Source organism: Phyllobates terribilis, unplaced genomic scaffold, assembly GCF_046119375.1.
Source record: "Phyllobates terribilis strain yellow unplaced genomic scaffold, ASM4611937v1 Scaffold_5__5_contigs__length_657084704, whole genome shotgun sequence".
Taxonomy (NCBI): Eukaryota; Metazoa; Chordata; class Amphibia; order Anura; family Dendrobatidae; genus Phyllobates; species Phyllobates terribilis.
In genome coordinates this window covers 548,883,809-548,955,897 of record NW_027362765.1, presented here as the reverse complement: position 1 = coordinate 548,955,897, position 72,089 = coordinate 548,883,809, and positions in this window count along the sequence as shown.

The following is a 72,089-nucleotide window of genomic DNA, read 5'->3' as shown; positions in this document are numbered from 1 at the left end:
AACAAAAAAAAATCCTGCGGTTTTAAGGGGCACGGGCCCTTCAAAAGCGCAGGCACAGTGTATGCAGGGACGTGCACACGCAGCGTTCATTACCTGAACCACCGCGGCGCACGTCCCAGTGAAGCAGCTGAAGCTGCGTGTCTCCCTTCGCCGGCCGGCGTATGACGTCATCGTCATGCGCCTGCTGTGAAGGAGGCGCGCAACTCAGGAGAAGGAGGACACTGCACGGGAACGCAGGAAGGTAAGAGGTGTGTGTGTGTGTGTGTAATGGTCTGGACCCACTGGCTGGACACACAAGGCGGGGGCCAGCTGGACACACAAGGGGGGGCCCAGCTGGACACACAAGGGGAGGCCCAGCTGGACACACAAGGGGGGGCCCAGCTGGACTCACAAGGGGGGGCCCAGCTGGACACACAAGGGGGGGCCCAGCTCGACACACAAGGGGGGGCCCAGCTGGACAGACACACAAGGGGGTAGCCTGGCTGGACACAAAGGGGGGGAACCCTGGCTGGACACACAAGGGGCAACCCTGGCTGGACACACAAGGGGAGCCCAGCTGGACACACAAGGGGGTAGGCTGGCTGGACACACAAGGGGGGAGCCAACTGGACACAAAGGGGGGGAACCCTGGATGGACACACAAGGGGGAACCCTGGCTGGACACACAAGGGGGGGCCCAGCTGGATACACAAGGGGGGAGCCGACTGGACACACAAGGAGGTAGCTGACTGGACACACAAGGGGGGGAACCCTGGATGGACACACAAGGGGGAACCCTGGTGGAAAACACGAGGGGGGGCCAAGCTGGACACACGAGGGGGGGGCCAAGCTGGACACACGAGGGGGGAGCCCTGGCTGGACACGCAAGGGGGAACCCTGTCTGGACACGCAAGGGGGAACCCTGGCTGGACACGCAAGGGGGGGCCCGGCTGGACACACAAGGGGGGGGAGCCCTGGCTAGACACACAAGGGGGGAGCCCTGGCTGGACACACAAGGGGGAGCCCTGGCTGGACACACAAGGGGGGGCCCTGGCTGGACACACAAGGGGGAACCCTGGCTGGAACCAGGCAAAGGGGGGTGGGCAGGCTGGACACATGGAGGCCAGGATGGATATATGGGGGGCAGGATGGATATATGGGGGGGGCAGGCTGGACTCATGGAGGCCAGGAAGGATATATGGGGGGGGAAGGCTGGACTCATGGAGGCCAGGATGGATATATGGGGGGGCAGACTCAATACATGGTGGCCAGGATGGATATATGGGGGGGGACAAGCTGGACACATGGGGGGCTAGGATGAATATGTGGGGGGGCGGGCTCGATACACATGGGCTAGCATAAATATATGGAGGGGCACGCTGGATATATGGGGGGTGTCAGGATGGATATATGCAGGGGGTAAGGGCAGTATGAATATATGAGGGGGGAGGCTGGACACATGGAGGCCAGGATGGATATGTAGAGGGCAGGCTGGACACATGGAGGATATATGGGTGGGATATAGGGGGGCGCAGGCTGGAAACATGGAGGCAAGGATGGATTTGTGGGGGGGGGCAGACTGGCCACATGGGGGGGCTAGGATGGGTATATGGGAGGGGGCAGGCTCGATACACGTGTGCTAGGATAAATATATGGAGGGGTCACACTAGACAAATGGTGGCCAGAAGGGACATATGGGTGTGCCTGGCTAGACAAGGGACTTAATTACTGTTTGGGAGCCAGATTGAGGAACATACTTTATTAGTTTATGGTGACCAGTGGGGAACATTATTACTTTAGATTCCAATTATTATTATTACATTATTACTTCTGTAATATAATTTACTTTTTAGGAAATTGTTTTCCATGGGATGGGACAAAAGAGGGGTCCTGTTACTGTGCAGGACGGCACTATGTTGCTTTTTTTCTTCAACTGGTGTAGTGTAGAAGTCGGGGGGAAAAGTGGGAATATTCTCTAGAAGAGATCAGTTATTGATAACTGTGTGTTATTTTCTGCAGAGATGATTCCTGGCTGGAAGAAGTGATGGCTGTCTGTGCCAGATGAAGAAGAAAAGCGAAGATGAAGGACTTCACCTAGAGACATCACTGATGAGTCAGTGTATTACATGTACACTTACACTACACACGTGGTCAAAATTGTTGGTACCCCTCGTTTAATGAAAGAAAAACCCACAATGGTCACAGAAATAACTTGAATCTGATAAATTACTAATTTTTGAAAATGAACAAATGAAAGTCAGACATTGCTTTTCTGCTTCCACAGAATTTTAAAAAAAATTAACCTCATGAAATAGGCCTGGACAGAAATGATGGTTCTTCTTAACTTAATACTTTGTTGAACGACCTTTTGAGGCAATCACTGCAATCAAACGATTCCTGTAACTGTCAATGAGACTTCTACACGTCTCGACAGGTATTTTGGCCCACTCATCATGAGCAAACTGCTCCAGTTGTCTTGTGTGTGAAGGTTGCCTTCTCCAGACGGCATGTTTCAGCTCTTTCCAAAGATGCTCCATAGGATTTAGGTCAGGGCTCATAGAAGGCCACTTCAGAATAGTCTAATGTTTTCCTCTTAGCCATTCATGGGTGTTTTTAGCTGTGTGTTTTGGGTCATTATCCTGTTGCAAGACCCATGACCTGCGACTGAGACCAAGCTTTCTGACACTGGGCAGCACATTTCTCTCTAGAATCCCTTGATAGTCTTGAGATTTCATTGTACCTAGCACAGATTCAAGACACCCTGTACCAGATGCAGCAAAGCAGCCCCAGAACATAACAGCCTCCCCCATGTTTCACAGTAGGGACAGTGTTCTTTTCTTGATATGCTTCATTTTTCCATCTGTGAACATAGAGCTGATGTGCCTTGCCAAAAACTTCCATTTTTGTCTCATCTGTCCATAGTACATTCTCCCAGAAGCTTTGTGGCTTGTCAACATGTAGTTTGGCAAATTCCAGTCTGGCTTTTTTATTATTTTTTTTTTCAACAATGGAGTTCTCCTTGGTCGTCTTACATGAAGTTCACTTTGGATCAAACAACGGTGGATAGTACGATCTGACACTGATGTTCCTTGAGCTTGAAGTTCACCTTTAATCTCTTTAGAAGTTTTCCTGGACTCTTTTGTTACCATTCATATTATCCGTCTCTTTGATTTGTCATCAATTTTCCTCCTGCGGCCACGTCCAGGGAGGTTGGCTACAGTCCCATGGATCTTAAATTTCTGAATAATATGTGCACCTGTAGTCACAGGAACATCAAGCTGCTTGGAGATGGTCTTATAACCTTTACCTTTTAACATGCTTTTCTATAATTTTCTTTCTAATCTCCTGAAACAACTCTTTCCTTTGCTTCCTCTGGTCCATGTTGAGTGTGGTACACACCATGTCACCAAACAACACAGTGAGTATCTGTAGCCCTATATACAAGCCCACTGACTGATTACAAGATTGTAGACACCTGTGATGCTAATTAGTGGACACAACTTGATTTAACATGTCCCTTTTGTCACATTATTTTCAGGGGTACCATCATTTCTGTCCAGGCCTATTTCATGAGTTTAATTTTTTTTTAAATTCAGTGGAAGCAGAAAAGCAATGTGTGACTTTCATTTGTTCATTTTCATAGATTTTTAATTTATTATTACTTTTGTCAGATTCAAGTTATTTCTGTGACCATTGTGGGTTTTTCTTTCATTAAACGAGGGGTACCAACAATTCTGACCACGTGTGTATATAGTATATACAGAACTCCTGTGTATGTCACTGGTGATCACTGTATTATGTATACACTATATACAGAGCTTCTGTGTATGTCACTGGTGACCACTGTATTACCTGTACACTATATACAGAGCTCCAGTGTATAATGTCACTGGTGATCACTGTATTACCTGTACACTGACACTATATACAGAGCTCCTGTGTATAATGTCACTGGTGATCCCTGTATTACCTGTACACTATACACTATATACAGAGCTCCTGTGTATAATGTCACTGGTGACCACTGTATTACCTGTACACTATATACAGAGCTCCTGTGTATAATGTCACTGGTGACCACTGTATTATCTGTACACTATATACAGAGCTCCTGTGTATAATGTCACTGGTGACCACTGTATTACCTGTGCACTATATACAGAGCTCCTGTGTATAATGTCACTGGTGATCACTGTATTACCTGTACACTATACACTATGTACAGAGCTCCTGTGTATAATGTCACTGGTGACCACTGTATTACCTGTACACTATATACAGAGCTCCTGTGTATAATGTCACTGGTGACCACTGTATTACCTGTACACTATATACAGAGCTCCTGTGTATAATGTCACTGGTGACCACTGTATTACTTGTACACTATATACAGAGCTCCTGTGTATAATGTCACTGGTGATCACTGTATTACCTGCACACTATATATAGAGCTCCTGTGTATAATGTCACTGGTGACCACTGTATTACTTGTACACTATATACAGAGCTCCTGTGTATAATGTCACTGGTGACCACTGTATTACTTGTACACTATATACAGAGCTCCTGTGTATAATGTCACTGGTGACCACTGTAATACCTGTACACTAAATACAGAGCTCCAGTGTATAATGTCACTGGTGATCACTGTATTACCTGTACACTGACACTATATACAGAACTCCTGTGTATAATGTCACTGGTGAACCCTGTATTACCTGTACACTGACACTATATACTGAGCTCCAGTGTATAATGTCACTGGTGGTCACTGTATTACCTGTACACTGTACACTATATACAGAGCTCCTGTGTATAATGTCGCTGGTGGTAATAACAGTGTTGTTAGTATTGTGGTTTGTATTCATGATCAGTATTGTAGTATTTGGTCACTTTGGGGTGGTAATATGTGGTCTGGTCATGGTGTGGCCGTATTTGTTCCTTGTATGTGGTATTATTCGGTCACTATGTGGTGGTAATATGTGATCTAGTCATGGTGTGGCGATATTTGCCCCTTTTGTATGTGGTATTATTGGTGTTGATATAGTGGACTGTGTTGTGTATGGCAGTCATTTTGTTCTTGCTGATATTAACTAGGAAAATATTTTTTTCCATTAGGCCACAGCCCCACCATTAGTATTCGGTCAGTATTTTTTCTCAGGAGTCGCTGCCAAAACCAGGAGTGGGTGATAAATGCAGAATTGGTGACTTGTTTCTATTATACCTTTTCTCTGATTGTTCCTCACCTGCTTTTGGCTCCCACTCCTGAGAAAATATACTGACCGAATACTGACCAAATACTGATAGTGGGGCCGTGGCCTAAGGGCCCCGTCACACTAAGCGATGCAGCAGCGATCCCGACAACGATACGACCTGTCAGGGATCGTTGCTGCATCGCTAATACATCGCTGGTGAGCTGTCAAACAGGCAGGCTCACCAGCGATCAGGGGAGCAGCGATATCGTGGAAAGAATCGTTCCACGATGTCCTGCTCCCGTTACCAGCCTGCTGCAAGCAGGAGCAGGCTGGTAACTATGGTAAACATCGGGTTACTAAGTGCGCGTGTGCCCCTAGTAACCCGCTGTTTACCATGGATACCACTCTGCTACGGTGCGCGGGAGCCTCCGTGCACCGCAGCAGAGTGGTATCCATGGTAAACAGCGGGTTACTAAGTGCGCGCGTGCCCCTAGTAACCCGATGTTTACCATAGTTACCAGCCAGATCGTTGGTCCCGCTGGTCACACACAGCGATGTGTGCTGGCCAGCGGGAGGCCAACGACCAAAAAATGGTCCAGGACACTTTGCAACGATCAGCGACCTCACAGCAGGGGCCTGATCGTTGCAAAGTGTCACACATAGCGACATCGCTGGTGAGGTCGCTGGTGAGTCACCAAAACCGTGACTCAGCAGCGATATCGCTAGCGATATCGCTATGTGAGACGGGGGCTTTAGAGATTAAATACTTGGACCAGAGCGGCAGAGATGCACTTACAGGGGTTCTCTGGTGAAAACAAGTAATCACCTCTCCACAGGATCAATGATAATATTAATTGGTGGGGGTCTGACTGCTGGCACACAATCGGCAGAATGTGAAGCTTTTCACCCCATTAGACTGGAGTGGCATGTGAGATGCGACCACTGATCCATTCATTCCCTCAGTGACTGTGAGCGCTGCTCTTTTTTGGAAGCTGCATTTTAAAATGGGGATAAGTGTCCTGTCAGGGATGAAACTTCCCCATTCTTCTGATAGGTGCGTTTTTCAATGTTCGGACCCAAACGATCAATAAGTGATCACCGATCCTGTGGATCCCATGGATCGGTGATAACTTGTTTTAACCAAAGAAGCCCTTTAATGCAAACAACCGTAATTGTACATCCCAGTTAGTGTCGCACAGTAGATGTGCAGGAGCCGCCAGTCAATGCTCCACTATAACAGGGATAGCGGATAACAGATATTTGCATATGGCTGTAGGTGGGCCCCTAGAGTCAGTTCTCCCTGTGGGCCCCAGACAACCCAGACCGACCCTGTAAACAACAATACTTTTTTTTTCATTCAAAGACTATCCATCAACTGCCTAACAAACAGTAACTAGCTTTCTGTGTACCTATATAACTACTCCTCCATGGGGTGGCTTCTAATTGTTAACCCTATCCACAGGCTAACTAAACTGCTGCTACATATAGTATATAAAATCACATATAAAAAAGAATTATTGCAATTTCTCCACCTTTACAAGGCCACATTCCCTCAATAAGTATTTCATGAGTTTATGATGTTGCAGATTTTCTGTTATATGGGTTATTAACTTTTTTAATCTCTGTGGTTCTTGTCTCATTTTGATATGTCATGTTTTAAATAAAGCAGCTTTGTTTTTGATACTTCCTAGTGTTTGGCTTTGACAAAACTTTATTGATTCAGTTATGTGTATGGATGTCATGGATACATAGCCAGGTGAGGGGGTGACCGAACACAGAACCCAACACTGTTACCACTTTGTCATAAATGACACCGGAGAGATCATATAGATCCCACCACTGTCTCAAATCATCAGGACAAGTACGCAATTGCCTGATGAGTGATGGATGAAACCACGGCTGCTTCCACTACTAGGCCAGTTATAGGGCAACTAACAGTGAATATATGGTATATACACCTCCGATTTCAATGTGTGGTATATATATATATATATATATATATATATATATATATATATATATATATACAGTACAGACCAAAAGTTTGGACACACCTCATTTAATGATTTTTCTGTATTTTCATGACTATGAAAATTGTACATTCACACTGAAGGCATCAAAACTATGAATTAACACATGTGGAATTATATACTTAACAAAAAAGTGTAAAATAGCTGAAAATATGTCTTATATTCTAGATTCTTCAAAGTAGCCACCTTGTGCTTTGATGACTGCTTTGCACACTCTTGGCATTCTCTTGATGAGCTTCAAGAGGTAGTCACCACAATTGGTTTTCACTTCACAGGTGTGCCCTGTCAGGTTTAATAAGTGGGATTTCTTGCCTTATAAATGGGGTTGGGACCATCAGTTGTGTTGTTCAGAAGTCTGGTGGATACACAGCTGATAGTCCTACTGAATAGACTGTTAGAATTTGTATTATGGCAAGAAAAAAGCAGCTAAGTAAAGAAAAACGAGTGGCCATCATTACTTAAGAAATGAAGGTCAGTCAGTCCGAAAAATTGGGAAAACTTTGAAAGTGTCCCCAAGAGCAGTTGCAAAAACCATCAAGCGCTGCAAAGAAACTGGCTCACATGAGGACCGCCCCAGGAAAGGAAGACCAAGAGTCACCTCTGCTTCTGAGGATAAGTTTATCCGAGTCACCAGCCTCAGAAATCGCAGGTTAACAGCAGCTCAGATTAGAGACCAGGTCAATGCCACACAGAGTTCTAGCAGCAGACAGATCTCTACAACAACTGTTAAGAGGAGACTTTGTACAGCCGGCCTTCATGGTAAAATAGCTGCTAGGAAACCACTGCTAAAGACAGGCAACAAGCAGAAGAGACTTGTTTGGGCTAAAGAACACAAGGAATGGACATTAGACCAGTGGAAATCTGTACTTTGGTCTGATGAGTCCAAATTTGAGATCTTTGGTTCCAACCACCGTGTCTTTATGCGACGCAGAAAAGATGAACAGATGGACTCTACATGCCTGGTTCCCACCGTGAAGCATGGAGGAGGAGGTGTGATGGTGTGGGGGTGCTTTGCTGGTGACACTGTTGGGGATTTATTCAAAATTGAAGGCATACTGAACCATCATGGCTACCACAGCATCTTGCAGCGGCATGCTCTTCCATCTGGTTTGCGTTTAGTTGGACCATCATTTATTTTTCAACAGGAGAATGACCCCAAACACATCTCCAAGCTGTGTAAGGGCTATTTGACCAAGAGGGACAGTGATGGGGTGCTACGCCAGATGACCTGGCCTCCACATTCACCAGACCTGAACCCAATCGAGATGGTTTGGGGTGAGATGGACCGCAGAGTGAAGGCAAAAGGACCAACAAGTGCTAAGCATCTCTGGGAACTCCTTCAAGATTGTTGGAAGACCATTTCCGGTGACTACCTCTTGTAGCTCATCAAGAGAATGCCAAGAGTATGCAAAGCAGTCATCAAAGCAAAAGGTTTGAAGAACCTAGAATATAAGACATATTTTCCGTTGTTTCACACTTTTTTGTTAAGTATATAATTCCACATGTGTTAATTCATAGTTTTGATGCTTTCAGTGTGAATGTACAATTTTCATAGTTATGAAAATACAGAAAAATCTTTAAATGAGAAGGTGTGTCCAAACTTTTGGTCTGTACTGTGTATATATATTTATATATATATATATACTCCAGTACAGTCATTGGCAGATCAACAATAACAAAAAGAACCACTAGCTGACATCACCAATCGTTTATACAGGCGGATTGGACACTCATTAAAGGGAGCATATGGCTTCAGGGGTGCGGTTTACAGAGCAAAAGGAACAGTGCTATTAAATTTATATTTAATCCAGGAAGGTAGGTGTTTATAAGAAATATACAAAGATGATACAAAACGGGAACAAAACAATACAATATATACATATATATATTACACAGAATAAAAAGGGTTAACAAAAGAAACTTACTAAACCAGCTCATGGAAATGGCTCCGAGCTTAGCAGAGGGAGGCACTCCTTATTTAGAAAATGGAAACCCAGTTTCTGCTTTTTATTAGCTTGAAGTTTACGCCCACACACCTCACCTTGATGTCCTCACATGGGGCTGTTTTTGGAATGTTCTCAGCCCTTCAGGATTTTATGAGATCCCCAACTTACAAGAAATCTTCACCTCTGAAGGTCCCAGGTGTTAGATATTGACGTCATATTTTCTATTGTTATTTTACCTTTACATAGAGACCAAATATGACCTGGTTCACATTATCTATGAGACCAAGATTAAGTTGTTGTCATGTCCTAAAAGTCCAATCTATCAAAATATATAATTATTGAAATCATACATTAAACGCTGAAAAGAAAAAAACTATCAAATTGGCAGGATTGAACCTTTTCTGTCTCCACTGTTCTAAAAAAATACAACAAAATGATCAGTGTCATATGTACCCCAAAATAGTATCAATAAAAACTATAGCTCATTGCATATAAAAGTGGCAAAAAAAAAATTCTGAAATTTAAAAAAAACAACCAATCTGGACAGTTTTGGTACCGCTGTAATTGTACTGACTTGGAAAATCATATTGCCAAGTAATGTTTGTCACACAATAAACATTGTAAAGACAAAACCCCCAAAGCAATTGCAGAATTTTTTTTTTTAGACCATTTCAACCCATTTTGGATTTTTTTCCTGTTTTTCAGCAAATTATATGGTAAAATTATATGGTAGAATGATGACATTCAAAACTGCAATTCGTCACACACACACAAAAAAAAGCCCTAATATGGATAGGTAGAAAAAAAAAGGACTTATGACTCTTATAAAAGGGAGGAAAAAATTAAGGCACAGAAAAAAGATCCCTTTGTCATTAAGGGGTTGATGCAAAGAAATTTCAAAAAGTTGTATGGAATGGTTGAGAGACTTGTTCAACAATACCAATTAATACACTCATTGTCACATATTTGTGCCTTAGGTTTCATTTGCAAGCGCACCAATTCATCATTGCCGTTCCTCCACTTTTCTGGAGTAAATTGCTCCTTTTTAGTGGCTTTAGTATTTGCACCTTATCCTCTATATGTAGTGTGTCGCTTTTTAAGTTGTCATTTTTTAATTTTTTATTTTTCCTTGACAACTTTGCTTTTTCTACATTTTTTTTTCTGGACATATCTCAATCCATTCCCTGTCTGGAGTAAGGTTTCTGCAGTAGTTTTTCATATGGTGCATTTTTAAGACAAATGTGTAACTTTTTAAAAGATTTGTGACTTTAGCTGCCAGAAATTCAGAAAAAAAAAACTGTTCAATCCAAAAATAAAGAACATTTTTGATATTGCACCAAATTCTTGAATGTGAGTCATTTTGAAGAATTTGGCTTACAAACCATCAGCCAATACAAGAAAAAAAAATCAAAGATAACTTCAAGAATCTGCAAATGATGAATTATGTTCACAATGTTGTCAAAACCGATGTTATCTGCAGCATATCAATTATTTCAGTGTTTTTTGCTGTTTTTCACCCAAGTAAAGAGAAAAATGCATCAAAAACACATGCAAAAAAGCAGCAAAACATGCTTAATTTAAGCAGTGCTTTATGCTGCCAACATGCCAGATTTGTGTGCTGCAAATACTGAACACTTGCACATATCCTGACATTGTTTTTCATGTTATTATCAGTGTAATAATAACTACTAAGCAAATTTTATAGCCACTCATATAAAAAAGCCAAAATCAGAGAGCAATCAGTGTTTAGTAGGTGGTTAGAGCAATACAATTAAATCCCATGACTTTTACATGAGTAGCAACATAATATGTCTTCTTTTAGAGATAATAACTTACTGATTTGAAGATTCGCCAAAGGAATAACTCCACAACTAAGATATGCTTAGAACAAGGTGTTTGTGTCAAGTATCTTTTAAATCTGAAATGTAATTACTCTTCTGTACTTATGAACAATCTCAATTGATTTATTTGTATCCTAAGACACCAAATCTCCTGAGACCTTGGCTGTAAAAGGAATCACAGCTTGAAGCTTCAGCAGCTGAACTCCATGATGAAGATTCTATTTTCCAGTTTCTAGGGAAGGACTGCAGGAGCTGAAGAGCTCAACAGAGGCACCTAGTGGTAAGAAGAAAGTATTACTACTAAAACATCGCAAATCCAGGCTGCAGTACAGGTTGCCATTGTAAAATGTTTGGTCTAAAAATATCATTAAACTACCAATAAGTAAAACTATTTAATATATAGGAGACATTGTGATTTTAATGCAAAACAGTTGATGTGTTATGGGAGTAATAACCAGACTTTCATAATGGTTTTATGCATAGTATATGACTAATATAATGTGTACTGTTTTAGCTGACGATGACTAATGTTGAAGTAATGAAAATGCATTTTAGTATGCTGTAATAAAATAACACTGGGAAAGTATAGGAAATTAGGATTGAGATAAGGTTAGTTAGGAGCAGGGAGTGCAGTAGCGGGCACTGTAGTGTAATAAATAGGTAAAGTTATAGTTATGAGGTTCAGGGAATTTCCCAGATGGAAGGGGGAGTGAAGTGATAAATAGTAGGAGTATTTCCTGGTTCTAGTCAGCAAAGTGAGTGATAGTTACAACGTTTAAGAGAGTGCTGGAGAGGAAGAGATCTGAGGAAAGGCAGATTAGGCCAGAAGGCCTGGAAAAGTATGGAAAGCACAGGACTGGGAAGGAAAAACAGAATGCGGATGGCTGCCAGTGTTTTCAGTGGTAACTCCCAGGAAATCTGGGGCCTACTGCCCAAATCAGGTATGGACAACAGTGCCTCTTTCTTCTCCCAACAAGGGAAGCTCGATGGGATACTGAAGCAGGAGACTGGGCCAGGAAGCAGGGAAGCTTTGAAGACAGAGAGAGGAAATTAGGGGACTGGGGCATCAGAAACGGAAGGGGGAGCTCAGGCTGCAAAACTTGACATGCTGTACTGGAACATCCATGAAACATCTGAACTTGTTGAGTAAAGTTGAGTTTTTGGAAAAAATGTGTGGTAGCTGCCGGATCCTGGATCGCAGGACCAGGGGGACCCCCAAGCTCAAATGTGAGTGTTGTACAGTACACACAAACTATAAGACACACAGGGCATTACTTATTCTTTGTGGGAGGTCAGGGTGTGGGAGAACGACAGCTCTTCACTACTACTACCACCCTGTGTCCCTCACACAGGAACTGTTGGTGCACTTTAAGGTCACAATCAAAGCTAAATCTCTTCTGATACAGTTCTTTCTTGAACTTTTTAGCAGTAGAACCACAAGTTCCAGTAATATCTTGTCAACAAAAGTTCTACATTAGATTCCTTAGTAATGGAACCACAAGTCCCAGCAGGATGTACTCACTCCTTGATACATCAACTCTCTGGCCATACTGATCTCCAGCTTGGGGCAGCAGCATTGGGAACACATGGATGTGAAAAGAAACAACGTTTGCCAGGAGTTCTAGTCCAGTGCAGAGCAGCAAAAGAAGCATTGATGTCTGGTAATGTGAATGACTTTTTAATTCCAGCAGCAGTGGTTTCTGTAAACATACCTCCCACTGCAAGTGTTACATAGATCCTACGTTTCTTATGGTCTGTTTGTCTGGAGAGATCTCATTCTCAGAGCATAATAAGGAACATTCAATTCACATCAAACAACTTCACTGCAAATCAGATTTTCCTGTAAATCTGTGTTATTGGACAAATTCTAATTTCGGCAGACCAGCTCCTTTCTACCATCTTGATATATCTGATATAGTAATTTATTTATTTTACTTACATAGTGCCATTACTGACACAGCGCTTTACATAGATTATCAGCACTGTCCCAATTGGTGCTCACAATCTAAATTCCCTTTAAGTATGTCTTTAGAATGTGGGAGAAAACTGGAAAACACCCACACAAACACAGGGAGAACATACAAACTCCTTGCAGAAGTTGTCCTTGGTGGAATTTGAACCCAGGAGCCCAGCACTGCAAAGCAACAGTGCTAACCACTGAGCCATCATGCTCCCATTACCTGTGTTCTCCAATTATTACATGTTCTCTTTAAATTGCTTTTTCTCTGAACTGCATATATTTAATTATTGTAGATACATATGGTATGTGGGTATTATGGATTCCTGTGCTTATACAGGGGCAAAATGACAGTAGTTTCAGTGTATATCGAACACTTCAGAGACTAGTTGGTATAATATAGGATTAATTGCAATGGAAATGACTCATTAACAGGCAAGAAAGTAGATATTTATAGTTAAATTAACAAGCAATAATGGAAAAAAAGCTGAAAAGAAACTAATGACAAAATTTGGCAAGCAGAAATGTAAGATGAATATAAATGACTATTTACTGCCAAATCCAAGTCAAAATATAGCAGCAAATAGGAAACATATGGAAATACGCCAGAAGGAAAGTTAAGAACATTTATCCAAGTACTACATACTGATTAGCCATATTTACATCAACAACATAGCTGTGATGACAAGCTTGAAACCTTGTTTCTGTTAGAACAACAGGATATTTTCATTTATCTGTAATACTATCGCATGCTTCAATAACACTGCCTATCAAATATTCTTTTAAAGGGTTATTCTCAAGTTGTGTCTTGAACAGCAAATATAGTAGCTTTCCAGTTTCTTTAATTTCCTTATTGCTGGAGAGTGTTTGTTCCTCCTTGAGTAACAGCCTTGAGTGACAGCTCTAGTTCAGAAGCCATGTCCTCATGCTGAGCTTATGCTACTGTGACACATCTCTGTCAGGGGCATATTTAAAGTCTACACCATTATCACTATATTTTCATACAGATATCACAGGACTATATAGAGATTACAGGAAAACTGCTTTAAAAAATGCAGATGTGCGAGGCTGATAATTTTGAAGGACTAATAACAGCAGCTCAGTCAGGAACTGAGAGAAAGAAGGGGCGGTGAGCATCTAGTTGCTATATAGAAGTCAATATACTGGACTGAGCTGTCTGGTATCTCAAGCATTCACTCCTTATCCTGGAATGTAACTACTTGGACAGTCTGGGCAACAAGCTGAACACTATGTAAGATAAAGCTCTCACAGCAAGAGAATGACAGCTGTTATGATACTGGCATAGTACTGCTGGAAACCAGTGGCTGAAGAAACACGAACAGGAACAGTAAGCGGTAGTAGAAGTTCTTGTAGTTAGCAAAAGGAGTTGTAGGAAACAATCTGTAGATATGTCTGAAAAATCTAGGTAAGAATGTTTGGAAGCTTGGAGACTGGAAACTAGGCTAACGGCTAGACACTATACTGAAGCAATGACTGAGAGATCCATGTTGTTTTAAGTAGCCCCAAACAGGAAACAAATTCCTACAACAATTCAGGGAGCATAGAGTCCAAACCAATATATAAATCAATCAATTTTAATTAGAAACACAAACAGAGAGGCTAAATCTCATAAACATATATGTTAAAAAAGTACCCAGGTAAGCTGCTGGCATTGCTGGCTGACACTGGTCAAACATGGGTAAGATGATTTTTCTTGCATACTCTTACTTATGACTAGAGATGAGCGTTGTTCTACTCGAACTGTTCGCCAATCTCAAATTTGAGCTGTTTTGGGCGGTGTTCGAGCCGTTCAGCGAACACGAACAATTTGAGAAAAATTCGGCTGTTCGAGGTTATGTTCGATAACTGTTCGTGCACCAAAATCATAACTGGATTTTTTCTCAGTAATGATGAAAATTAATGTTAATACGCAGTTTGAGTGTACAGCGGGGTGGGGGGAGGGGCAGGGGATGGATCTCTGCAGGAACAATGAAGATCTCCATTTTTTTTTCTCTTTCCCGCATTTGCAGTGGGGAGGTGCAATCTGTCAGCCTATCAGCAGCGCACACACGGAGCGAAGTGCTTTTTTTCACACAAGCAAGGGCATGTGTCATTGGCAGTGTATGTCACATGTCCTTGCCCTATAAGACCAAGCCATTTTCCCCGTCGCCACCATTTTCTCACTGCTGCAGCTGCGTGTTAGACGGCACCGCTGTTGCTGTGTGCGCTATACCTTGTTAATTTCAAGCCAATTTTCGCACAAATATACAGATAGCTTGGGAGTAGGGAATAGTTGTGATTGCAGTCCTTTTAAGGACTAGGTTACAGCATTTCCTACGACTTTTATCAGGGAGGTCTGTGCTCTTAAATAGATAGGTTGTGGGAGTAAAGACTAATTGTAATTGGAGTCCTTTTCAGGACTAGGTTACATGAGTTCCTATCAGTTTTTGCCAGGCAGGTCTGTGCCAGTGCTGTGCAAGTTTTTTTCACAGCATTTGGCTGAATCTAGCAAAGCTAATCCTTTTTGGCCTATTGCAGAGTGTGTTAGTCAGTGGAGTAGCCTATCTGTGTTGCAAGATATACCACCTGTGTATAGAATACCAATTTTTTTACTGCACCTAGTGAAGTAAAATCTTTTGGGCATAGCATCATTCTATTAGTCCATCTATACTGACCTCCATCAGGTTGCAAATTAAAACTAATTTTTATCTGCATCTACAGTACCTCTGAAAAAATATTTGGGCTTCTAGCAGTGTGTGGGACTTGTTGTATTAGTCCATCTATACTGACCTCCATCAGGTTGCAAACTGAATATATTTTTTTCTGCATCTACCTCTGAAAAAATATTGGGCTTCTAGCTGTGTGTGGGTCTTGTTCTATTAATCCATCTATACTGACCTCCATCAGGTTGCAAACTGAATATATTGTTTTCTGCATCTACCTCTGAAAAAATATTTGGCCTTCTAGTAGTGTGTCGGACTTTCTCTATTAGTCCATCTATACTGACCTCCATCAGGTTGCAAACTGAAAATAATTTTTTTCTGCATCTAGCTCTGAAAAAATATTTGGCCTTCTAGTAGTGTGTCGGACTTTCTCTATTAGTCCATCTATACTGACCTCCATCAGGTTGCAAATTAAAACTAATTTTTATCTGCATCTACAGTACCTCTGAAAAAATATTTGGGCTTCTAGCTGTGTGTGGGACTTGTTGTATTAGTCCATCTATACTGACCTCCATCAGGTTGCAAACTGAATATATTTTTTTCTGCATCTACCTCTGAAAAAATATTTGGCCTTCTAGTAGTGTGTCGGACTTTCTCTATTAGTCCATCTATACTGACCTCCATCAGGTTGCAAACTGAATATAATTTTTTTCTGCATCTAGCTCTGAAAAAATATTTGGCCTTCTAGTAGTGTGTCGGACTTTCTCTATTAGTCCATCTATACTGACCTCCATCAGGTTGCAAATTAAAACTAATTTTTATCTGCATCTACAGTACCTCTGAAAAAATATTTGGGCTTCTAGCTGTGTGCGGGACTTGTTGTATTAGTCCATCTATACTGACCTCCATCAGGTTGCAAACTGAATATATTTTTTTCTGCATCTACCTCTGAAAAAATATTTGGCCTTCTAGTAGTGTGTCGGACTTTCTCTATTAGTCCATCTATACTGACCTCCATCAGGTTGCAAATTAAAACTAATTTTTATCTGCATCTACAGTACCTCTGAAAAAATATTTGGGCTTCTAGCTGTGTGTGGGACTTGTTGTATTAGTCCATCTATACTGACCTCCATCAGGTTGCAAACTGAATATATTTTTTTCTGCATCTACCTCTGAAAAAATATTTGGCCTTCTAGTAGTGTGTCGGACTTTCTCTATTAGTCCATCTATACTGACCTCCATCAGGTTGCAAACTGAATATAATTTTTTTCTGCATCTAGCTCTGAAAAAATATTTGGCCTTCTAGTAGTGTGTCGGACTTTCTCTATTAGTCCATCTATACTGACCTCCATCAGGTTGCAAATTAAAACTAATTTTTATCTGCATCTACAGTACCTCTGAAAAAATTTTTGGGCTTCTAGCTGTGTGTGGGACTTGTTGTATTAGTCCATCTATACTGACCTCCATCAGGTTGCAAACTGAATATATTTTTTTCTGCATCTACCTCTGAAAAAATATTTGGCCTTCTAGTAGTGTGTCGGACTTTCTCTATTAGTCCATCTATACTGACCTCCATCAGGTTGCAAATTAAAAATAATTTTTATCTGCATCTACAGTACCTCTGAAAAAATATTTGGGCTTCTAGCTGTGTGCGGGACTTGTTGTATTAGTCCATCTATACTGACCTCCATCAGGTTACAAACTGAATATATTTTTTTCTGCATCTACCTCTGAAAAAATATTTGGCCTTCTAGTAGTGTGTCGGACTTTCTCTATTAGTCCATCTATACTGACCTCCATCAGGTTGCAAATTAAAACTAATTTTTATCTGCATCTACAGTACCTCTGAAAAAATATTTGGGCTTCTAGCAGTGTGTGGGACTTGTTCTATTAGTCCATCTATACTGACCTCCATCAGGTTGCAAACTGAATATATTTTTTTCTGCATCTACCTCTGAAAAAATATTGGGCTTCTAGCTGTGTGTGGGTCTTGTTCTATTAATCCATCTATACTGACCTCCATCAGGTTGCAAACTGAATATATTTTTTTCTGCATCTACCTCTGAAAAAATATTTGGCCTTCTAGTAGTGTGTTGGACTTTCTCTATTAGTCCATCTATACTGACCTCCATCAGGTTGCAAATTAAAACTAATTTTTATCTGCATCTACAGTACCTCTGAAAAAATATTTGGGCTTCTAGCAGTGTGTGGGACTTGTTCTATTAGTCCATCTATACTGACCTCCATCAGGTTGCAAACTGAATATAGTTTTTTCTGCATCTACCTCTGAAAAAATATTTGGCCTTCTAGTAGTGTGTCGGACTTTCTCTATTAGTCCATCTATACTGACCTCCATCAGGTTGCAAATTCAAAATAATTTTTTTCTGCATCTAACCCAGCCAATAGTTTTGGCCTAATACCACAGTTTGGCCACTCCGCTCTGCTCGGTTACCATCCATTGTTTTTTTGTGCAAACAACTCCAGAGTTGTGAATTAGTTAACCACCAAAATGAGTGGAAAAAAGGCCTGCTGCTGGTGGAAAGGGGAATAGGCGTGTTGGGAAGGGGAAAAAAGGTTGTGTCCGTGGGGTAGGTGTTAAAGCAACAGTAACATCTGCAGAAGAAAGACCATCTTCCAGCCAAACTAAAATGTCTACTTCTTTTAGCGGACAATGTGATAAGATCCCTTTCTTACGGCCACGCCAATCGCTACAAATTCCAGATGAGGCACAAAAACAGCAGGTGCTTCAACGGATATCAAGTGCTCCTTTAAGTGGGCTCTCCTCCACATCAACTTCAACATCACAAATACTCCAGTCCTCAAAGGTGTCACCCAAATCGCACTTGCTTCCTCACAGCTCCCAAATCTCCAGCTGCCCGTCTGAGTATGAGGTAGAACAGATGGTTGAGTCTGCAGAGCTGTTTACTCATACTATAGCCTGGGAATCAGAGGTCGACTCCAGCGCTTCTGTGAATCCAGACGAGGAAATGATCTGCACTGATGCCCAGAATCTTTATGAGTCGGATCCAGGACCAGACGCAGAAGGTTCTGACCATAATGTAGACCCTCATTCCCAAACTGTAACTCCTGTTGGTGGAGACAATGAGGAAGACGATGATAAGACTCAAATACCTGATTGGAGCGACAACTTTAGTTTTTTGTCAGGGCAGGAACAGGTTGGCTCTGAGGACGACGGGTGTGATAACGCACAGGGTGATGATGATGAGGTCGGAGATCCCACTTACTGTCAACCCACAGTCAGCCAAGAGATGAGGTCAGCAGAGGAGGTGGAGGAAGATGCTAGTGACGACGAGGTCAGGTTGCGCCTTCCTGGACAGAGACGTAGTACTGGAAGCACGTCAACAACTGCATCCTCAAACACAACTCTGCCTCTCACCACAAGTCATGGTGGCTCTTCAGGTCGCATGGGTGCTAAGCCTTGCATAGCCTGGGCATTTTTTCAGATCGATAAAGATGACCCAACTCGTGTTATCTGTAACATTTGTCAGCAAAAGCTAAGTAGAGGCCAAAAAATACATAGTTTGAGTACTTCATGCATGAACCGGCACATGGACATGAAGCATAAGTTGCAGTGGGAAGCTCAGTGTGCTACAATGCGGCCTAGCCGGCCGGGCCAACCACCGTCTGCCATATCTTGTGCATCCGCGGCCTCTTCATCCTCTGTGACTGGGGAGACAGCAGTCACACCTGTTTTGGGGCGCAGACCTGCCACCTCTTTACCCGCAACAGCCAGCGTGATTGGCAGGTCATCATTTTCTTTGGAGGTGGTAACACCAGCTGGTGTTGAGCGCTGTCCGACATCGATAGCACCACCTTTGGATGAAGGCAACCTAACATGTCCGCCTGCATCTTCCTCACAGACCGGCAGTTTGCCGGGGACACCCTTATCAACCCCGTCTAAGCACAATAGCCAGCCCTCGGTCCCTCAGATGTGGACAAGTAAAAGACCATTTCCTCCTAGCCATGAGAAAGCTAAGAGGTTGAATTTCACCATCTGCAAGCTCTTGGCTACAGAAATGCTGCCTTTCCGCCTGGTGGACACAGAGGATTTTCGAGACCTTATGTCCGTCGCAGTGCCCCAGTACCAGATGCCCAGTCGGCACTACTTCTCAAAGAAAGGTGTGCCTGCGCTCCACCAGCATGTCGCACACAACATCACCGCTTCTTTGAGAAACTCTGTGTGTGACAGGGTGCATTTCACCACAGACACTTGGACGAGTAGGCATGGACAGGGGCGTTACATGTCGCTGACTGGGCACTGGGTAACTATGGTGACAGCAGGACAAGGGGCTGCTGTCCAAGTCTTGCCGTCCCCACGAGTTGTGCGTCAATCCTCTTTATGTCAAAGTTCCTCCACTGCTTCTGCCTCCTCAACCTCCTCTCGGTCTTCCACCTGCACCCAAAGCCTGTCTGGTCATGCCACAAGCTTTCTAACTGCGCAGAAGGGATCCTGCACACCTCCTTACTATGCTGGCAGTAGGGCTCAACGTCATCAGGCGGTTTTTACATTGAAATGTCTGGGAAATGTGAGTCACACAGCTGAGGAGTTGTGGTCAGCTCTGGAGAACCAATTTCATGAATGGTTGTCTCCACTGGACCTGAAACCAGGGAAGGCCGTGTGCGACAATGCTGCAAACCTGGGTGCGGCCCTTCGCCGGGGCAATGTCACACACGTGCCTTGTATGGCTCACGTGTTGAACTTGGTTGTCCAACAATTTTTAGCCCACTATCCCAGACTAGATGGCCTTCTGCAGAGGGCACGGTCGCTGTGTGCTCACTTCCGCCGTTCGCATCCCGCAGCTCAGCGACTTACATCTCTACAGAAGTCGTTGGGCCTGCCACTTCACCGGCTAAAATGCGATGTGCCTACCCGGTGGAATTCAACTCTGCACATGTTGCAGCGACTGTGGCAGCACCGACAAGCCCTTCTGCAATACGTTCTGATGTATAGCCTGGGCCAACGAGATTCAGAGGTGGGGCAAATCACGCTGGAGGAGTGGTCTCAGATCAGGGACCTATGCACCCTTCTGCACAGTTTTGAAATGGCGACGAAGATGTTTAGTGCTGACGATGCCATTATCAGCATGACTATTCCGGTGATTTACATGCTGGAGCACATGTTAAACAGAATTCGGAGTCAGGTGGTGGCACAAGAGGAGGTGGAGGAAGTAGAGGAGGAGGAGTTGTATGCGGAAGGGCTAACATCTGCAAGGTCCAGACGGTCGGCAGCACCAAGGCGGCAGGCATGTGAGGGTGGGGGAGATGGTTTTACCAGGGCGCATGGTAGCAGCCAAACTAGTGAGGAAGGTGCAGGAGCCCAGGAAGAAGTGGAGGACGAACTGATGGAAGACTCATCAGATGAGGGAGACCTTGATCACATTTCTGTTGTGCGAGGTTGGGGGGAGAGGACAGAGGAAGGAAGCATGATTGTTACCTCGCCACCAACACAACAGGGACTTGGTGCTCCTGGATGCGCAACACACATGAGTGCCTTCTTGCTGCACTACCTGCAACATGACCCTCGAATTGTGAGAATTAGAAATAATCCTGACTACTGGGTTGCCACACTGTTAGATCCCCGGTACAAAAGTAAATTTGCAGAAATTATTCCTGCCATAGAAAGGGATGCACGCATGCAGGAGTATCAGCAGAGACTGTTGCAGAATCTTACATGTGCTTTTCCACAAAATACCAGTGGTGCACGTAGTGAATCTCACAGTTCCAACTTGCCAACCGTGGGACCGTCAAGTGTTCAGCACTCAAACCGTAACAGAACCACAGTATCTGCTGGTAACATCAATTTTGCAGAATCATTTCACCACTTTTTTAGCCCATCCTTTGCAAGGCCACAGGAGACAAGAAGTCTGACACATAGTCAACGCCTAGAGACGATGGTACAGGAGTATCTCCAAGTAAACATTGAAGCCACGACTGTGTCACTGGACCCTTGCTCTTTTTGGGCTTCCAATCTGGATAAATGGCCGGAGCTAGCCACTTACGCCTTGGAGATCTTGTCATGCCCCGCAGCCAGCGTTCTGTCTGAACGTGTGTTCAGCGCTGCTGGTGGTGTGCTGACAGATAAGCGCACGCGGCTCTCCACTGATAATGTAGACAGACTCACGTTCATAAAGATGAACAAATCATGGATCCGAAACGACTTTTCTACCCCTGTGTCATCCTGGGGAGAGTAAAAGCTTGATGATTGGTTAAAATCACCCTACCAAACGTTTTAAGCTTTCAAATTACTAATCATGTTTATCTGTATCTTGACTGGAAAATAATTTGGGCTTTGTAGCAGTGTGCAGCACTGATCCTATTAGGCCATCTATAATAAGCTCCACCAGATTTAAAATTAAAAATAATTTTTAGCTGCATCTAGCCCGGAAAATAATTTTGGGGCTCCGAGATGCGCAAGACACATAAGTGCCTTCTTGCTGCACTACCTGCAGCATGACCCTCATATTGTCAGAATTCGAAGTAATCATGACTACTGGGTTGCCACACTCTTAGATCCCCCAAACTTTTCGATCAACCTTTTCATTTTAATAAAGACCAAAAAAATGGTCATTTTTGAAATTATAAGCATTAGCAGGTTGTTAGAAACTGAAATCAAACAGTTTTCAACTCAAAACTTTATTCTAGGTGATGTTACATTTTCACATAGGACCCCTTGTTCGAAAGGAGCTTCTGAACTCTCTCGTCCATTGAATTTGTCAGGTTTTGGATGGTTTCTGCTTCAATTGTTTTGCATGAGGACAGAATACCCTCCCAGAGCTGTTGCTTAGATGTGAACTGCCTCCCGCCATCATAGACACTCCTTTTAATGATGCTCCAAAGGTTCTGAATGGGGTAGAGGTCAGGGGAGCATGGGGGTCACACCATAAGTTTGTCCCCTTTTATGCCCATATCAGCCAGAGATGCAGATGTTTTATGTGCAGCATGAGATGGTGCATTATCATGCAGAAAAATGATCTTGCTGTGAAATACACGGTTCTTCTTCTTGAACCATGGCAGGAAGTGCTGTTTGAGAAAATCCACATACATTATGGAGTTCATCTTTAGCGCCTTCAGGGATCCTAAAGGGGCCGACAATCTCTCTCCCCATGATTCCAGCCCAAAACATTGCTCCACCTCCTCCTTGTTGGCGCTGTAGCCGTGTTTGCGTGGGGTGTCCATCAACCAGCCATCCTCCACTCCATCCATCTGGACCATCGAGCGCTGCACGGCACTCATCCGTGAACAAAACAGTTTTGAAATCAGTCTTCATGTAATGTTTGGCCCACTGGAGCCGTTTCTGCTTGTGTGAAGTGGATAGAGGAGGTCGACAGGATGGCGTATGCACAGCTGCAAACCTCTGAAGGACCCTGCATCTTGTTGTTCGGGGGACGTTGGAGGCACAAGCAGCTTCAAAAACTTGTCTGCTGCTATGACAAGGCTTTTTTGCCGCTGCTCTTTCAACCTGACGTAATTGCCTGTAGGAAAGAGTCCTCAATTTGCCCTTATCAGCACGCACACGTGTGTACTGTGAATCAGCTACATACTTCTTGATTGCCAAGACACTTCATCCTGATCATCGCACAATGTTGATTGTAGTCGTGCCTTGACCTAAACACTCCACAATTTGTTGCTTCTCAGCAGCCGACACATCCTTTTTCTTTCCCATTTTGGCAGAAAATGTAGGCTGCTTAATAATGTGAGAGAGCCTTCTTAAGTAGTCTTGCCTTTCATTGGACACACCTGCCAAACTAATTAGCACAGGTGTCTGCAATTGCTTACAGTGATATAAAGAGCCCTGACACACATCACCATCAATGAGTTTAACTGACAAACAAACAAATTCTTCCCTTATCACTCCTAAACACTTTTTGCATAATAATTTGGAACGCGGTGTACATGTGCTTTTCCACAAAACACCAGCGGTTCACGTAGTGAATCTTACAGTTCTAACTTGCCAACCGTGGTCTGTATGGAATTGTTCAATAAAGGACCCAAAATTAAGATAACATAGATGGGAGAGGTCTCTATGAATAGGAATTCCTAAGTATTTGATACCCTGTGAGGGCCAGGCAAAGGGAAAGTTGGACTGGATGGAATCCTATATGGATTTGGGGAGGGAGACATCGAGGGCCTCAGACTTCGCTGCATTGATTTTAAAATTTTACCATGTAACAAAGTGATCTATTTCAGCCATAACAGCATGGATGGATATATGTGATTGAGTGATATATACTAGGACATCATCAGCAAATAGAGAGCACTTGTACTCGGTGCCTCCCACCTCAATCCACCTAATATTGGGGTTATGGCGAATTGATGAGAGCAGGTGCTCCGTCACTAGGATGTATAAGAGAGGGGACAGAGGACATCCCTGCCTTGTCCCATTGGTGATTGTGAAAGGTGATGAAAATGTTCTGACGCACCCCCTGGGCCTTGGGACACCCGGAGCCGGACCCTTTTTGGTGGATGCTGGTGGTTGTAGTCTTCGTGGCGGCGACCCGGTTCCGTGGCTCAGGGCGGTCAAACCAGTGGCGGAACTATTTATGTGGTTTTGATGTTTAAATGTCCGACTACGCCACCCGTGGATTGCGGTCAGAGTGAACCGACGCTACAGGGCAGACCGCTGAGGCTGGTGTTGTGGGTGCAGCAGAGCGTAGCATAACTCCCCACGGGAGGAGTATAGCCTCAGGGCAGTGTATGCGGAGGATGGGGGTGATGGTGCAGGGCAGCAGCAGTAACGACACTGAGTCAGTGATGCAGTCCAGGGCCTTTACTCACAGTTCTTATTATCCAGACCACGTCTGCAGGTAACGGCTGCCCACGTCGTACTGTGCTCACCAGGTGAGGGGCTCAGACAACTCCCAGATAACTTTGGAGGACTTCACAGGACCCCCTTTGTGTGTCCTTTGTCTGGCCTTTCTTACCAACACTTCTGTCCGGCTGCCTCGGGCCTCCTCTTGGTAAACTTGGCGCCAGTTTCCCTGACCCTATGTGGTGCCTTCCTAGCGGGTGTAGCGAGGGGCTGCGCCACATAAAATGTCAGAGCCTCCGGTTTCTAGCTGAGGGTCGTTTCCTGCCTCCACTAGTTCGGGGACCGGTCTCCCCCTTTGGCCTGACCCCTCCACGCAGGTGGATTCGGGCGTGCGGTGGCGACTCGCCCGTCCGCACCCCTGGGATCCCTTCATTCCTCGTTCCTGGAGCCTTCTCCGCTCCTCTTCCTTCCTTCTCCCTCTTCCAGGCCTGGGCCTCTGTTACTAGGCCCGCCTCCGGAGCAGAGCTCATGCAGAGCCCCTGCTCCCTGCCACTTCTGCTCAGACTTCTCTGCACTGAACTAAGATGGTGCCCACCTTTTATACTCCCTTCTCAATGCACCCAGGAACTGCTTCCTCCCTGCTCCTGCACTACAGGGTTCCCCTTCCTCAGTGTTCCCTCCCCCCACTCCAGCCAGGGACAGGGACTGTCGTGCCCATCTCAGGGGCATATTGGTCGCCCTGCCCCACGGCAATGTGGTGTAATGCATGCAGGTGTCGGGTCCTGATCCACACTCCATCCTTACCTGAGAGTGAGATATCACACCTCTGGGTGAGGTGCAATACGTCTGTAGCAACCGAGCCCTCAGGGTGCTACAGTTCCATTTATCTTCAGCCTAGGTGACGTATTGCGATACAGGGCCGTGATTTTGGCTATAAAAGGGTCCCCTAGACCCCTACCCCAAGCTTTTTAAGAGAATCATATATGGCGTGCCAGGAGACTCTATGGAATGCTTTCTCAGCATCCAACGAGAGTATCTAATTACAAATTTTTAACTGCATCTAGCCCAGGAAATACTTTGTGCCTAGTAGCAGTGTCTGCTAGTCAGCGGATTATCCCGGCTGTTAAGCAAGCTACACCACCTGTAGTTTAGACACTTAATTTTTTCAAAGGAAATGCTTCGGGACCATGGGATACTCAGTGAAGAGCATCAGGAGGCACCCCAAGGCATAGGGGCTGGGACTGGCAGTAGGATGCCTTGCGGTGGACAGCCGAGCTCGATCCTTATAAAAGCTTTTTAACTGCAGCAGCTTTAGTGGACGCTACTGGAGCTGGAATTACGCGGCTGCTGGCATGAGACTTGCCCTCCAATAGATCCTTGTAAATGGATTTAAAGTGTATTCATTCAAATTAGAGAGACAATTTAAATTAAAAAGCTTAGAGCTGCCTCCACCACAGGGGGGCTCGCTCGACCCACCAGCGGACAGGCACCAGTATTGGGAGAGGGGGGCTGGCCATCAGGGTTCACCGCGGCTCTGGCACAAACCCGGCGACACGGAGGTGGCACGGGCAGGAGCGGACTGGCCGTGTCGGCTTCTCACTTTTTGGATTTTAGAAGGGCATGACATGCCTATATCTGTGTCTCCCCCTCCTTTTACTCCTCCACCTCTTTTATTTTCGCATGACTATATGTACTTGTCACTTTTCCATGTGTTAGTTGTGTCTTCTGAGCAGTTTGTCAGCTTTTGGACACCTTTGAAGGTGTTTTCTATGTGTTTCTATGTGTTTTTGTTTGCCTGCCATTGGTTTTAACGGTGTTCGAAGGTGTTCGACGAACAGTTCGACGAACAGTTCGGCGAACACACGGGTGTTCGACGAACCGAACCGAACTCGAACACTACGGGGGTGGCTCAACACTACTTATGACACTCCATCTCATTCCTCAATGTCTATCTATTTGTATATATGGTGGAATAAGTGTGCTTAGTGGTCTATACAGGGTAGACATCATTACATGATTACAATTTATTTTGGGAATACTCGAATACGACCACTGGTAAATGAATGTATTGTATATGCACTAGCACTTTATATAGTCCCTGGTTTTGGGAAATTATAAAGGATTGTTTCAATGAGGAATGGTGATACTAGAATATATGCTGATTGACTAAATTGAGTTTCTCTGTGAGCCTGACCTGTATTTTGTGTGTTGGCCAATAGCCAAAATACCTGTACTCTTGTTTGTGGACCTTTTTAACATATATGTTTATGTGATTTACCCTGTCTTTTTGTATTTCTAATTAAAATTCATTGATTTATATATTGGTTTGGACTCTATGCTCCCTGAATTGTTGTAGGAATTGAAAAGTTAGGAGTGTCCAAGTGGACCACTTTATGTGGCAACTTATTGTAGGCTTTTGGCCATGGTAAATTTCTAATAATGTTTCCGGTTCGGATGATATTGTTCATATACTAAACAGGAAACCAGATTGATCCCACAGGTTCAGAATTTGCCATCTTAGTAAAGGACACTTGCAGAACACAACAACACCCTCCAGTGGTAAGAAGTGGATTGCTGCACAATTATTAGGTGAACAATAGCAGCCACTAGTGGTCAAACTGTGGAAGGACAACTGGAATCCTGACATTACTCCTTCTTTTAACAGTGGCCTCTGGACGATGCTTGGCTTGGTTTATGTGGGTATTTTTGGTGAAACTCTCTAAGCAGTCAAGGAGCATTGATATTTTCCACAGGTTCCCAGGAGTTATGTTCAGGGCCGTACCCTTTCCACTTTATTACACTGTGTGCAGAATTATTAGGCAAGTTGTATTTTAGAGGATTATTTTTATTATTGATCAACAACTATGTTCTCAATCAACCCAAAAGACTCATAAATATGCAAGATTAATATTTTTGGAAGTTGGAGTGTTTTTTTTTTAGATTTGGCTATCTTAGGAGGATATCTGTTTGTGCAGATAACTATTACTGTGCCGAATTATTAGGCAACTTAATAAAAACCAAATATAATCTCATCTCACTTGTTTATTTTCACCAGGTAAGCCAATATCACTCAACAGCCTTCCATCCATAGATTCTGTCAGTTGCTTGATCTGTTTTCGATCAACATTGCGTGCAGCAGCCACCACAGCCTCCCAGACACTGTTCCGAGAGGTGTACTGTTTTCCCTCACTGTAGATCTCACATTTTATGATGGACCACAGGTTCTCTATGGGGTTCAGATCAGGTGAACAAGGGGGCCATGTCAATATCTTTTCTTCTTTTAGACCTTTACTGGCCTGCCATGCTGTAGAGTAGATGGATGCATGTGATGGAGCATTGTCCTGCATGAAAATCATGTTTTTCTTGAACGATACCGACTTCTTTCTGTACCACGGCTTGGAGAAGTTGTCCTCCAGAAACTGGCAGTAGGTCTGGGAGTTGAGCTTCACTCCATCCTCAACCCGAAAAGGTCCCACAAGTTCATCTTTGATGATACCAGCCCATACCAGTATACCACCTCCACCTTGCTGGCGTCTGAGTTGGAGTGGAGCTCTCTGCCCTTTACTGATCCAGCCTCTGGCCCATCCATCTGGCCCATCAAGAGTCACTCTCATTTCATCAGTCCATAAAGCCTTTGAAAAATCAGTCTTAAGATATTTCTTGGCCCATTCTTGACGTTTTATCTTATGTTTCTTGTTCAAAGGTGGTCGTTTTTCAGCTTTCCTTACCTTGGCCATGTCCCTGAGTATCGCACACCTTGTGCTTTTTGATACTCCAGTAACGTTGCAGCTCTGAAATATGGCAAAACTGGTGGCGAATGGCATCTTGGCCGCTTCACGCTTGATTTTCCTCAATACATGGGCAGTTATTTTGTGCTTTTTTTGGCCAACACGCTTCTTGCGACCCTGTTGGCTATTTGCCATGAAACGCTTGATTATTCGGTGATCACGCTTCAAAAGTTTGGAAATTTCAAGACTGCTGCATCCCTCTGCAAGACATCTCACAATTTTGGACTTTTCAGAGCCCGTCAAATCTCTCTTCTGACCCATTTTGCCAAAGGAAAGGAAGTTGCCTAATAATTAAGCACACCTTATATTGGGTGTTGATGTCATTAGTCAACACCCCTCCTCATTACAGAGATGCACATCACCAGATTTACTTAATTGGTAGTTGGCTCTCAAGCCTATGCAGCTTGGAGTAGGACAACATGTATAAAAAGTATCATGTGATCAAAATACTCATTTGCCTAATAATTCTGCACACAGTGTAAGCACTGCAACTTGTTTCTGAATATTCTGGAATCCAGAAACTTTTCAACTGTGTAATGTTCTTACCCATCCACTTCAATAGCATCAGGAGGAGGTAGACAATGGCCTGGAAAAGGATTTGGAACAAATGTCCAATGGAAGTCTATGGGAAGCATTTTTCTGGCGGCCCCCCCGGCGGTCAGCAGAGGGCCTAAAAATTGCCCAAATCGATGGGAACAGTGCTCAAATGACATGGAAACAGTGAGGGGAAGACCCCTGGAAGCATTTCTGACTCCCAGGTCATGGCTGTCAACAATGTTGTCAGTGGTATGACATCACTTTTACGGACTCACAATAAAACATACAAAAACGAAACCAAAATGGATTTTCCTGGGAAATATGTTAAGGAACATCCTTTCCAGGGTAATGACTTATATATAAGGCAAAATAAATAACCAAAAACAAAAATGCTCCTACACACCTTGGGTAATGTTCACACATAGCGTTTTTGATGCGTTTTTCAACCAAGACAAATGCATTCACCGGGAAATGTCATTTTAACATTTTACAACCTTATCTGGCCATGTGGTGTGTGAAACATCATCAGACACATCCTGTTTCATTTATGAAGGAGGGATTGTGAAAGTCACAAACACTATTTTTACAGCCTTACTATTCTTAAAGGGCCACTAGTCGGCTATGCTTTGTTGTTCCCATTATTAAAGCGTGGGTCTCCTATACTGTTATTGCGTATGAACAAACAGTGGCCCACCTCATGTTACTAATCAGGCAATGGTGCCTGGTTACAATTGTCAGACCATAGCCTGAATATTGCCTACTCAAAAAATACATAGAAGAGCTAGAGAAGACATGAGTATAGTGGCATAAAAGACACAATATTATTCAATAGCAAATGGTACATATAAATATATAAATAATTAGTTGCAATGCATTAAACCGGGTGTAAGGTGCAAGGTGCTGGATTCTGCGATGACACATAGGGAGAAGACTAAGGTTAAACATCATCATAGATAGTAATGGGGAGTATGTGGGACTTACATGTCAAATTTGCCATTCCAGTTAGACTAGATAGGCTCAAACACCATAGTAGGCTGTAGTATTGGAGCATCCCCACGTTTCCTTATCCACACAAAAACTTACCAAAAAAGGAAAAAGCCTTCAAACAACCATGGGCATCACAGGGGTACAGCGGTGGTAGAAACACGCCTCAACGCGCGTTTTGCCAGTCTTTCTCAAGAGGCACATCCAACAAGTGCCAGAAGGAGCTTCTTAAGTATGTCCATGTGTGGTCATGTGACCGCCATTGAGGAAGTGCCAGTATGTAAAGCCTGAAGATAGTCACCGCCCCCGCTGCACCAGCCCAAATCATCACGCCATCAGTGCGTGTCCGGGAACACTTCAAATGACACGACACCCGGGGATGCGCCGAGGGTGGAGAGACAGTCAGGCCCGTGCATGAGGGAGCGGAGGACCATGTAGCACACGCACAGCTTCCAGGGGGTAAGTATGTCATGGCACAGATGGATGAGAATCATGAAAGGAAAGCCAAGAGAATCAGAAAGAACTGACCCAAATATAATGCATATTGCTATTCAAAAAGTGGCAGAGCAACTTATGAATATATGTACATAGCACACGACCACCAAATAATAATAAGCAACCCCAAAAATACCAATCATAAGCCAGAAAAATAATAATAATCACTGGATGTACACATTATAGGGTGGATAATCTTCAATCATAGCCAGGGAGGTTTGGCAAGAAGAATATTCAAATCATCTCTAGGTACCCATCTGATCACACCCATCTCAAGTAGAAGGTCAGGCATAGGAAAGCTTGTTATTGCAAACACTAAATAGAATAATATAAAGGAAAATTAGTAAAATACACACAAATAAAAACAACAACCTTAAAAAACCCCGAAGCTAGATCAAAAAGGTCCAGAGCAGGGTCCGCAGGAGAACATCCCAAAAACAGCACCCAAATCACAGGAATGATGAAAACCCCAAATTTTCATTTAGGCCACACGGGGCCACAGTATCCAAATTAGTACTCCATCTGGCCTCTTTTTGGGCCAGAAGTTGTTTAGCGTTCTCACCTCGGGAGCACAAGTGTACTACATTGATGCCACGCACTTTCAGAGTTCTCTGGTCACAATTGTGAACCGCTCTGAAGTGACGTGGCAGAGTCTTGAGCTCCCAAAAGTCGGCCACCGACTTGGCCACGTCGATGTCACGCACATGCTCCCGCACTCTCACTCTCAACTCCCAAGTGGTTAAGCCAACATATATTAGTTGGCAACCAAACGTGGCATAATACACCACGTGGGTTGAGCCGCAGGAGATATATTTAGAAATCCTAAGTGTGGGAGCCATCAGAAGATGTAAATGAAGTAGAGCACAGGACATTGGCACATGACACACAGTGGCCGCAAGGGAAGGAACCTTCCGTGAGTCCACGTGACCCAAATGGGTTAGAGGGAGGACGTAATGACCAAAAGGTCCCCCAGATTATTTGCCCACCTTGCCGTCATAAGCGGATAGTCCCCCACATAGTCCCATAAGAGGGCTCCGTGCTGAGAATATTCCAGTGTCGGGAAAGGATCCCCCTCATCGCCCCCCACTCATGATTGAATGTGGAGATGAAGCAGGTCCTCTCAGGAGTCTGCTGTTGTTGTCGCCGAGCAGGGTACAGAAGGCAACTGCGAGGAGTGCCTCGTGTCCTCCCATAGCCACGGCTGATGCATCTATTACTATAGCCCTGTTTTCTAAAACGATCAGCCAGATCTGCAGCCTGTCTTTCAAAGTTAGTATCAGTGGAGCAAATTCGCCATACTATCAGAAACTGTCCAACCGGGATGGCCCTAATCGTCAATGAGTTATGTGCAGAGGCAGCATGGATCAATGAATTAACAGCAGTGGGCTTCCTAAAGACGTCAGTCTGGATGAAGGAATGTGAGTGCACCTTCAGAGTGACGTCCAGGAAGTCCATGCGTTGATGATGGTAAGTATATATCAATTTGACCCTGCGAGTATTGGTATTAAGTCGCTCCATAAAATCATTGAGCTCCTTCACCGTCCCCCGCCAAAAAAACAGAATGTCATCAATGTATCTGAGCCATGACACAACCTGGTCCACGCCCCATATGCCCTCGTTGCTAAAAATATCCCTCTCCGATGCTCCCAGGAAGAGGTTTGCGTATTAGGGCGCACAGGCCGCCCCCATGGCTGTGTCGTGCTGCTGCAGATGCACTGTATCCTTAAATAGAAAGTAATTATGGCAGAGGACAAAGTGAAGGAGCTCAAGGATAAACTCACGCGATGTCCTGTCCAGGATGGAGGTCCCCAGAAAAAGGCGAGCTGCTGACTGGCCCAGATCATGGCTGATACAAGTATAGAGGCTCTCGACGTCGGCAGTGACCATGAGAGTACCAGCTTCAAGGAGGACTCCGTCATCCCAAATCAGGACGTCCGTCATATCCTTGATGTATGATGGAAGGGTTTCCACTAACGGCCTAAGGTGGCTATCAATGTATTATCAAATAGGGCCACATAGATCACCAGACCTGACACGATCGGAGGTCCTGGTGGGTTGACAGCGTCCTTATGAATTTTTGGAAGCAAACAAAAAGTGGCTGTTTTTAGAAACTGCACAGTTAAGGCTTCCACAGTCTTTTTTGTTATTATACCCTTCTCACAGGCGCGAGCCAGAATCCCCTGGAGAGCAGCAGAGAAGGAGGCCATAGGGTTGTAGGATAACGTGGAGTAGGTGTTCTTATCTCTAAGTTGGCGTAAAGCCTCCTTCCCATACTTCGAGCTAGGCCACAAGACGATGTTCCCTCCCTTGTCCGCCGGTTTAATGACTGTGTCGTGGAGAGATTGTAGTTGGTGCATAGCAGTACATTGTGCGTATGTCAAGTTGTCATATTTCCTCCATGTAGGAAGTTTTTTTAAATTGTCCACAACAAGACGCACAAAGATCTCCACCGCTGGACTTAGGGACAAGGGAGGGAGCTTTGTAGATTTGGGATACCTTGATTGTGGCAACCCACCTGTGGAGGTGTTTCTTGCTCCTGAAGGAGATCTTTCAAGTTCTGTAAGGCCTACCGCTCTGCCGCAGTCACCAAACTGGAGTCACCGCCCGACCTGGAATGAAGTTTTTTAAGTATTAGTTTTTGAGCAGATGGAGGTCCTTAGGGCCGTGAAAAAATCGAATGCATTCATAGGTGCAAAGGATAGACCCATGCCCAGGACCTCCATCTGAGTCTTGGTTAGCACATGAGTGGTCAGATTCACAACACGGAGCCCCCCCTGGGAACCACCAACCTGAGTAGTACGTTTTCTCCTTCCATTGGGACTTGTCTGGATCCGCGATACCAATTATGTAGCTGGTCCAGGGTGGGAGGCAGGGTTATCAGCTTGAGCTTTGTCCTCATTAGAAGTGGCTGAGTTAATAGATGTAGATACTGAGAGCCAGTACGAGCTATTCCTCAATCTCAGTCTAGATCTATCCACTGGTACTCTCCAGCTATAGACCTTGCGGGATTGCTTATCCTGAATATCTCATTGAAATTTCTTACTCTTAGTAGTTTGGATTTCTTTCACCTATTTCTGTCATTCGGAATCGATCTCCTCATTCAATTTCTTAACCTCATCATTGGACATCCCTTATTTAATCAGACCTTGAAGTTCCTCAATTTCCGTCTCCATCTCCATAAGAGATGATTCTTTGTGTTCTCTTAGGAGGTTCAAAAATCCTAGAGAACAGGTATCAACCAATGCCTCCCACTTGTCCTTAAAGGACTCATCCTTAATTGTAAAAGAGGGAAAAACTTGAATCGGTAGGCCTCTGGGGATCAGAGCCCTCTCAATGTATTTTTTCAGGAAGGCATGGTTCCACCATGTGCAGGTCCTACGCTTTAGGAGTACTTTAAATTTTACTTTAAATTTTAGGATGCTCTCCTGCAAGCCCCGATCCGGCTCCGACGCCATGACACCCCCATCACCCGATAGATCATTAAGTTGTACAAGCCAGGCGTTATCCCTTGCTCGAAATTTCATCCTGGTCCTTTTAAGAGCTGTGAAAACCATCTCAAGGATGATCACAAGGAAATGGACAGCATGTGACTTAAATATGAGTGTCTGAGCAAAGGGTCTGAATACTTATGACCATGTGATATTTCAGTTTTTCTTTTTTAATAAATTTGCAAACATTTCTACATTTCTATTTTTTTCAGTCAAGATGGGGTGAAGAGTGTACTTTAATGCGAAACAAATAAACTTTTTAGAATTTACCAAATGGCTGCAATGAAACAAAGAGTGAAAAATTTAAAGGGGTCTGAATATTTTCCATACCCACTGTATATAAATAGTTAGTTGCAATACATTAAACCGGGTGTAAGGTGCAAAGTGCCAGATTCTGCGATGACACTTAGAGAGAAGACTAAGGATAAACATCATCATAGATACTAATGGGGAGTATGTGGGATATACATGTCAAATTTGCCATTCCAGATAGACTAGATAGGCTCAAACGCCATAGTAGGCTATAGTATTGGAGCGTTCTTATTCACACAAAAACTCACCAAAAAAGGAAAAAGCCTTCAAACAACCATGGGCATCACAGGGGTATAGCGGTGGCAGAAAGATACCTTGACGCGTGTTTTGCCGGTCTTTCTCAAGAGGTGCATCCAACAAGTGCCAGAAGGACCTTCTTAAGTACGCCCACGTGTGGTCATGTGACCGCTATTGAGTAAGTGCCGGTATGTAAAGCCTGGAGATAGTCGGCATGTGTTTCTGGAGCCCCGCCCCCGCTGCACCAGCCCAAGCCATCACGCCATCAGCGCGTCTCCAGGAGCGTGTCAAATGACGCGACACCTGGGGACGTGCCAAGGGCGGAGAGACGGCCAGGCCCATGCACGAGGGAGCGGAGGACCACGTAGCAAGTGCACAGCTTCACTATTCAAAAAGTGGCAGCGCAACTTATGAATATATATACATAGCATTGCATATGCAGTGACTGCAAGGGCTGCCAAAAATTTGGACGCAACCCAATAACCCTTTGAAGAGACATAGAGGAGGGTCTCAGTAAAAATGGTTCCCATTATAAAGGAGTGGTTCTCCTATAGTGGTAATGCCCATGCTGTGACTGCAAGGGCTGCCAAAATTTGGGGAAAAACCCCACTAACAAATTAAACACACATAGAGCTGGGCCACAGTAACGATATGTTCCCATTAGAAAGGAGAGGGTCTGGTATCCAGTTATACGGTATGCATTGAGTCCAATGGCTGCCAAAATTTAGGAAAAACCCCCAATAACAATTTAAACACACATAGAGCTGGGCCACAGTAATGAAAAGGAGAGGGTCAGCTATCCAGTTATAGGGTATGCAATGAGTCCAACGGCTGCCAAAAATTTGGAGGCACTCCAATGTCCCTTGAAAGAGACGTATCAGTCGGAGGGCCTCCTGAAAACAATGTTCCCATTATTAGGAAGTGGGTCTCCCATACTGTTTGCCTATGCAGTGAATGCAACAGCTGCCAAAAATTTGGAGGAACTCCAATGCCCCTTGCAAGAGACATAGTGGTCGGAGGGCCTCCTGAAAACAATGTACCCATTATTAGGAAGTGGGTCTTCCATACTGTTTGCCTATGCAGTTAATGCAACGGCTGCCAAAAATTTGGAGGAACTCCAATGTCCCTTGCAAGAGACATAGATATGGTGATAAGGTTGATATGGTGGTAATATGGAGGAGGATGTGGAGGATGAGGAGAAGGAGGAGGACAAGAGCAAATAGACAAAATGAGGAAGCATATACCCATGTCTGGGTGTGAAGACAAAGGTGCATGGGAATAGAGTTAGACCTCCCAAAAAAAAGACACTGTATTTGAGTTTATGTTACGCTGCTATAATTTGGTGGTGTTGAGAAGTCTGGCCCAATCCAGCCCTTGTTCATTTTTATAAGAGTCAGCCTGTCAGCATTTTCAGTTGACAGGCGGATGCGCCTATTGTTTACAATTCCACTGGCGGCACTAAAAACCCGCTCTGACAAAACGCTAGCGGCAGGGCAGGCCAGGACATCCAAGGAGTAGAGAGACAGTTCATGACACATGTCCAGTTTGGATACCCAATAATTATAAGGCACAGAGGAATCACGGAGGACGTTGGTGCGGTCAGCAAAGTACTCACTCACCATCTTCCAAAACCGTTCCCTCCTTGGGAGAGTACCCCGCGCAACAGGGCCTGTGAGATGGGAGGGTCTGAGAAAACTGTCCCAGAACTTTGACAGTGTTCCCCTGCCTCTGCTGGATTGCATTTGTGTCTCTCTCGCCTGTACTCCTTGGTTGTCCAACGAACTGTGACCTCTGCTGTCAGCGTTTTCAGATGAGGATTTTTTAAATAATTCCGCAACAAGGGCCTTCTCATACTGCACCATTTTATTAGGCCTGTCCTGCATGGGATAGAAGAGACAGAAAGTTCTCCTTAAAGAGTGGGTCTAGAAGTGACACCAACCATTAATGACTGTCAACCAAAATTTGGACAACGTGAGGGTCACGGGAAAGGCAGCGTAACATAAACTCAGCCATGTGTGCCAGACTGCAAACAGGCAAGACTTCTGTGTCCTCACCAAGAGGACGACTGACCATGCTCTCCTCCTCCTCCTCACTGTCCCCAGGCCATCCACGCTGAACAGACAGTATGACAGTTGTGCAGGTAGTACCGTCTATAGCGCAGGAATCTAGCTCCTGTTCTTCCTCCTCCTCATTGTCACCCAATCCACATTAGGATGAGATCAGGCTGGGCTGTGTGGAATCACCCTGCATGGTTCCTTGCTCCATCTCATCGTGCTCTGCCTGCAATGCATCCTCTTTAATTGTGAGCAGAGAGCGTTTCAGAAGTTAGAAGCGGGATGGTGATGCTAATTATATCACAAATCTTTCCCAACATCTGCAATGTAGAGTTTCAATGCATGGGGACATCACAGATCAGTCGTTGAGCTGGAAGCTGCAAATGTTGCTGAAACACGGCAAGGGCGGGGGAAGCTGTAGCTGACTTTCTAAAATGGGCACACAGGCGGCGTACTTTAACAAGCAGATCCGGCTAGGTTTTGAGAAACCGCTGAATCACAAGGTTAAGCACATGGGCCAGTCATGGTACGTGCGTGAGCTTGCCTCTCCTCAGAGCCGCCACCAGGTTCCGGCCATTGTCACACATGACTATGTCTGGCTGTAGGGTCTGCGGTGTCAGCCACAGATCTGCCTGCTCTTTCAGAGCCATCCACAACTCTTCAGCGTTATGCGGTTTGTCACCTAAGCATATTAGCTTCAGCACAGCCTGTTGCTGCTTGGCAGTGCTTCCAGCTTGCGACTGATGTGGTCATTTCGGAGATGGAAGCTGAAGAGGAGGAGTAGGTGCAGGAGCTGTAGAACGTGGGTGCAATCCTGATTGACCCAGGGCCCGCAATCCTTGGTGTCAGGAGGATGTGTTCCGTCCCAAGGTCCAACTGGGTCCCGGCTTCCACTATATTAACCCAGTATGCCATCAGCGAGATGTACTGTCCCTGCCCACAAGCACTTGTCCACATGTCCGTGGTTAGGTGGACTTTCCCAGCAACTGTGTTGTTGAGGGCACATCTAATGTTGTGGAACACGTGCTCGTGTAATGCGTGGACGGCACACTGGGACGAATAGTGGTGGCTGGAGATCAAGTACCAAGGGACGGCCGCCGCCATCAGGTTGCAGAAAGCTTCCTTCTCCACGAGCCTAAAAGGCAACATTTTGAGCACCAGTATTTGCGAAATGTGTGAATTTAGTAGTGTGGCCTGTGGGGCGTTGGCTGCAAATTTGCTCTTGCGTTTCAAGGACTGGGTTAGGGACAACTGAACGCTGCGCTGGGACAAGGACGTGGACGTGCTTGCTGATGGTGCAACGACACGTGCAGGGAGGAAGTCATCTTCGCATGCGCCATGGACAGGGGATTGGCATGCACGCACAACAGCGGAGCAAGCAGTGGTGTCACCTGCAGACACTGTTTCTGGACCCTGTGTTTCGGCCTACTTAGTCGGGTGCTTTGTTGCCATGATCATGCTGGTGGTGGTCAGGCTGCTAGTTTTGCTACCCCCGCTGATGCTGGCCTGGCAGGTGGTGCAAATTTCCTTTTTGGGGTTATCTGCAGCGTCTTTAAAAAACAACCAGTCTCGGGAAGACCTAACAGTTGTACTGGCAACTTCCGTCGTGTTGGCGTTACGAGGAACGCTTTCCCACCTTGTGTCTGTGGACACCACACTGCTTCTTCCTCTCTCTTGTGGTGCTATGCCTCCCTCCTCCTGTGGGTTGCTGTCCTTGCTCTGTATGTTCCCCTGCCAGATTGGGTCAGTTATTATATCATCCAATACCTTGTCTTCCACTTCCGCACACTGGTCCTCCACCTGACTTTCTGGCAATCGGTTCTCATCATCATCATCATCCACCTCTTGCGACAGTAATTGCACTTTCCCACCGTCACCTTTGTGTGACCGTGGCTGCTCCAATATTTGGGCATCACTACACACGTTCTCCTATTGACTCACTTGAAGCTGGCCAGGCGAGAGGCCCGAATCTACAAATGGAAAAGTGAACAGCTCTTCTGAGTGTCCAAGTGTGGGATCAGTTGTCTCCGGGCACTTGGCATGGTGGGAGGAAGGAGGATCAGGGTGAGGAATATGCAGTCCAGACTCACGGCTACTGAGACTTGACCGTGTGGAAGACAGGGTGGTGGTGGTGGTGGCAAAGTGACTGGAGGCATTATCTGCTATCCAACCAACAACCTTTTGACACTGCTCTAGGTTTAATAGTGGTGTACTGCGGTCCCCTAGTAATTGGGACAGAAAAGTCGAGCGACAAGGTGTGGGTGTTTGTTGTGGCACAATTTCCGCTTGCCCACGGCCACGTCCTCAGCCTCTGCATGCACAATCACCATCACATCCACTTCCCCGTCCCTTGCCACCACATTGCCCAGTTTAAATGGAGGAAGATATTTTCCACAATCACAAGAAATGACTGATTTTGGAATGCAGTTATATGTGATACGTCTGACAGAGAACCACGATTTTAAATAGCAGGCCTGTAATTTACTAATATTATTCTACACAGAGACCTAGTGTGAATAGCTTGACCGACAGCCTGCAGCGAAATTAAAATGGAAGAAATGTCTGATTTTGGAACAGTCTTATAGGTGATATGTCTCACAGAGAACCACGGTTTTAAATAGCAGGAGTGTAATTTACTAATACTATTCTTCACAAACACATAGTGTGAATAGCTTGACTGACACACTGCAACGAAATGAAAATGGAAGAAATGACTGATTTTGGAACACTCTTATAGGTGATATGTCTGACAGAGAACCACGGTTTTAAATAGCAGGCCGGTAATTTACTAATATTCTTCTACATAGAGACCTAGTGTAAATAGCTTGACCGACACACTGCAACAAAATGAAAATGGAAGAAATGGCTGATTTTGGAACACTCTTAGGCTGTGTGCCCACGATGCGTATTTCATGCGTTTTTGGTGCGGAAATTTCCGCAGCGTAAACGCATGATAAACGCATGGTAAGCCTTCTGCCATGGTCCCCTATGCAATTCCGCACTTTCAATGCACATGCTGCGGATTTTTCCGCTCAAAAATCGCAGCATGTCCATTAATTTTGTGGAAGAGCTGCGTTTTCGCCGCCATTGACTTGCATTAGAACGCGCCAATTCCGCAAGACTGCATTTGTACTTGCGTTATTGGCGCGTTCTAATGTGCGGATGGTACCCGAGTGTGGAGAAGATGAGACTCTCCTCCACACCCAGGTACCATAAAAAGCTGTAAAAACAAGAAAAAATAAAAAATAAGATTATATTCACCTTCCGACGGCCCCCGGTCTCCTTCCCTCTGCTTGCGTGCAAGACTGAAGGACCTGAAGTGACGTCACAGTTATGTGACCGCAGGCCCTTCAGCGCAGTGTCTCGCGATATCCCGGCAGCCAGGAACGAGCCAGGAACGAACGCGGCAGCATACGCCTGGCCATCAGAGGGTAAATATAGCTTTATTTTTTTATTTTTTACGGTCACACTATATAAATCCATGCCGGTTGCATGGATTTATGTAGTGTGACCTAGTTGTCAAGCACTTTCCAGGTGATGCTAAAATCGCCTGGAAAGCGCTTGTCAATCCGCATGCGGAAACGCATGTGGAAACGCATGTGAATCCGCATGTATTACGCAGGAAAAACGCATGTACAATCCGCATGCATTTTTTCTGCCAGGGAGACGCAGAAATAATGCAGAAATTTTCTGCTTCATTTCTGCATCGTGGGCACATAGCCTAATAGTTGATATGTCTGACAGAGAACCACGGTTTTAAATAGCAAGCCTGTAATTTACTAATACTATTCTTCACAGACACCTAGTGTGAATAGCTTAACCGACTAACTGCAACAGAATGGAAAAGGAGGCCAATATTTTCCACGTTCAGTTCAAATTTCTGGATTTTTATTGCTGAAATATGGAACATATCTGGTTGTATTCTGCAATGCTAACAAGCAAATGGAGCAGAAAAATAGTGTACTCTGGATTGCTTTTTAAGAAAATAACCTGGATTAAGATAAAAAAAATTTGCCCTGGCCCCTGATATCTGGGGCTATGTCTACAAATATCTGTAATTATTACAGCAACAGCGGACAGGACGTTCAATGAACCCTCTTGCTCTATATGCACTGCAGTCTGCCACATACACTGCCTGCCTGCCTATCTTATGCCTAGTACTGATTATATGCAGCTGGATTAGTCCTTTAGAAGGACTGTTAGTTCAGATGGATATATATATATATCTGTTGTGGAATACAGATACTAACAGGATGTTCAATGGACGTTCTTGCACTATATGAATTGCAGTCTGTCACATACCCTGCCTGCCTGCCTGCCTAACTCCTGCTATCACCATCGAATATATGCAGCTGGATTAGTCCTCAGAAGGACTGTTATTTCAGTTGGATATACAGTACAGACCAAAAGTTTGGACACACCTTCTCATTTAAAGATTTTTCTGTATTTTCATGACTTTGAAAATTGTACACTCACACTGAATGCATCAAAACTATGAATTAACACATGTGGAATTATATACAGTACTTAACAAAAAAAGTGTGAAACAACTGAAAATATGTCTCATATTCTAGGTTCTTCAAAGTAGCCACCTTTTGCTTTGGTGACTGCTTTGCACACTCTTGGCATTCTCTTGATGAGCTTCAAGAGGTAGTTGCCGGAAATGGTCTTCCAACAATATTGAAGGAGTTCCAAGAGAAGCTTAGCACTTGTTGGCCCTTTTGCCTTCACTCTGCGGTCCAGCTCACCCCAAACCATCTCGATTGGGTTCAGGTCTGGTGAATGTGGAGGCCAGGTCATCTGGCGTAGCACTCCATCACTGTCCTTCTTGGTCAAATAGCCATTACACAGCCTGGAGGTGTGTTTGGGGTCATTGTCCTATTGAAAAATAAATGATGGTCCAACTAAACGCAAACCGGATGGAATAGCATGCCGCTGCAAGATGCTGTGGTAGCCATGCTGGTTCAGTATGCCTTCAATTTTGAATAAATCCCCAACAGTGTAACCAGCAAAGCACCCCCACACCATCACACCTCCTTCTCCATGCTTCACAGTGGGAACCAGGCATGTAGAGTCCATCCGTTCACCTTTTCTGCGTCGCACAAAGACACGGTGGTTGGAACCAAAGATCTCAAATTTGGACTCATCAGACCAAAGCACAGATTTCCACTGGTCTAATGTCCATTCCTTTTGTTCTTTAGCCCAAACAAGTCTCTTCTGCTTGTTGCCTGTCCTTAGCAGTGGTTTCCTAGCAGCTATTTTACCATGAAGGCCTGCTGCACAAAGTCTCCTCTTAACAGTTGTTGCAGAGATGTGTCTGCTGCTAGAACTCTGTGTGGCATTGACCTGGTCTCTAATCTGAGCTGCTGTTAACCTGCGATTTCTGAGGCTGGTGACTCGGATAAACTTATCCTCAGAAGCAGAGGTGACTCTTGGTCTTCCTTTCCTGGGGCGGTCCTCATGTGAGCCAGTTTCTTTGTAGCGCTTGATGGTTTTTGCAACTGCACTTGGGGACACTTTCAAAGTTTTCCCAATTTTTCGGACTGATTGACCTTCATTTCTTAAAGTTATGATGGCCACTTGTTTTTCTTTACTTAGAATTTGTATTATGGCAAGAAAAAAGCAGCTAACAGTCTATTCAGTAGGACTATCAGCTGTGTATCCACCTGACTTCTGCACAACACAACTGATGGTCCCAACCCCATTTATAAGGCAAGAAATCCCATTTATTAAACCTGACAGGGCACACCTATGAAGTGAAAACCATTTCCGGTGACTACCTCTTGAAGCTTATCAAGAGAATGCCAAGAGTGTTCAAAGAAGTCATCAAAGCAAAAGGTGGCTACTTTGAAGAACCTAGAATATAAGACATATTTTCAGTTGTTTCACACTTTTTTGTTAAGTATATAATTCCACATGTGTTAATTCATAGTTTTGATACCTTCAGTGTGAATATACAATTTTCAAAGTCATGAAAATACAGAAAAATCTTTAAATAAGAAGGTGTGTTCAAACTTTTGGTCTGTACTGTACACTGCTCAAAAAAATAAAGGGAACACTTAAACAACAGAATATAACTCCAAGTAAATCAAACTTCTGTGAAATCAAATTGTACACTTTGGAAGCAACACTGATTGACAATCAATTTCACATGCTGTTGTGCAAATGGAATAGACAATAGATGGAAATTATTGGCAATTATCGAGACACACTCAATAAAGGAGTGGTTCTGCAGGTGGGGGCCACAGACCACATCTCAGTACCAATGCTTTCTGGCTGATATTTTGGTCACTTTTGAATGTTGATTGTGCTTTCACACTCGTGGTAGCATGAGACGGACTCTACAATCCACAGAAGTTGCTCAGGTAGTGAAGCTCATCCAGGATGGCACATCAATGTGAGCTGTGGCGAGAAGGTTTGCTGTGTCTGTCAGCGTAGTGTCCAGAGGCTGGAGGTGCTACCAGGAGACAGGCCAGTACACCAGGAGAAGTGGAGGGGGCCGTAGGAGAGCAACAACCCAGCAGCAAGACCGCTACCTCCGCCTTTGTGCAAGGAGGAACAGGAGGAGCGCTGCCAGAGCCCTGCAAAATGACCTCCAGCAGGCCACAAATGTGCATGTGTCTGCACAAACGGTTAGAAACCGTCTCCATGAGGGTGGTATGAGGGCCCGACATCCACAGATCGGGGTTGTGCTCACAGCCCAACACCGTGCAGGACGCTTGGCATTTGTCACAGAACACCAGGATTGGCAAATTCGCCACTGGCGCCCTGTGCTCTTCACAGATGAAAGCAGGTTCACACTGAGCACATGGTCTGGAGACGCTGTGGAGAGCGATCTGCTGCCTGCATCATCCTTCAGCATGACCAGTTTGGCAGTGGGTCAGTAATGGTGTGAAGTGGCATATCTTTGCATGTGCTCGCCAGAGGTAGCCTGACTGCCATTAGGTACCGAGATGAGATCCTCAGACCCCTTGTGAGACCATATGCTGGTGCAGTTGACCCTGGGTTCCTCCTATTGCAGGACAATGTCAGACCTCATGTGGTTGGAGTGTGTCAGCAGTTCCTGCAAGATGAAGGCATTGGAGCTATGGACTGGCCCGCCCGTTCCCCAGATCTGAATCCGATTGAGCACATCTGGGACATCATGTCTCTCCCCATCCACAAATGTCACGTTGCACCACAGACTGTCCAGAAGTTGGCGGATGCTTCAGTCCAGGTCTGGGAGGAGATCCCACAGGAGACCATCCGCAACCTCATCAGGAGCATGCCCAGGCATTGTAGGGAGGTCATACAGGCACGTGGAGGCCACACACAATACTGAGCCTCATTTTGACTTGTTTTAAGTACATTACATCAAAGTTGAATCAGCCTGTAGTGTGTTTTTCCACTTTAATTTTGGGGGTGACTCCAAATCCAGGCCTCCATTGGTTAATAAATTTGATTTCCATTGATGATTTTTGTGTGATTTTGTTGTCAGCACATTCATCTTTGTACAGAACAAAGTATTCAATGAGAATATTTCATTCATTCAGATCTAGGATGTTATTTGAGTGTTCCCTTTATTTTTTTGAGCAGTGTATATATATATATATATATATATATATATATATATATATATATATATATATATATATGTTGTGGAATACCTACAGTGGTGGCCAAAAGTATTGGCACCCCTGCAATTCTGTCAGATAATACTCAGTTTCTTCCTGAAAATGATTGCGATCACAAATTTTTTGGTATTATTATCTTCATTTAATTTGTCTTCAATGAAAAAACACAAAAAGAATTGTCCTAAAGCCAAATTGGATACAATTCCTCACCAAACCTAAAAAAGGGGGTGGACAAAAGTATTGTCACTGTTTGAAAAATCATGTGATGCTTCTCTAATTCGTGTAATTAACAGCACCTGTAACTTACCTGTGGCACCTAACAGGTGTTGGCAATAACTAAATCACACTTGCAGCCAGTTAACATGAATTAAAGTTGCCTCAACCTCTGTCCTGTGTCCTTGTGTGTACCACATTGAGCATGGAGAAAAGAAAGAAGACCAAAGAACTGTCTGAGGACTTGAGAAACCAAATTGTGAGGAAGCATGAGCAATCTCAAGGCTACAAGTCCATCTCCAAAGACCTGAATGTTCCTGTGTCTTCCGTGCGCAGTGTCATCAAGAAGTTTAAAGCCCATGGCACTGTGGCTAGCCTCCCTAGATGTGAACGGAAAAGAAAAATTGACGAGAGATTTCAACGCAAGATTGTGCGGATGGTGGATAAAGAATCTCGACTAATATCCAAACAAGTTCAAGCTGCCCTGCAGTCCGAGGGTACAACAGTGTCAACCCGTACTATCCGTCGGCGTCTGAATGAAAAGGGACTGTATGGTAGGATACCCAGGAAGACCCCACTTCTTACCCCGCGACATAAAAAAGCCAGGCTGGAGTTTGCCAAAACTTACCTGAGAAAGCCTAAAATGTTTTGGAAGAATGTTCTCTGGTCAGATGAGACAAAAGTAGAGCTTTTTGGGAAAAAGCATCAACATAGAGTGTACAGGAAAAAAAAAGAGACATTCAAAGAAAAGAACACGCTCCCTACAGTCAAACATGGCGGAGGTTCCCTGATGTTTTGGGGTTGCTTTGCTGCCTCTGGCACTGGACTGCTTGACCGTGTGCATGGCATTATGAAGTCTGAAGACTACCAACAAATTTTGCAGCATAATGTAGGGCCCAGTGTGAGAAAGCTGGGTCTCCCTCAGAGGTCATGGGTGTTCCAGCAGGACAATGACCCAAAACACACTTCCAAAAGCACTATAAAATGGTTTGAGAGAAAGCATTGGAGACTTCTAAGGTGGCCAGTAATGAGTCCAGACCTGAATCCCATAGAACACCTGTGGAGAGATCTCAAAATGGCAGTTTGGAGAAGGCACCCTTCAAATATCAGGGACCTGGAGCAGTTTGCCAAAGAATGGTCTACAATTCCAGCAGAGCATTGTAAGAAACTCATTGATGGTTACCGGAAGCGGTTGTTCGCAGTTATTTTGCCTAAAGGTTGTGCAACCAAGTATTAGGCTGAGGGTGCCAATACTTTTGTCTGGCCCATTTTTGGAGTTTTGTGTGAAATGATCAATGATTTGATTTTTGCTTCATTCTCTTTTGTGTTTTTTCCTTGCAAGCAAATTAAATGAAGATAATAATACCAAAGAATTTGTGATTGCAATCATTTTCAGGAAGAAACTGAGTATTATTTGACAGAATTGCAGGGGTGCCAATACTTTTGGCCACCACTGTATACTAACTATAAACAAGCAAAAATCTCTCTGACGCAGCAGCACCTCTCCCTACTCTGCCTGATTCCGGGGTAGACTGTGACGAGCATAGCGGTGCCAGGTCTTACATAGACCTGATGCCGCTATGCGGCCAGCCAAATCACTGTAGTGCCCACAACCAACATGGCTACGGCATTACAGTGCGTGGCAGGCAATCCCTGCATGTTCATTGGCTCTCTAAAGAGTGCCAAAAATGCAGGGAGGGGACCCGAGTTCCCACCCGAGCAACTCGGAAATACTCGCCGAGTGCCGAGCTTGTTGAGCACCGTGATACTTGGGCGAGTACAGAGCAATGGCAAGCACGTTTGCTCATCACTGTTGCCTATCCAAAGAGTGTAATTTCTACAGCTTACCAACATTCTTGTCAAATTGAACGCAAGGAGACTATTACCCCTCGAATACGAGAAAGACCTAGGACAATTAATTTGATTGCCACATATAATAATCAATGGTATGATGCTAAACAAAATCTGTCAAAAAATTGGAACATCTTATTAAGTGAGACACGGCTCAAACCATTTTTATCTGATGTTCCCAAGATGATAGCAATTAGAGCCAGCAACTTGTAAGACCAGTTAACCACGAGCCACTTCAAATGCCCTGTTTCTAGTTTAAACAGGTTTAAACAGGAGCAGTAGACTAATGGCTTCATACCTATAAGGGTGATGTAATGTGTGTCCACTGATAGCATCAGGTGATAATGACAACCTTCCTCTGGTCCTTGAACATATCCTCGTTAGAAACTATTTCAATTGTCATATAAAAATATAGTCTATGCTTTGCTTTGTCCCTGTCCAAAAATCTACGTGGGATAAACTACTCAAAAATGTTGCAAAGGTATTCAACAGCACCTCTCGAATATAAGGACTGAACGAAGAGACCAATTGAAGGGGAACACTATCACCTCAGTGGCATCAAATTTTCTTCAAGTACATGGAGGAAGGCCTAGAGGTATCAGAGTTATCTTTCTATTTTGCTTTTCTTTTTGTGTGTCTGTCTCATACCACAATACTGTGTGGCGATCGCCATATTTGGGTAGCTATATCTTGGAGACCAGTGCTTATAGCACAAGCGCAAATTTAGGGGCACCATTTTTCTGTAGCCAGTCAAGCTTGCCGTATTACCATCAGGTCTGTGAGCCCTTGCGCATGCGCACATGTCATTAGCTGACGATACACATCGCTTCCGGTCCCGGGAGTTGCCCACGGCTAGATAATTCCGTACTATTCTGGGTCCTCACACGATCAGCTATCAGGTATTATATCTTAATTTGTTTGGTATTTAAAACAGGACCAGCCGCATTTCCAGTATATTTCCTTTCCCTGATGAAGCCGCACGTTCAGCGACGATACGCGTGGTATACTGGATATTAGCCTATACCTGTGGTAACATGCCTGGGTTCCATGTATGATATTCCTCTCAAAATGGTCATGTTAGTAGGGTCATAAGAGGGCTTTGCGATATGCACATTATTATCCTTATATTAGATGTCTTCTTCATATGTACCACACGTGTGGAGATTCTTTTGCAACTGGGGTAATTAGCTTGTGTTAGACATTGTTGCACTATTTGTCTTAAGTCAACCCATGATTGCACTAAGCACTTTATTATGAATCTTTATCTAGCAGATCAATCATGTACTACTATTTATCTGTATTTATTTATTTGCATTGTAGGTGTTGTACTCACTCAGGTGCGATGAGAGGCAAAAAAGAGGCATGTTCCTTTAAATGTCCATAGCGGTTTATTAGCTTCATAAACTGTCAAAAGAGAAATGCAAACAAACAGCCTTTAGTCCAGGCAAAAGCAAAAGAAAGACAGTCCTTTTAACAAAGTCTCTGGTAAACAGGACCTGTGGTCACATAGGCTGGTAAGCATCCAGCACAACAGCCTCCATTATATAGGCTGTTAACCACACCCAAAGGTGAGGTATGTGGTTACGTAGACCCGCCCAACTCTTCACAGCTACCCGTAACCCGGTCCCGGGTGCACCAATTAGTCCTCTTAGTACATGCACTAGAGAAAAAACACCGGGTTACATCACAGAGACCAGCCATCTCTGTGATACATACCTCCCATTAACTACGTGACCGTTAGCCATGTTACATACCTCCCCCTCTACCTAATGCCATGGGGCTTGGCACCTTCTACTACTCTGCTACCAGACAGGGGATTCTTGAGAGGGCATCGGCATTACCATGTAGCTTTCCTGCTCTATGTTCTACATGGTAGTTGAAGTCCTGTAGGGCTAAAAGCCAGCGGGTGACCCTGACATTTTTTCCCTTTGTTTCCCTCATCCATCTGAGTGGGGCATGGTCGGTTACTAATCTAAATTTTTGACTTAACAGATAGTACTGTAACGTGTCCACCGCCCACTTTATGGCCAAGCACTCCTTCACTATGACCGAATAATTTTTCTCGCAGGAGGATAGCTTTCTACTCAGGTAGAGGACAGGGTGCTCCTCCCCATGTATCTCCTGGGACAGGACTGCTCCTAAACCGACATCTGAGGCATCTGTCTGGAGTATAAACTCTTTCTTGAAGTCGGGGGCAACCAGGAACGGTTGCCTACACAGAGCCACTTTCATCTCTTAAAAGGCCGTCTCCGCCTCGGCAGTCCACTTGGCCATGGCTGATTCTGTCCCCTTAAGGGGTCAGTCAGGGGTGCGGCCATCATGTCACAGTTTGGGATGAACCTCCTGTAGTATCCCACCATCCTCAGGAAGGCTCTAACCTGCTTTTCTGACAGAGGTCTTGGCCAGGTTTGGATTGCCTCATCTTTACTGATTTGGGGTTTGATCTCACCTCTACCAACTACATAACCCAGGTATTTTGCTTTTTCATTCCCCATGGCACATTTCTTCAGGTTTATTGAAAACCCCTCCTTCCTTAGAGCATCAAACACTGCCTGGACCTTTTCCAAATGACTCTCCCAGTCCGGGCTGAAGATAACAATATCGTCCAAGTATGCTGCGACGTATTACTTATGGAGAGCAAGGATTCGACCCATAGCTCTCTGGAAGGTGGCAGGGGCTCACTGCAGTCCAGACATACTGGAAGCATCCGTCCGACGTAGAAAATGCAGTCTTTTCTTTGGCTCTTTAGAGACAACACACGGGAGGCCTTCTCCCTCCAAACACAGATCATGTGACAAACAACAACCTCCATTATATAGGCTGTTAACCACACTCAGAGGTGAGGTATGTGGGTACCTAGACCCGCTCAACTCTTCACAGCTACCCGTAACCTGGTCCCAGGTGCACCAATTAGTCCTCTTAGTGCGTGCACTAGAGAAAATACACCAGGTTACATCACAGAGACCAGCCATCTCTGTGATACATGTCTCCCATTGACTACGCGACCATTAGCCACCTTACAGCATATATTTATTATATAAATTACAGTGCTGTGTATTTGTGCAAATTGTAACAAATTCCATGCTAATTTGGCATACATAGCCGGGCCTGATTACATACATATATCTCTTTCATGTTATTTATGTGACACCCTTGATTGTACATACCATTTGACCTATTGTACTTGATACATCATATGTTGATATGTTGAATTGTACTAGTCTTTACATGGGGCCTAGAACCACTAGGTAGGTTCATCTGGATCTTATTACAGAGCAGGTGTCGGTTTCAGCGATTTGTGCTTCTTAAATGTTTTTATGGATTCTTTTTTGCGGTTTTCTGTCTTGTTTTGATATGTGTAAAATTTCCTAATAAAATACAATGTTTGAGGTGATCATCTCAATATGCATATATTCATTTCTTTTGTGGACTAACTAAATTATATGCATTTTTTGATCCCTCCTTATTATTAGGTGGTGTCCTCCTATATAGCCATTTACTGTGTTACACAATTAAAGACGACTTTGTCTGAAACCCCATGAAGATGAAACACATTTTGAATTACAAGATCAGCAGTCTCTTTAGCAGAAGGTAAAGCAGTGCAGGGGACAAAATGTGCTGCTTTGTTGAGTCGGTCCATCACTACTAGGATTGAAATCTTCACCTTTAAAACTGGTAGTTCCGCAATAAAGTTCATAGATATAAAGCCCCAAGGATGAGATGGAATTTTCAAAGGCTGCAATAATCCCATTGGTGATGTGCAGGGAGTTTTATACATAGCACAGGTGTTACAGGAAGACACATATTGTTTAACATCTTTTTGGCCATTGGGCCACTGAAAGAAACGAGACAGAAATGCTTGTGTTTTTTGAATTTCTTTGTGTCCTGCTAAGTTGGAGTCATGGATTAGTTTTAATACTTTAAGTCTCACAGTTTCTGGAACATAGATGCAATGATTATGAGTCCATACTTTATTTTGAAAGGTAAGAGATATATCATCTGGTGGATGCAGAAGAATTGGGTCTGTCTCCTATGCTTCCCGTATATCTTCCAGCAAGTCTTTGTTATGGATCACCCCTAGGAATTTGGAGTCAGGCAGAGTAGTTATAGGTGGTGGTGCTGTAGAAGGATCTTTGGAGAAGATCCTAGATAAAGCATCATCCTTACCGTTACGGGAGCCAGGTCTGTAAGAGATAACAAAGTTGAATCGGTTAAGAAAGAGACTCCATCGAGCCCGGCGGGAGGGACAAACATTTGGCAGACCAGATATATTCAAGGTTACAATGGTCAGTTAGAACAACAATTTGTTTAGCTGCTCCTTCTAGAAGATGTCTCCATTCCTTGAGAGCAGCAATGATATCTAAGAGCTCTTTGTTCCCCACATCATAATTCTTCTCTGACATGGTCAAACTTCTGGAGAAATAAGCACAAGGATGTAGGAAATCTTTTGTTCCTGTTCTTTGTGATAGAATGGTCCCTTCTGCACTGTCTCAAGCATCCATTTCTACAATAAAGGCATGTTCAGGAGTGGTATGAATTAGTATTGAAGCTGTGGTGAACTTAGTCTCCAGGCAAGAAAAAGAATCTTGTGCTTGAGGAGACCAAACAAACAATATGCCTTTCTTTGTTAAGTCGGTGACTGATGCAATTATACCTGAAAAATTCTTAATGAATCATCTGTAAAAATTGGCAAAGCACATAAATCGTTGGACTTCTTTCACGTTTTTTGGTGTTGGCTAGTGATGAGCGAGCACTAAAATGCTCGGGTGCTCATTGCTCAGGTCGAGAAAATCATGCAATTGAGCAATGGTCGGGTGGTTGACTCGAGCAATGAGCCCAATGTAAGTCTATGGAAAACTTGAGCATTTTTCCAGCGGCCCCCCCCCGGAGGTCTGCAGGAGGCCTAAAAATTGCTCAAATCGATGGGAACAGTACTCAAATGACACTATATTACTACGGTAATAATACAGACATATTTGGCAACGTGACAAATATTAAACTCCATTTAAAATGGGCAAGGCGCGTGGAAGGGACGGGGAAGTGGTCGTAATGGTGATGGTGCACGCAGAGGCCAAGGCCATGGGCAAGATGAAACTGTACCTGCTGAGGGAGCACAACAAGCACCCACATCATGTCAGCCTAGCTTCCTGTCCTACTTTCTAGGGGGCCGCGGAATACCACTCTTGAAGCCAAACCAGTGTTAAAAGGTTATTGATTGGATAGCAAATAAATAAATAATGCTTCCAGTCTGTTTGCAACCACCACCCTGTCTTCCACACGGTCCAGTCTCAGTAGCTGTGAGTCTGGACCACATTATTATTATTACTATAGCGACATTTATTCCATGGCGCTTTACTAGTGAAAAAGGGGTATACATAGGAAAAACAATTACAACAATCTTGAACAAAAATGTGACGGCGGCTGGTACAGGAGGAGAGAGGACCCTGCCTGTGATGGCTCACAGTCTACAATGGATGGGTGAGAAATATATTACATTAGTGGAGGGTAGAGCTGGTTGTGCAGCGATATGGTGGAGCGAGAGTTACTGCAGGTTGTACACTTGTCGAAAGGGGTGAGTCTTCTAGGATGATCTGATATCAACATGTCTCCCCTATCATCCCTATATTGGTTCCTCACCAATCGCCACACAGGAGCCTAAACCCTGTATTTCCCTAGAGCTTGGCCCTGGATAGGGAAGGGGGAGATGAGCACTAGTCAGTCCTCACTAACAACTAAAGAAAACAACTGAGACAAACATGGAGGAAAGTAACTTAGCTTGAGCTGACTTCAGAGAGTTGCACCACACGTTCTCCTAGCACCTGAGAGGACATAAGCAAACTGCAATAGCTTCAAGCCTTCACAAGGAAACATGTGAATATCACTGGCCCCTCGCTGTAGCAAACAGAAAGTATTTAAACACCCAAGCCTGGGTGTCAATTAGAGGGAGCGAGGTAGCAGCTGGGTCCTAGAGTTAGACAAATCTAAGAAGGTGTCTGTATTGCCAAATGAAGAGATCTTTTGCAACCAACTGCAGAAGACACACCGTGACAGTACTCCCCCCTCAACGAGAGGCCTCTGGACGCTCAGGACCAGGTTTCTCAGGATAAGAGGTGTGGAATGAACAAACCAACCTGGGAGTGTTCACCTCTGATGCTGAAACCCACATCCTCTCTTCTGGACCATAACCCTTCCAGTGCACCAAGTATTGTAGGGAACGATGTTGGAGATGTGAATCTGAAATCCTTGAAATCTGAAACTCCAGATTACAATCAACCATTATTGGGGGCGTTGCTAGGGGTGAGGGCTCAAGAGGTTCCACATATTTCTTGAGTAAAGACCAGTGGAAAACATTGTGAACCTTAAGGGCCCGAGGAAGCTCAAGACGAAACGCTGTTGGGTTAATGACGGCGGTTATTTTATAGGGACCAGTAAACCTAGGTCCCAGCTTCCAAGAAGGATCCTTCAGCTTGATATTCCTGGTAGACAACCACACAAAGTCATTCACATTCAGGTCCGGACCTGGCAATCGTTTTCTGTCAACCATACGTTTATACGTGTCTCCCATGATCTTTAAATTACTCAGAATCCCCCGCCACAACGAGGAGAGCGGCGAACCAAAACGTTCCGCCTCAGGAACTCCTGAAGATCCTCCCCCACTAAAGGTACCAAACTGTGGATGGTAACCATATGCACCAAAGAACAGTGACCTGCCAGTGGATTCTTGACGATGATTATTAATGGCAAATTCTGCCAGAGGAAAGAAGGATGCCAAATCCTCCTGATTTTCGGAGACGAAACACCTGAGGTAGGTCTCCAAATTCTGATTTTCGTGCTCGGTCTGTCCATTCAACTGAAGGTGGAAGGCAGCGGAAAAGGACAGCTGCACCCTCAGTTGAGAACAGAATGCTTTCCAGAACTTGGAAACAAACTGGGTAACCTGATCTGACAGTAAATCGGAAAGAACCCCATGAAGCTTCACAATCTCATTTATAAACATCTATACAAGTGTCTTGGCATTTGGAAGTACAGGTAATGCGATGAAGTGAATCATTTTACTGAACCTATCTACAACCACCAAAAACACTGCTTTGCCTCCAGAAACCGGTAGGTCAGTAATAAAATCCATGGACAAATGTGTCCATGGCTTGTTAGGGATAGATAGCGGAAGAAGAGTACCAGACGGATGGGTATGTGAAACTTTACTTCAAGCAGATACGTGTTCAATTACATCCCGATGCAACCCCGGCCACCAAAAACGACAAGAGAGGAGGTTCGCAGTTGCCTTACCACCTGGATGACCAGCAAGCACAAAGTTGTGATGTTCCTTAATTACTTTGCGGCACAGATTAGATGGTACAAATAACCTTCCTGAAGGGCAGGAGGCAGGGGCATCCCCCTGAGCCTCTACGCCTCACCCTCCAGTTCAGGATACAATGCCGAAATGACTACCCACTTCTGTAATATCGGGGCAGGGTTCTGATGGTCACCACCACCAGGGAAGCTCCGGGACAAAGCATCAGCCTTGACATTTTTGACCCCTGGACGAAAAGTGACAACAAAATTGAACCTAGTAAAAAACAGGGACCATCTGTCTTGCCTAGGGTTGAGACGTTTAGCTGATTGGAGGTGTGACAGGTTTTTGTGGTCAGTAATAACAGTAATAGGATGGACAGCCCCCTCAAACCAATGTCGCCATTCTTCGAATGCCAATTTGATCGGCAAAAGTTTCCTATTATGCGCGTCACAATTTCTTTCAGCCAAAGACAATTTTTTTTTAAAAGAAAGCACATGCACGCCGTTTACCAGGGGATGGACCCTGAGACAACACAGCCCCAACCCCCACCTCCGACACATCAACTTCAACAATAAAGGGATGGGAAACATTGGGTGGACTGAGTAAAATTGCTGTGGCAAAACAGTTCTTTAAGGAAGAAAAAGCCTGGAGGGGGACATTCGACCATTTGGAAAAATCAGACCCCTTCCTAGTCATGTCAGTAAGGGGTTTTACGATTACTGAGTAATTTTGGATGAATTTCTGGAAAAGCTAGTAAAGCCCAGAAAATGTTGTTGAGCCTTCAGGTTCTCGGGACGGTCCCAATCAAGGACTGCATAGATCTTCTCCGGATCCATCCGAAAAACCAAAGATGACAACAAGTACCCCAAAAACTACACCTCCTGAACGGTTTGGCATATAGTTTGTTATCCCTTAATATCTGGAGCACCCATTTAACATGCCCACGATGTGTCTCCAAATCAGGTGAGTAAACCAAAATATCATCCAGATAGACCACCACAAACCTCCCCACCAAATGATGGAAAATATCATTTATGAAATGCTGGAACACCACAGGTGCATTGGTCAAACTGAAAGGCATAACCAGACTCTCGAAACGCCCTTCAGGGCTATTGAACGCTGTTTTCCATTCATCCCCTTCTCTGATTCTAACCATATTGTAGGCTCCCCTTAAATCCAACTTGGAGAATACATTAGCTCCTACAACCTGGCTTAACAAATCTGGAATCAGTGGAAGAAGGTATGGATCTCGGATGGTAATTTGATTTAACTGCCGGAAGTCTAATCAGGGACGTAGGCCGCCATCTTTTTTCTTCATGAAGAAGAACCCTGCCGCCACGGGTGAAGATGAGGGCCTGAGGTGTCCCTTCTCCAGACTTTCCACAATGAAATCCTTCATGGCTTGTCTCTCAGGGCCAGAAAGATTATACAGTCTGGACTTTGGTAGTTTAGCTCCGGGGGTCAGATTAATAGGACATTCATAGCAAATGAGAAAGCAAATCCTGACACCCCCTCTCAGATAAAAACATCTATAAAATCAGACAGAAAAGCAGGTAATATTTCTGTAGAGAGAGTAGCAAGGGAAATATCTAACAGTTCTCATGGCAGTAATCTCCCCATTCTATGATTTCCCTGGCTTGCCAATCCACCAACGGATTATGTTTCACCAACCAGGGAAGACCCAAAACAAATGGGGTGGGAAGACTGTCCAGGACATGGCAATGGATTATTTCACAATGAACCGACCCCACCCTCAGTTTTAAATTATTTACAATCTGAGTTAATGCTTTCTGTGCAAGTGGCGCTGAATCGATGGCAAAGATGGGAATAGGCTTAGCTAAAGTACAGCAACCAAGACCATGAGTTTTCACAAACTCTGCATCAACCATGCTGATTCCAACTCCACTGTCAACAAATACGAAAATGTTCTCTGTTTTGCTTTCTAGCACCACCTCTGCTGTCAGGACAAACTGGGAACAGCAGGTTGGCAAAAAATGCACTGTTTGCTTATCCAACTCCAGACTACCAAGAGTTATTTGAGTTTCCTTTTGCCTAGGAATCGAAAGACAAGCCCCAATACCATGTTCCTTTTTCCCGCAAAAAAAAATACACCTTTTTTCTTGCGAATCTCCAGAGAAATGTGTGATGCAGAGGCACCCTCCAACTGCATGGCTTCCTCCACATCCCTCAGTACTGGTTCACCGCCCGACTGCTCCCCTGGCAAAGGAGCATTACCACGACAAGAAGGCCGTGGAGAAGGTGGTCTCACCCGCCTATCCCGAAGGCATCTATCAATACGTATAGCCAATGACATGGCAGCCTCCAAGGACTCAGGGGTTTCATACACTGCCAAAGCATCTTTCAACCTTTCGGTAAGGCCCTCACAAAATTTGCTTCTAAGGGCTGAGTCATTCCATTTAGAATCCGTTGCCCATCTACGGAACTCAGAACTGTAAGTCTCCACTGATCAATTCCCCTGCTGAAGGCGACGTAGCCTAGACTCAGCCAAGGTGACTCGGTCAGGGTCATCATATATGAGGGCCAGGGCCACAAAAAAATCCTCCACAGATTGGAGACAAATCGAATCCTGTGGTAAAGAAAAAGACCAGGACTGCGGATCTCCCTGCAGCAGTGAGATCACAATTCCCACTTGAGGAGGAGTAAGGATGAAGTTTAAAGTACAGTTTGCAGGCCTCCATGAACACAAAAAACTTGTCCCTACTTCCTGAAAACCTGTCCGGGAGCGCAACCTTGGGTTCAGGCTGGACAGGCTACCTGCAGAGACCCCCACATTAGCGACCAGTAGCCGCTGATGCTGATTATGTTGCTAAACCTCACAGTGGAGGTCATTCACCTCCAGAGACAGACCGCGCAGCCGCTCTGCAAGCTCTGCAACTTAACCCATACCAAGGGAGAAAGAAAAAAAACACACAAATAAACCCAAGTGTCAGGGTTTTTTTTTCTCTAAATGTGCATGGCCGGTGATAATGTCATGCAAGGTGTAGGAAAGACTAAGTGCAACACAAAGGGAAGACGGGAAGGGAGCCCAGACACAAGGGAAACGGGGTGTAGAGACCTTCTAGGCTGATCTGATATCACCATGTCTCCCCTATCGTTATATATATTGGTTCCTCACCAATTGCCACACAGGAGCCTAAACCCTGTATTTCCCTAGAGCTTGGCCCTGGATAGGGAAGGGGAGGATGAGCACTAGTCAGTCCTCACTAACAACTAAAGAAAACAAGGGAGACAAACATGGGGGAAAGTAACTTAGCTTGAGCCAACTTCAGAGAGTTACACCACACATCCTCCTAGCACCTGAGAGGACATAAGCAGACTGCAATATCTCCAAGCCTTCACAAGGAAACATGTGAATATCACCGGCCCCTCCCTGTAGCAAACAGAAAGTATTTAACCCCTTTCTGACATGGGGCTAATAATATGTTTTTGCACCCTGGATCTATTGGACCAGATACGTATTATTATGCCCTGTCGATCGCGCCCAAACAGAGGCTGTGCTGTAGTGATTGCCGCTGGGTGTCAGCTCATTGTCACAGCTGACACCCGGTACTATATGCTGGGCATGGTGCTGAAGTTGATCGCAGCATTTCCGGTAAGAGCGCGGCTCTTACTTTCTATCCGGTGTTCTGTGTTGTGTATGCCGAGTCTGGATAGCTGCTATGGTGACCCGATGTCGTCATGACACACCGGGACAGCATGCATCAGCAAGATAGGTAGATCATGCTCAGTGCACAATCTACCTAACTTGTGTGTGCAGGAGCTGCAGCCTACATTGTATAGAGGATGATGTTTCATCCTTAATGCTGTGTAAGTGATCAGCCTGCAAAAAGTGAAAGTCCCATAGTGGGACAAAGTGTAAAAGTTTAAAAAAAAAGTCTCAGAAAGTGAAAAAAATAAAAAAAAAATTGTAAAAGTTTAAAAAGAAAAATGAAAAAAGAATCCAAAAAAATAAAAATATACTGTACCCACAAAGAAATATTATAACAAAAAAAAATAAAAGTACACATATTTGGTATTGCCACATCCGTAACGACCTGACCTATAAAACTGTCCCACTAGTTAACTCCTTTAGTGAACATGGTAAAAAAATAAATAAAATACAAAGCAAAAAACGATGCTTTTCATCATACCGCCAATCATAAAATGGAATAAAACGCGATCAAAAAGACTAATCTAAATAAAAATGGTACTGCTGAAAACGTCATCTTGTCCCGCAAAAAAACATGTTGTCACACAGCTCCATCAGCTGAAAAATAAAAAAGTTATAGCTCTCAGAATAAAGCAATACAAAATAAAAATTATTTTTTCTATAAAATTGTTTTTATTGTGTAAAAGCGCCAAAACATAAAAAAAGATATAAATGTGGTACCGCTGTAAACGTACCGACCCAAAGATTAATGCTGCCTTATCAATTTTACCACTAGTGAAACGGCATAAAAAATCCCCTAAAAAACTTCCTGAATTGTTGTTTTTTGTTTATTCTGCCTCCCAAAAATCGGAATAGAAAGCGATCAAAAAATGTCACATGCCCGAAAATGGTATCAAGAAAAAAAGTCAACTTGTCCCGCAAAAAACAAGCCCTTACATGACTCAGTCGGCAGAAATCTGGAAAAATTATAGGTCTCAAAATATGGCAATGCAAAATCTAGTCTTTGCAAAAAAAAATGTTTCTTAGTGTGTGACAGCTGCCATTCATAAAAACCCGATATAAATCTGGTATCGCTGTAATCGCACTAACCCGAAGAATAAAGACGTCTAATCACTTATACCAGGAACGGCGTAAAAAATAAACTCTAGGTTTAGGGTTGTGCTAGGGTTACGGTTGTGTTAGGGTTGTGCTAGGGTTAGGGTTAGAGTTGTTGTGCTAGGATTATGGTTGTGCTAGGGTTAGGGTTGTGCTAGGGTTAAGCTTAGGGTTGTTTTAGGGTTAGGGTTGTGCTAGGTTTAGGGTTGTGCTAAGGTTAGGGTTGTATTACAGTTGGGGTTAGGTTCGTGCTATGGTTAGGATTGTGCTAGGGTTTTGATTGTATTAGGGTTGGGGCTAGGGTTGTGTTGGGGTTGGGATATTTTCAAAAGTAAAAAAAAAACTGACGACAATATGGTGACAAGTGTTAAGTGCATTTGCTGCTTGAGTTTGTATCGAGTGCTCGGGTATGCAGCGAGTAGCGCATGCTCGAGTGACATGCTTGAGTCTCCACCCCATATGTTTCATGGCTGTTATACAGCCAAATAAAAAAACTCGGGGATTGCCTGCCATGCACGGGCAATCCCCGCATGTTTTTTTTTGGGTGTCTAACAACTGTGTAACATGCAGGGCGAGGACTCGAGCATGTCACTCGAGCACCTGCGATACTTGGTGCATACATGAGTACCTGATGTAAACTCAAGTAGCAAGCACTTGCGCTCAAGACTTCAACACTAATGACAAGTTATTCAATATGATGACCTAATGTTATCAAATTCTGTCGTACCTCTGGGTTCAAAATGTTCAATATACCTCTTGATAAAATCCTTGAGGTACTAGATTCCAAAATGGGGTCACTTGTGGGGTGTTTTCACTGTTTAGGCGCATCAGGGGCTCTCCAAACACAACTAGGCATCAGCTCTCGATTCCAACCAATTTTGCATTCAAAAAGTCACACAATGCTTCTTCCCTTCCGAACCCTGCCGTGCGCCCAAGCAGTGGTTTTCTCACTATGGGGTCTCAGCTTACTCAGGAGAAATTTCACAACAAATTGCATGGTGCAATTTCCCTTGTTACCCTTATGAAAATGCAAAATTGGGGGCTGAAAAACATTTTTGTGGGAAAAGTGTGAAAATTTTATTTTTACGGCTGAATGTTATAAACTTCTGTGAAGAACCTGGTGATTCAAGGTACTCACCACACATCTAGATAAGTTCCCTGAGGGGACTAGTTTCCAAAATGGTGTCACTTGTGGGGGTTTCCACTGTTTAGGCACATCAAGGGCTCCCCAAACGCGACAAGGCGTCCGCTAATTATTCAAGTAAATTTTACATTCAAAAAGTCAAATGGCGCTCCTTCCCTTCCAAGCACTACTGTGCACCCAAACAGTTGTTTTCCCACACATATGGGGTATTGGCATGCTCAAGAGAAATTGCACAACAAATTTTGGGGTCCATTTTTTCCTCTTACCCTTTCAAAAATATAAAAATTTGGGTCTAAAGTAACATTTTTATGAATAAAAATAAATGTTAATTTTTTTCCACATTCTAAAAATTCCAGTGAAGCATCTGAAGGGTTAATAAACTTCTTGAATGTGGTTTTGAGTACATTGAGGGGTGCAGTTTTTAGAATGGTGTCACTTTTGGGTATTTTCTGTCATAAAGGCCCCTCAAAGTCACTTAAAATGTGATGTGGTCTCTAAAAAAAATAGTCTTGTAAATTTTGTTGGAAAAATGAGAAATCGCTGGTCAACTTTTAGCCCTTATAACTTCCTAAGGAAAAAAAAAAATTTTTTAAAAATTGTGCTGACGTAAAGTAGACATGTGGGACATGTTATTTATTAACTATTTTGTGGCTTATACTCACCTAACGTGCCAGTGCCATTCCAACGGTATCAGCCCCTGTTGAATTGAACATGAAGAGGAAGTCCGGGCTACAGCTGATCTCTGACTCCCTCTTCATGTTCAATTTGTCGAAAGCAAAGACAGTAACGCCAACGCTGATTGGGCACCTGGCTCACGTGTCATAACAACCACACGAGAGCCCTGTGACCGCGAGTTCCGACACTGCTCTGTTATAGACCAGACTTTTACAAATGCAGCAATACAAACTATTTTTATCAAGAGGCTGATGGGTGGAGTGCTTGGTCAGACAGCATATGTATATACAAATAACAAAAGACTTATCGTCACTTCCTAACAGAAAACAGGTGTGTACAGGTGCTTACTAACAGTAAACAAAAATAAAGTTGCACTCTATAGCACTATAGTATGCAAACATGAAATATATGAAATTTAAATTTCATTACTGCTTTAGAAAGTAGAAAAAATTGAGAATACTTAGAGCATTAATTTGCCAATTCATGTAAATTGGCTGCCGGGAACACATGAATTAGCCAATTTATTCGCTAAATATTCTCAATTTTTCCTATTTTCTAGAGCAGCAATGCAATTCAAATTTCATATATTTCATGTTTTGTGCTATAGCCCTACAGAGTGCAACTTTCTTTGTTGGTTATATATGGAGATGGCTACTCTTAAGGTACCGTCACACTTAGCGATGCTATAGCGATCCCGACAACAATACGACCTGGCAGGGATCGTTGCTGCGTTGCTATGTGGTCGCTGGTGAGATGTCAAACAGTCAAATCTTCCCAACAACGCAGCAACGATACGGCGACCTGTAGCGACCTGAATAACGATGTCGGCGGTCGTTGGGACCCTGTCACATAGCAGCTACTTTGACGATTCAGACCTCGATGAGGGACGTACTGTGTGACGCTGTAGCCACACAGGCGTGTATTTGCTTTGCCTGTTCCGCGCCCCCTCAGCTCCGATTGGTGGTCGCTACTGAGTTCTGATTGGGCGGCATAGTAGCGCTTCCGTCCTTTGTTCCTGATGTGCTGGTTTGCAGATCGTAGTAGAGTTCTCCAGGCTGCGACTCCACATCGATTTATCTATTCTTCAACGGTTCTTCTGACACTTATACTCTGTGTACACCCGGGATGTCGTCACTTCTTGGGGTCGACAGATTTTGCTGATGGTGCTGCGGGAACAGAAAATTAATGTTAAAGCAAAACCCAAAAATTATTTTACAACATCTAGCACCACACCACAGAAATGTGTTGGCATTGGATATATCATGACCAGCATGGGTAAACATGCACTAGAAACAAATGTGGGGGGCGGCACTAGCAGTACAGGATATGAAATATCATTCAACAGTATGAGAACTGAGTGGGGCGAAAATAGTAAAGGAGTGTACTTATCTGAACTGGAAGGGATAACTTTTGTAAACTGCAGAATTAATCAGGTAAAACCTTAGTTAATATTTTCTATTCAACTATAGCATGTACATACAAAGTTTAAATGCTATTTACAGGGAAGCAAAGAAGGTACTTACATCTCCAACAGGGGAGTCAGTCTGGATCTCAGGGTCTTGTTCCAGGGTCTGCCGCATCGAAGATACCATTGTCCGAGGTAGCTCCTGGTCACGGGTGAAGCCAAGCAAGTCATAGTATCATAACGAGGGCACATAAACCTCATCTGTGCCGGCACCAGACTTGCTTGACTTCTCCACCATGTTGAGCTCTTTTTTATTATCGGTGCGTAGACCCTGGATCTTTTTTCTAACAACGCTGTCGTCCACCTTCTCGCAAGGATTATGCTGCTTAAAGAGGGCAACCAGTTTCTCATATGCCTCCCTTTTTTTATTTCTATTGCTGTACTCGGCCAATTTAATCTGCCAAAGGCAGGGCAGGGACCGATACATCTCAATCAAGTTACAGACAAATTCCTCGCTATTGTAAGGCATCTGAAATAAAGAATAGCATACAGTGAGCATACATGGAACATTTAAAAAAAATAAAAAATACCGTTTGAACCGCACGACTGTTTGTTGGGTGTGTGCACACGAGATCCCCTAAAATGGCTGCCCATGTAAAAGCATATGTACACAGATAGAAGCCAAGCCCTCCCTCCCTCCAGAGCAATGATAGCAGATAATTGGTAGGTGTCCTATAAGTCAAGTAAAAATGGAAACGCATTTAAGACCCCAATCGATACCTACCGTGCAGACGGAGTATAGGTGTCAGAAGAACCGTTGAAGAACAGATAATCGATGTGGAGTCACAGCCCGGAGAACTCTACTGCGATCTGCAAACCAGCACGCAGTCAGGAATAAAGAACGGAAGCGCTACTATGTTGCCTTAAGGCAAGGCTGCCAATCACAACGCAGTAGCGACCACCAATCGGAGCAGAAGGTGCGCAGAAAAGGCAACGCAAATCAACGCCTATGTGTCTCAGTTCTGAGTCGCCAACGAGGTCATTGGTAAGGTGTCAAACACACCGATGCATGCTACCCAGCGGGACCTCAACGATCAAAAAATGGTCCAGGCCATTCCGACACGACCAGCGATCTCACAGCAGGGGCCTGCTTGCTGCTACGTGCCAAACGTAGCGAGATCGCTGCTGAGGTCGCTGTTACATCACAAAACTTGTGACTCAGCAGCGATCTTGCTTAGTGTGACGGGGGCTTAGATTGCACCTCTACACACCTGTTTTCTGTTTGGAAGTGATGATCAGTCTTTTGTTACTTATTTAAAGGGAATCTGTCAGCAGGTTTTTTCTAAGTAATCTGAGGGAAGCATGAGGAAGGAAGACACTGATTTCAGAGATGTGTCATGTATTAGGCTGTGTGCTGTTTCAATGCAGTGAGTGTTTTATGAGAAGGAGATTATCACTGTCGGACAAGGTGCCCGCATGCATCCTGATCCAATCATGCGCCCAGCACTGGTTACCAGCTTACCGTCAATATACAGTGTACACAGAAAGATGTGATGTGGTTAGGGTCAGCTTTCTGAGCTCTGTTACATGCTACATCTAAAAACTCTGATTGTATTACAACTGCTGCAATCAGGGTTTCTTTCTCTAAATCAGGCTGTTCTCAGATGAGTTGGCAAAAATCTGTTGACAGATTCCCTTTAAGTTTTTACTGTTCTGTTTTGTCTTACTTGTCTTCCTGATTTGAAGTGATTCCTTCATCCACTCCTATCTCCTAGATTTTTTTTATGCTGCATCAGCAATCTTGAATGCATTACCCCATTCAGTCAGGTTAATTTCCAGTGCTCACAGTTTTAAGCATGTCTGAAAAACACATCTTTTTAATCAGGCCACTTCATTGATCCATAAATATATTTTAGATGTATGCAGTTAAAATGTTCAATAAAGAGTTATAAATTATTTGAATGGAGCCTTCAGAATGAAGGACTCTATTAATAGCAGATCGGGCCAGTTAAATTTAGTTTGATACAGAAATGATAATAAAAACCATATGGAATGAGAATCAGACATCATTAAAGAGAAGCAGACAAAAGGGGAACAAAAGGACACATGCGCCACCATAAACAGAAAGGGCAGAAGGTAAAGACAACAACAAAGTGGTAGACATAAAGAAAAAGACCAGAAAGGAAAGGGTCTAGCTACTGAACAATGGTGCTCATAAGGTAGAGGTCAAAAGTCACAGTGCCTCAGGCCAAAATGAACAAAGACTAGTGCTTGACTATAACCATGTCATCATTTTCCAGCTGCAACCAGGGTGTAATGAGCCAAGACTTTTCATATTTTCAAAGTATAAGACAAGGTTCAACCTAGAAGCCAGTAAGGTAGTTTATAGGGTAGACGTGAACAATTGTCAGTTCATTGGATTGTCATAAAGCGTAAAAATCGTTTTTCATAAAGCGTAAAAAAAGATAAATCATTATAAAAAAATCTAACAGAATTCTGGTTTCTGTGAAATATCAACCATGTTCACAAAATTTAGAACATAGGGATTTGGTTTTCTGAATTCATGTAACAGAGAACTTTCACTCACAAATAGAGATGAGCTGTTCATTTGAAATTCAAATTCACCTACTTTGCTGAATTCTCACAAAATTTTTTATTTGTGGCGAATAAATTTGTGCCCATCTCAATAATTGAGAAGAGAAGAGGAAACGAAAGAGAGAAAGAGAGAGAAAAACAAAGAGAGAGACAACAAGAATAATATATAATGTTTCAAAATGATCTATATTACTCAGTGAATTTGGAGATGGAATCCAGCTCTGTCATTCCTAACACTAGTCTTATGCTTGACTGTGCTGCACTGGGATCTGTTGATCTCCAATGACCCAGTGGACCACCATTGTACAAGTTATTACAATATGATTGATAAACTAGGAGTTAATATGGAGAAGCCCACTCGGCCATGCAAAACAACATGAGCCCGCTCTCTGATGCTTCACCAATGTGGGAATTGGTACCAAGAAAGATGTCTTTTGCTTTTTATGAATCGAATATCAAAGTGTTCGAATTTGCGTGTAACTCTGAATTTCATGAAATTTGTTTCAAGCTTGATTCTCCATTGATCCATCTGCTCATCTCTACTCACAAATGCTAATGCAGTCTTATTATGTAGGCCTGTGGGGGTAAGCCTGTGGCTAATCAATTAATATGCAACTAAAACTCACAAAATGCTATAACTGTAGAGAAAAAGACATGGGCCGCAGATCCAAAACTCATACATGGATCTATTGTGGCTAAGCAAAAATTTATAAAACTGAATACAAGGCTGTTATTTAACAATCTGATCAGACTGTATGAAGCCCACTACCACACTATGATGAACCACTTAGTGGATCACTGACCTTAAAGGTGAAGCAACCACCGCTGATGTGGTACCGTATCAATGCAGGAAGTGACCCATACGCCCAACAGCTTGCATGCTGCAAGGCCAAGCCCCCATGTCTCCAGGTAACACCACGGGCAAAGCACCACAGCAACATTGGATGCCATAAAGCACCAACCCTTACCAAAAGAAGCTAGTGATCTACTAAGTAGTTCACAGCAACATGGCAGTGGGCTTCTTAAGCTATGATCAGAATGTTAAACCAAGAAGCTCATGTTCAGTTTTGAATATGTCTGCCTAGCTGCAATAGAACGTATGAGTTTTGGATGTGTGTGGATGAGAATGTATGAGTTTTGGATGTGTGGTTCTTGTCTTTTCTCCACAGTTATAGTATAAAACTCACAACATGTTGTGAGGCCATACTGGGAACTGTATGTCACGGGTGTGTTCTAGAGGGAGGTGCTGGCAACATTCATTACTACCTGTGAAGGCTTTAACAAGAGCAGTACTTTGTCCTCTCTGGAGCTTGAGGACACGTGTGCATTTGTCTGGAGTCATCTAAAACTAAACTATTTCCCCCTGTTTGTCCTTCCTTGTTGTCTATAGTGTTTAATGGAGATCGACTAGGGCTCATCTCCTCCCTTCCCTAGCCTGAGCCAAATGCCAGGGAAAGACAGGGCGAGGTACGCGTAGGGGAGACAGGGTGACGCTAGATCAACCTAGGAGGTCTCCACTCCCCCCCTTTCCCTAGAGTCTGGGCTCCCTTTCCCTCTTCCCTTTGTGTTGCACTTAGTCTTTCCCACACCTTGGGTGACATTATCACCGTCAGAGCACATTTTGAAAAGGAAAAAAAAAAGACTGACACTTTGTTTTTTTTTCTCTGTTTGTCTTCGGGCATGGACCTTTTTTTTCCCTTTCACCCTTGGTATTGGTTCAGTTGCAGAGCTCGCAGAGCAGTTCCACCATCTGTCTCTGGAGGTTAATGACCTCCGCTGTGAGGTTCAGCAGCAGGTCGCCAATTTGGGGGTCTCTGCAGGTAGGCCTGTCCAGCCTGAACCCAAAGTTGCCCTCCCCGTTTTCAGGAGGTAGGGACAAGTTTTTTGTATTTAAGGAGGCATGCAAATTGTATTTTAAACTTCATCCTTATTCCTCTGGAAAGGAGGAGCAAAAGGTTGGTATTGTGAGCTCTCTATTGCAGAGAGATCCTCAGTCATGGGCGTTTTCGTTACCGCAGGACTCGGTTTGTCACCAGTCTGTGGAGGGGTTTTTCTGGGCTCTGGCCCTCATCTATGATGACCCTGACCGAGTCGCCTTGGCTGAGTCTAGGCTATGTCGCCTTCAGCAGGGGAATCGGTCAGTGGAGATGTAAAGTTGGAGTTCCGTAGATGGGCAACGGATTCCAAATGGAATGACTCAGCACTTAGAAGTCAGTTTTGTGAGGTGCTTACTGAAAGGTTGAAACATGCCTTGGCAGTATATGAAACCCCTCAGTCCTTGGAAGCTGACATATTGTTGGCCATACGTCTTGATAGACGCCTACGGGAGGGATAGACGGGTGAGACCACCTTCTCCAGGGCCTTCTTTCGGGGTTGTGTACCTCTGCTGGGGGAGCGATCTGGAGGTGAACCAGTACTGGGGGAGGTGGAGGAACCCATGCAATTAGGAGGTGTCTCTACATCATACATCTCCCCGGAGATTCGCAGGAAAAAAGGTATATTCTTTTGTGGGAAACATTTTGTTGGGACCTGTCCTTCAATTCCTAAACAAAAGGAGACTCAATTAACTCTTGGTAGTCTGGAGTTTTTAAACAAGGGGTTCATTTTTTACCAACTTGCAGTGCCCACTTTGTCCTGTCAGCAGGGGTGGAGCTAGAGAGCAAAACTGAGAAAATTTCTGTGTTTGTTGATAGTGGAGCCGGAGTCAGCATGGTTGATTCTGAGTTTGTGAAAACTCATGGTCTAGCTTGCTGTGCTATAGCTGAACCTATTTCCATCTTTGCCATCGACTCGGTGCCACTTGTACAGAAAGCATTTACTCAGATTGTACATAATGTAAAACTGAGGGTGGGGTCAGTTCATTGTGAAATAATCCCTTTCTATGTCCTGGACAATCTTCCCACACCTATTGTTTTGGGTATTCCTTGGCTTGTTAAACATAATCCATTGGTGGATTGGCAAACTGGGGAGATTAGTGAATGGGGAGATTACTGCCATGAGAACTGTTTTAATATTTCCCTTGCTACTGTCTCTATGGAAATATTACCTGCTTTTCTGTCTGGCTTGAGGACCTTTTTTCTGAGAGGGATGTCAGGATTTGCTTCATCATGCTTATGACTGTCCTATTAACCTGACCCGCGGAGCTAAACTACCAAAGTCCAGACTGTATAACCTTTCTGGCCCTGAGAGACAAGCCAAAAAGGGTTTCATTGCGGAAAGTCTGCAGAAGGGACATATCAGACCCTCGTCTTCACCCGTGGTGGCAGGGTTCTTCTTTGTGAAGAAAAAAGATGGCAGTCTATGTCCCTCTTTAGATTTCTGGGAGTTAAATCAAATTACCATCCGTGATCCATGATCCATACCCTCTTCTTCTGATTCCTGATTTGTTCATGTTACATACACGCCGCTAGGTTCAGATAGGGGCGAGACAGGTTACATGAATTCTTTGGAATCCTGGGGGTACTGTTACTCAGGGCGACCATAGACCATGTGCTGCAGCTTCTCTCAGGCACACAGGGGTATTGACCCTCAGGCACAGACACGTAGGTTGTTTTACTTGCTGACCAGACACACTTGACAAGAGTCCTCATAAACGGTAGAACAGTAACATTTAATTAGAAGCCGCACAGCCTTTACAAGTTAAAGGGGTATTCCCATCTCCAAGATCCTATCCCAATGTGTAGTAGGTGTAATAATAATAATAATATTAGCAAATACCTCCAATTAGAAATGTAGTATAGTTTTTTTGATTCACTATGTCGCTTACCTCATGTGCAGACATTGCAGGACCTTAGGTATCCATGGTTACATCCACTGATAAAGTGACAGTTAGCTAGCTGCTAGTGGTCATCATTACCATGGATACCTAAGGTCCTGCAATGCCTGCACATAAGGAAAGAAACATAGCGAATCAAAAAAACTATACTACATTTCTAATTGGATGTATTTGCTAATATTATTATTATTACACCTACTACATATTGGGATAGGATCTTGGAGATGGGAATACCCCTTTAAGTTTTATGAGCAACAGGCTCCAGAGACAAACTGTACAGTTTCATTAGCAGCACAGTAGTTCACAGTCTTCCCAGTTGTACAGGACAGCACAGTTCTAATGCAAAGGCACACTAATGAACACAGCATTCTGTACAGCACAGTGAGATGGAGGAGGGAGGAGGGTTTGCTGAGGGAGATGATCCATGTAACACCATTTCTTCCAGTCCTTATCTTTCTGCCAGACAATACTCTGCACTGATACTTCAGGAACTCTACCTGACCTGTGCTTAGCTTCACTCCTGACTTGAATCCTTTTTACTTGCAGGGGCACTTCTGTAAGATACAGAACACACACGCCACCTTTCTCTTCGGCTCCAGTCAGACAGTAAACAACTTCCCCACAATCCCCCTCGGGCTCTGCTAAAACACTCCCCTTATCCTGTGACTGTGTTAACCCCTCTAGTTGCTGGATGCTTCTGGAGCACAACACTTCTTGTCTCATGTGCTTGTGTTCTTCTAATAGTTGCTGAATGCTTTTAAAGCAACAGCACTACTTCTACGTGTCACTCTCTGCAACAGGACTACTTCTGCATGTCATATTCAGCCAAGTTGTGGGAGCTAAGGTATTCTCCAAGTTGGATTTAAGGGGAGCCTACAATCTGGTTAGAATCAGAGAGGCGGACGAATAGAAAACAGCGTTCAATACCCCGGAAGGACATTTTGAGAGTCTGGTTATGCCTTTTGGTTTGACCAATGCACCTGCGGTATTCCAGCATTTCATAGATTATATTTTCCATCATTTGGTGGGGAGGTTTGTGGTGGTCTATCTGGACGATATTTTGGTTTACTCAACTGATTTGGAGACACATTGGAGGCATGTTAAGCAGGTGCTCCAGATATTAAGGGATAAAAAACTTTATGCCAAACTGGAAAAATATGTTTTTGCTGTTCAGGACGTGCAGTTTTTGGGCTACTTGTTGTCATTTTCAGGTTTTTGAATGGATCCAGAGAAGATCCGTGTAGTCCTTGATTGGGAGCGTCCCGAGAACCTGAAGGCTCTACAACGTTTTTTGGGATTTACTAATTTTTTCCGGAAATGTATCCAAAATTACTCTGTTATTGTTAAATCCCTTACTGACATGACTAAGAAGGGGTCTGATTTTTTCAAATGGTCAGATGCTTCCCTCCTGACTTTTTCTTCCTTAAAGAATCATTTTGCCACTGCACCTATACTCAGTCAACCCAATGTTTCCCAACCCTTTATTGTGGAGGTTAATGCGTCGGATGTTGGAGTTGGGGCTGTGTTGTCTCAGGGTCCGTCCGCTGGTAAATGGTGCCCATGCGCTTTCTTTTCTAAAAAATTGTCTTCGGCTGAGAGAAATTATGACGTGAGTAATAGGGAACTTTTGGTGATCAACTTGGCATTCTAAGAATGACGACATTGGTTGGAGGGGGCTTTCCATCCTATTTCTGTTATTACTGACCATAAGAACCTGTCATATCTCCAGCCAGCTAAACGTCTCAACCCTAGGCTAGCCAGGTGGTCTCTGTTTTTCACTAGGTTCAATTTTGTTGTCACTTTTCGTCCAGGGGTCAAAAATGTCAAGGCTGATGTTTTGTCCTGGAGCTTCTCTGGTGGTGGTGATCATGAGAACCCTGCCCTGATATTACAGAAAGGGGTAGTCATTTCGGCACTGTTTCCTGAACTAGAGGGTGAGGTGTTGGAGGCACAAGGGGACACCCGTGCCTCCTGCCCTTCAGGAAAGTTATTTGTACCATCTGATTTGCACCACAAAGTAATTAAGGAACATCATAACTCTGTGCTTGCTGGGCATCCAGGTGGAAAGGCAACTGCGGACCTCCTCTCTCGTCGTTTTTGGCTGGCCGGGGATTCTTCGGAATGTGATTGAAGCTGGCTGCTTGTAGTATTTGCGCGCATTCTAAGGTTTTTCATTCCCATCCGTTTGGTATTCTTCTTCCACTACCTATCCCTAGTAGGCCATGGACACACTTGTCCATGGATTTTATTACTGCCCTATCAGTTTCTGCAGGCAAAATGGTGGATTTGGTGGTAGTAGATACAGTAGGTTCAGTAAGATGGTTCATTTCGTTGCATTGCCTGCACTTCCAAATGCCAAGACACTTGCTCAGGTGTTCATAAATGAGATTGTGAAGCTTCACCGGTGTGGTGTCAGATCGGGGGACTCAGTTTGTTTCCAAGTTCTGGAAGGCTTTCTGTTCTCGACTGGGGGTGCACATGTCCTTTTCCTCTGCCTTCCACCCTCAGTCGAATGGACAGACCGAGCGTGTCAATCAGAATTTGGAGTCCTACCTCAGATGTTTCGTCTCCAAAAATCAGGAGGATTGGGCATCCTACTTACCGCTGGCAGAATTTGCCATTAATAATCATCGTCAAGAATCCACTGGCAGGTCACCGTTATTCAGTGCATATGGTTATCACCAACAGTTTGGTACCTTTAGTGGGGAAGGAGCTTCATAAGTTCCTGAGGGGGAACGGTTTGCTTTGTCGCTCTCCTCAGTATGGCAAGGTGTCCTGAGTAATTTAAAGATCATGGGAGACAGGTATAAACGTATGGCTGACAGAAAACGCTTGCCAGGTCCGGACCTGAATGTGAATGACTTTGTGTGGTTGTCTACCAGGAATATAAGATTAAAAGTCCATTCTTGGAAGCTGGGACCAAGGTTTATTGGTCCCTATAAAATAACCGCCATCATTACCCATTGTTACGGGTCCGGGTGGTGGAACCTCTGTGCTTCAGTGCAAGGAGGGACCAGAGTAGAGATGAGCGGTGTTCGACTAGAACTGTTCGCCAATCTCAAATTTGAGCTGTTTTGGGCGGTGTTCGAGTTGTTCGACGAACCCGAATGATTTGCAAAAAATTCGGCTGTTCGAGGTTATGTTCGATAACTGTTCGTGCATCAAAAGCTTGTCCTGCATGTCTGGCGCTATTTAGAGCACCAATCATGCAGGGATTGTCTGCCACTCACTGTAATGCCACAGCCATGGTGGTTGTGGCATTACAGTGATTGCCCAAATCGATGGGAACAGTGCCAACAGTGAAACATGAAAAGCCGGCAATTCAGCAGCGGCATACACCTGTACCCGACAATTTAGAACCGAAAGAATAGAGCTTCACACATAGATTAGATAGATAGAAACATGTCAGCCACATATATATGAAGTACAGTGACAGTATTGCTTACTGTACTTGTCATTTAGTGTAAAGGATTTATCAAAAAAAATAATAGTGTTTTCATGCACCGTCTCTTTAAAAAAGCCGGCCGGCAATTCAGCATCTGTACCCGACAATTCAGAATAGAAGGAATAGAGAATCACACATAGATTAGATAGATAGAAACATGTCAGTCACATATATACGAAGTACAGTGACAGTGTTGATTACTGTACTTGTCATTTAGTGTAAAGGATTTATCAAAAAAAATAATAGTGTTTTCATGCACCGTCTCTTTAAAAAAGCCGGCCGGCAATTCAGCAGCGGTACCTGACAATTTATAACAGACAGAATAGAGCTTCACACATAGATTAGATAGATAGAAACATGTCAGTCACATATATATGAAGTACAGTGACAGTGTTGATTACTGTACTTGTCATTTAGTGTAAAGGATTTATTAAAAAAAATAATAGTGTTTTCATGCACCGTCTCTTTAAAAAAGCCAGCCGGCAATTCAGCATCTGTACCCAACAATTTAGAATAGAAGGAATAGAGAATCACACATAGATTAGGTAGATAGAAACATGTCAGTCACATATATATGAAGTACAGTGACAGTGTTGATTACTGTACTTGTCATTTAGTGTAAAGGATTTATTAAAAAAAATAATAGTGTTTTCATGCACCGTCTCTTTAAAAAAGCCAGCCGGCAATTCAGCATCTGTACCCAACAATTTAGAATAGAAGGAATAGAGAATCACACATAGATTAGGTAGATAGAAACATGTCAGTCACATATATATGAAGTACAGTGACAGTGTTGCTTACTGTACTTGTCATTTAGTATAAAGGATTTATTAAAAAAAATAATAGTGTTTTCATGCACTGTCTCTTTAAAAAAGCCGGCCGGCAATTCAGCATCTGTACCCGACAATTTAGAATAGAAGGAATAGAGAATCACACATAGATTAGATAGATAGAAACATGTCAGTCACATATATATGAAGTACAGTGACAGTGTTGCTTACTGTACTTGTCATTTAGTGTAAAGGATTTATTAAAAAA